Below are 71390 nucleotides of genomic sequence, written 5' to 3'. Positions count from 1 at the left end.
ATTTTCAAAACACTAATTGGTTGCTGCTCCTTCCCCTTATGCTGTTATTAAAAGTTTAGAAAACCAGTCTGCTCACTCAGTTTTAGTTTGAAAAGATCAAATAAGAGTTTTCTTAAGGGAGCCAAGAATACAGTCAGGGCTAAATTCTCCACTGCTGTGATGATAACTGGTTTTGCACCAGAGATACACTGATGTTATCTGAAAATAGTTGTACACTGCTACAAAGGATTTGGTTAGGAACTTTTCAGGTTAACTGTCTAAATCCCCTCACATCTCCAACATAACCATTGTCTTATAAAAAAGACCTCTAGAAAAACAAGGTGGCACCTTTCAGAAACACGTGGCACTGCAGAGGAGAAACAGCCAGCAGCATGACGTTGTATGCAAAAGAGATGTTGATCAAAATTTTTAATCTATATGATCTCAATTGGAAAGGAGTAAAAACGAAATTTTGTTTGAACACAGGAAAAGTCAAATCAGGAAACAGGCCACAGAAACAAAAGATCCAAAGAACAAGTTACATATATTGGCTTTTATATATAAATTTTGTCTGTAGATACATATTGCTTAATAATTCAAAAAGGCCAGAATGACAGAAAAGGCTTTTATTTTTTTATACTGCCAAGCTCCCCTTTTTACCCTTAATCTATTTTAAGGCTCATTTCCCTGATCAAATTAATCAGCACTACCAGAGACAATTAGGACATCCTGCTCCCTTGACCACTAATCAATCCCTGCTCTCTCCTGATCCTGTATCAATATTTGCGATGTTCACAGCCCCTCTGGGACATGGATTGTAAGCACCAAGCTCATTTGGATTAGGTCTCATTATCACTGCTGTTCTCTGGCTCTGTGGATGAAGGTCCACCACACAAGGCTGCCCCATCCCACAGGTTACTAATGCACGGCTGTGTCTCACTCACATCCTCTCTCTGATTAGATGGAGCAGCTAAATAACATGAGAGTTCCTTCAGCCTTTGTGCCCTGCATCTAGATGAAGAGCAAATCAATAGGAGATGATTAATTACACACTCAGCTATTATAACAACAATAAGATTTTTAGTTCTTGCCGCTATCAAAGTGCGGTGCCTGTCGCTTACCTTCCACTTAACCATCCTCCTCCCTCCCCCAGGACAGAATAATCTATTTTGGGTGGCAAGAAAAGCAGAAGATAAACATGCACATCCAGATCATTTAACCATGATTGGCCAATCCATCTTTTTTGTTTGTTTGTTTGTTTTCATTTTAAAATCAGGGAGTGATTTTTATTTTATTTTTTCTTTTAGTGTCATGTAGATGCACTCCCCAGCAACACCCAGTTTTATAGTTCTGTCTGTTACATCCAGGAGGGCACCCATGACCAGGCCTGCAAACCAAGCAGCACAAACACTCAGCTTTACAATCTTAAGGACCAGTGTCCCAAGGATCTCTCTCTTAATTAGGAAACCATATGGGATATCACATAAAGGAGGCTAAGAAATAGGTGGCGTGTTAGGACAAAGCAGATAAGGGTCCAAAATCCACGCTAAATTGAGGGTGAAAAAGTGTGAAATCAGGGAGGAAAGCTCTAGGTGTAATTTCACATTAACTACAGCCATGCCATTTTCAGTCCCCTGCAGAGGGGTGTGTAACACCCCAGTGAACTCCAGCCCCCAGCAATCCTGCCAGGTGCACACACCTGGGCTTCCTCCAGCAGGAAGGCGCAAAGGAACCTGATGTTAAAATGTTAACATAAAAATCATTCCAAGTGTCACACCGCTTTGTCACAAGGAGAGAAAGCTCGCTCTGGTTTACAGCAGGTGCCACACTGTTTGACAATTAAATGAGTTAGAAGGCACTGAAATCCTCATTTGTATTTCAGCAACCTTATCTAGGGATTGCTCATGGCTTTTTTGGTGCCTGCCAGATTTTAGCAGTTTCAAAGCAAAACTTTTTTTGAAAGCTTACTTTTAAAATAACATGAAATATACAACTTCCAGTCAAACTGAAACAAACATGATTACATCTAAAGTATGCAATGTATGTAAGAAAATCCCTAAATGCCAACATTTTAGGTGTTGAAATATTCCAAGTCTTTTACTCCCCTATAAATCATTACCTTGACACCAATGTCCATTTTTGAGGGGTTTTGTTTGGTTTGGGGTTTTCATTTGTTTGCTTTAACATTAAGAAAACTTGATTAAGCTAAATATTTAATTAATTTTAACCACAGAAAAACTAACAGCATTAGTGGATTAGTGTTCAACAGTGGCAAAGTAGAAGGGGAAAAAAAAATAAAAATCTCAGTTTATATCTTTTGGATTAGAAATTTATGCTGAGGTTCTAAATAACCCACAGTTCCTGGTGTTACTCTACAGAGAGAGATGGACAGGCTTTGACTCACAGGTATAAGGTACAAGCAATATAATGATGACAGAAGTTTACACAGCTATATTCTTCACCATTGATGGTGCACTGGTCAGGCAGGGAGAGCACCAGCAATTACAAAAAAAAGGGCAACCACTGAAGAGCCTCCCGAGGGCTGAGGTGTATAAAACCTCATTTTCTATAGAGGAACATTCCAACCTGAGAAGACCAGGCCCAAAATACCCAATTGTTCCATAAATAATGGGGACTTCTTTGTTAAAAAACAGTACAGGCACATATTCCTGAGATATTATGGTAAATTTTCAATATTGAATTAGGTCATGTACATAAAAACATGGTCTGGGCATGGCATTCTCTTCTGAACAAGATTTTGTGCCAAGTTCTGCTCTGACTTACAAAGGGAAGGCAGCAAGGTGTTTCTACTAGAGAACACAAAGACAAGTGTCAGCACTCTGACTTGAACAACATTCCCCTTTCCACGCACAAATATTCATCCACAGGTCAAAGGCACTGAAATGGAGCTCAGAGCACAAATTACAGCCCACATCATCTCACAGCAAAGGCAGAAATATCAAGTTCCCCTCTGGAACAATTAATGATTAGTTTTAAAGCAAGGCTAGAAACTGGAATCCAAAGCACAAACTGCATATGTTCAGTACATCATGTTAAAATGCTTTGATTTCGCAGTAATGAAAGGAAATTTCTTTCTGCTCAGAAATAAATTAAAAGCAATAGATTTGAGAGGGAATGTAAGCAATAACAGGCTTGAATTTCAGAGGAAGGAAATCTATTAACTGTGTTCAAAGAGAGAAGGTATTTAATTGGTGAATAACACAAGTCTGCAATATGGGCTGTTAACCCCCTAGGAGCCAAAGTGTCACTTCCACCAAAGTTCTGCTAAAAAGTCACCTCAGGACCAGGTCTGCCACCACAGATAATCTCATCCCTCCTCACCAGGAGGCATCTTCAAATTTATTAAAAATATTCCACAGTCTGTCATACCTAGATCATGGCATGCCTACAACTAGGAAAAAAAGGCAATGCTGGATGTAAACAATGCAGAAGAAAAGTCAAAGCAAAAACCAGGCAATTTTCCCAAGAAATACTGCAAAAACACATTTCAAGCACATTAAACTATTGCATAAATAACTAAACTATAGCAACATTCCATAACAATTACACCTAAAGAAACCTGACAAGATTTTTCCTCTTAGAGTGTAATTTTGGAGAGTAGTGTGAGAAGCCAAATCCCATTAAAAGTGAAGGGGCATTCCCCTTCCCATTCTTACCTTAAATGTGCAGATTTAAGAATCATACAGTATGTGTAAGCTACAGTGATTATGAGCAGGAAATTTCTACACCTCTTGTGAGATCTAAAACCATTTTATGATGTCTCAAACCCAGCAGTAGCAGCTTCTAAAATTGGAAAATATTTACAGTTCAAGTTCATCTTTGATAAATATAATAACTTCAGGCTATCAGATTTTACTATGCTGTCTTACAGCTATTTCAGAGTTTAGGAGAAAGTCTTGATCTCATTTTTCTCCTGAAGAGCAGGAAAACGTCATAAATCAGGAAAAGCACAGTACCACCATGACACTCATTCATTATCTTTAAGTCCCCTGACAGTGAATATACTGGGGCAGAAAAGGAGGAAAAGAGTGCTTTGCCATCTGTTAAAAGACTGAATTCAAAATTAATATTCCTCTAGGAACTGTGAAACAGAAGCTGGAAGTGCAAAGTCTTGAGGAATGGGGTTCTGTGCTGTGGTGCTGACCAGCATGAGCTCTATCTGCTGGCAGCATCCTGTAGTGCACAGGCTACAAAAGACTATTTCTGTTCAGTGTGATCCTCACATGCACAAAGATCAGAAACACCTCAGTCTTCAACTGCAAACTCAAGGATTGGGGAAATGAGGGGACGAAACCACCACGGACTTTATGCCAACTCATTCAAACCATGCTTCCTGAAATCATGTTATCCAAACCCCAAAGGCTGGAGTAGCTGCTGCTCAGGAGGAGTCAGGGTTTGCTGCAACCCTATGGAGTCTGAGCAGACAGGAATGGGAAGAAGGGCTTGAGGTTTCAGCTGAAAACTAGTTAGGCAAAATTCAGTAGCCTAAAGCAAAATTTGCCAAAGACTCTCATTGACAAATCCCTTCAACCAAGCTTTAAAGAGAAACACTTAATCTCACTTGATGCACAAATTTAATACAAAATTAAACTATGGTACAAATCTGAATACACCACTAGCAAATCAGGTCCTTATTTTCACCAGAAAAACTTGCAAATTTTTTTAACTACAAAATCTCCAAGTCTAAGACAATCCATCCAAAGAAGTGGAAGGAGATTCTGCTACATTATTCAGCTCAACTCAAAAAAGGAAACATACTTTATGTCCTCATTTAATGTTAGGAAGACAAGCTTACAAGCTTTCCTCACACCTGCAAATTGACATCACTGGAGGTGAAAATAAAGTATATTTGCTAAACAGCCAATATATTGAGACAATTTCTCACCAAGAAATGATTACACAATCTACTTTTCACATCATTTGGACAGTATTATAACAAAATTCCAGGCTCCAAGTTTAAGTTGTATCTCCATACACTTTATGGAAGCATCTCTCATTTTGTTTTCTGCACTGCGTTCCAAATATTCAAATTGACGTGCAATTTGTTCCGCTGTAACAATCACAACTTGGAGGCATCTCCTCATATGGAAACGCTTTGCACAACAGCAGTTAATTCTTGAAACGCATTCCATCAAGAAAAAGAAAAAAAAAGTGGACTTTGCCTTTTTTAATTATGCCTTAAAAGGAATTTTTATTTATGTCACTGAAAGATAGTGTCTGCAGCCACATCTGTTTGCAGTGGTGCAAAACCAGCCCTGTGCCATTGCACCCAACAGCTGGAACAGCTGAAGGGCCAGGGTCACTCGAGGTTTGCAGATGCAGATAACATGTGGATGCTAGAATTTGCTTTTGGGAACGTGATTTATCGGGAGGAGCACAAGAAAGCCGATAGTGCCCCAAAGAATTGAAGAAGCTGGAAAACAGTAACTCAGCCAGGAATCCAGCTCTGCATCCAGGTGTTCCTTGGAATGCGACCAGATTGCTTGTGGAGAAAGTGAAAATATGCAGATACGACATGTGAGCAGTAAAGAAAAACCCTAAGCAAAAGTTTTATTGCAAGATTGAGACTGGATCTTCTAAAAGCAAAGCAGCCCCTTCAGATGGACACAGAGCAAGTGAAGGGGCTTAATGCTGACAGGAACAAAACTGACCTCCTGCCTTTTCCAGGGAAGTCCTCACCCACCTCACCTGGGACAAGAAGAATCCGTTCTTGAGCCCTGTCCCAGTCCTGACTCTGAAAGGTGATATTTATTGCATAAAGGGGGGTCCCAGCACATAGCTCATAACTCCACTGCCTCTGCTCTGTCCTACACCCCCAGCTATGAGCAGACATCTGTACTGCTCCAACCCTCAGTGGAATGTTTGTCTAGGACAGCATTTACCACTTCTGACAGCAACTCAAGTCCTCTTTTAGGTCCCATTTCTGCACTGTCCAACAGCTACTCCCTAATTTCTGTGAAGCCCAAAGCTAGATAACCACACATCACACTTGCATTGTCTTGCACACCCCAGTTTTGGGCTAGAGAGCTCACTACAAAGTGTTAAAAATGTGCTTTTTATCATGAGACATGGTTAATTCCTCATTTAAAGGCTCACATATGCTCTACAATGAAAATGGCATATCTGCTCTCTGGTCATTCCAGAGTTCTCTGAAGTTCTGTTGGAGGATCATCAAGGGCTAATTGTAAGGAAAAGCAGTTGATAAAAATATCTCATCATTCTCTAATCTGTTCTACATTAAATCTCCTCAGGGGGCTTGGAAGCAGAACACCAGCATCCCCACAGATCCCTCCCATTTCCAGCTAGGAGCAAATGCTCAAGTTAGCAACAGAACAAAAACAATTATGAAGAATATCCTGTATAGCCTCAGCCACATAAGATCTCAATCAAAACAACAGCAAAGAACACACTCAGCATGGCATGTTCCAAGGGATACATTTGCTGTTCTGATTTCACTGCCTGCAGATGACCAAAGTCAAACCAGAATTGTTAGAAAAAGGTGATTCAGTGAAAAAATCCTCCTGGGCATGTCGCTGTTTCTTGCTGAAAGCTGGCAGACTCACTCCTAAAGGGTGGTGACATCTTGCATTTGTGCTTACACCAAAGGTAAAATCCCTAAATAGCAAAAAAGTTTGGAGCGATACTTATACTTGCCCCAGCTGGGGAAAAGCAGGAAGAAAGGCAGTAATTTCAGGAATATGAGCCTTGGGAAAAGCACTCAAGGCTCTGACACAGGGCTGGGGGTTTGGGTGGCTGCTCCTGACTGCTGCTGGCTGACAGTGCACTGCTGCTCCCAGTGACTCCAGCCCAGCAGCAGCATCCTCACACAGCATCACTTCCAGAAGGGAATGCTTCCTCTGCTCTTTCAGTGACACTGTCTTTAAAAAGGTAAAAGCAAACAAAAGTTGTTTGGAGGCAATTCACAGTTAACAGCACCTCCAGCTTCAAAAGTGCAGAATCATAGTTATTACTGATGTCAAATGCAAACAGATTAATGTAGGCCAATGCTATTCCTCCTCCCGATAGAGTAATTGCTCAGAAAGAGAGCACAAAGCATGCCTGAAAGGAACACAGAGCACTTTTAACAAAGGAAAACGTTTTACCACAGAATGAGCTTAACTTCTCTAAGCACTGTGATGGATACTTCGTGCTCCAGCAAAATGGAGTAATACAAACCACCTTAAAAGCACTTCTGGTAAACGCTGTGTAAATATGCATTGCATAGAAACCAGCGAGCAATAGGCTTGGAAATCTCAATTTTCAGACAGAATAAAGAACTAAACTAAAAGCAAATACAAGACATTAATTATGAAAGAGTGGGATGAAGTTGATGAAGATAAAACCCAGGAAGATAAGAGAGGTTAGAAATTAGGCTACACACAGATATTTGAAAAGGCTGTTCTCAGGTTGCTTTGAGAGGGGGACACAACACTCCTTAAAACACAAGACGAGAAAGATACACAAGGAAAAGTAAAGGTACACAGGAAACAGTTTCCATCAACACTCAATTTCAACACGCAAAAACTTTAACCGCAGGTTTCGTGCATGCGGCCAGCTACTCTCTTCCAGGAGCCGACCAGAGAACTACCTCCGGACTCAACAAAGGGCATTTGTTGCTCGTGCCGTGCAGAACCCCTCGGAGAAAGTTGCCCGGCGCCGCGGCAGCCGCACACGTGCGGCCCGAGCTCTTTGTGCGCTCCCGGCCGCGGGAGGATGGATGGATGGATGGATGGATGGATGGATGGATGGATGGATGGATGGATGGATGGATGCTCCCCGCTCCCTGCCCTTCCCGCACGGATCCCCAGCTGGCACCCCGATCTTCGTCCTGCTGCTCTCCCCAGGTTGATAGCGAAGACAGAAGCAGCCCCGGAGCTGCTCACCTCCCGCGGCAAAGCCCAGTCCAGCCCAGCTCTCCCTCCCCGGAGCCCCGCAAGCCCATCCAGGAGAACTCCGCGGGCCGGGACGGGCGCTGGGGATGCGCGGAGTTACGGCGCACCCACCCAAAGTTTCCCCGCCGCCCCGGGGAGCCGAGGGGAGCCGGAGCCTCCCCGCAGGGCCACAGGCAGCGTGTCCCGGCCGAGCCCCACACTCACATGCCCCGCTGCAGCCGCGGCTCCGCGGCCAGAGCGCAGCCCAGCAGCACGGACAGCAGCGCCGGCCCGGCTCGCATGGCGCTGCCGGGGAGGGAGGATGGAGCGCCGGCCGGAGCAGCACCCTCACCCGCAGCAGCAGGAGCAGCAGCCCCGGCCCCCAAATCATTTAAAGCGGCGGCACAGCCGCGCCACGGGCGGAGCGGCTCCGGCCCGGCCCCATCCCCGCCCCGCCGGGCCAGCCCCGCCCCGCGGCTCGGAGCTCCGAGCTCCGTGCGGTGCCCACCTCTCGGCGCGGAGCTCCGAGCTTCGTGGGATACCCGCCCCTCGGCGCGAAGCTCCGTGCGGTGCCCACCCCTCGGCGCGAAGCTCCGTACGGTGCCCGCTTCTCGGCTCGGAGCGCGGAGCTCCGTGCGGTGCCCGCCCGGCTGTGCCGCGTCCCGGGAGCTCCCCGCGGGAATACTGCTCTGCTCCTCCTCCTGCAAAGGGAGCTTTCCCTGCTCCGCATTCCCAGCTCCGGGAGCAGACAGGCAGCGGGTGTTCTGCGTGTCCGTACGCAGGGATGGGCAGGCTCCAGCCGCCCCGCGCTCCCTGCGCTGCCGGGATGCCGAGAGCGCTGACAGACACGGATATTGGCTGCCCTTTATTTCCTCTGGTCCTTCTTTGTTCTGTACAGGATGCCCAGTGCAATCGTATCTGAGCGCTTCCGAGAGGTAATCGTGAAAATAAACGCGTTTAACATCTTGAGGGAGGGATAACACCGCTACTGCTGAGAGTTAGTGACAGCAGGAACATAAAACTGGCAACTCAGGAGTGGTTTTTAAATCCCAGGGCTGCCTACCATCCTCTCATCTTTATGATCTCTCCAGACCTTTACTGCTGTCAAAACACAACTCTTTCCCCTTTACTGCTGAGAGAAGGGAGACCAACTGACCTGGAAAGGGAACTGTGCATAGTAGCAAATAAAAAATTGAGAAAAACACACCTTAAGCGTTTTATGATCTAATGCAGGTCTCCGGGTGCATTACAGCACGGTTTCCCTCTCTCCAGAGAGCTGTGACTAACCAGGCACTGGGCTGTGAACAGCAGATGGGCCCTGGGCCAGCCAGAGCTAAAATCTGTGATTCCTTTCCACTCCGATGGAATGGCTTGGTGTCCACTTGCTCTAAAGGAGCTCCTGCACAAATTTGTGACAGACACAGCTGGCTGGGTGCACCAGCACCCTCACCAGCCAGCAGCCAGCCTCTGTTTCACAGAGCATTCATTTGTCTCCCTTGCAGCCCTGTAACACGATACACCCACTTCTCATTTTCCACACACTTTACACGTGGTTTCCTGTATGGTTTTTATTTTCCAGGGCCTTTGTGAAGTAGGTAAACATTTACCATTCATAAGAAGAAAACTGGTTTTATATTGTTCATTGCTTTGAAGCTTGCATGGACATGATCCCTTGGAGATTTTATCAACTGATTTCTTTTTCATGGGGAAGAAAGCACACAGCTGTTATCTGGCCTTAGAGCAGAATAATTGTACCCAGAAATTTCCAATGAATGGCTGTGTCATTCTTCTGTCTGGAGTAGTTTTAACTCCACAGGACCTTGTGTTGAGCTAATCTCATTACCTCCTGCAGAGCACATAGTTTTTAATAATTATATTCCTTAAACCCCAGAAAATCTTTCTTCATAAAATAGTAGACGTTCATTATGTCAAGGCTGAGTGTTCATTATGTCCTGTGATGTCATCCCAACCTGGATTATTTTCAGGATCACATCATGGCAAAATAGCAAAATATCTCATTCCTCAGTTCTTGGGCATTTTTCCAGGAGAGGTAAATTAGTCTTTAAAAAAAAATTAATTTTTTCCATCTTAAGGAACTTAAACTATTCAACGTTGTTCCTCAAAACTGTATGTGATCATTACAAATTATACACAACATTTATTATACCCAGTTGTTAAGAATGATGGACCAGCAACATGCAAACTGGGAGGTACTGAAATGCAGAGTGAAGGCCACTTTTTATAGATGAGACCTTTGCCTGGGGGGCCACACAGCAAAATGCAGCTGCAGCCAAACTCTGGAGTAAAAAATCCCTGCTTTCTGGGCAGGAGGCTTTAGCTGCTGTGACCTTGACATTGTCCTGAACTCCAAAGCCAACCCAGTCAGTGCAATGTGTTCTTCTCACAAATCTAGTGCTTTCTCCTCTGCTGTGTTTTATTTGAGAATATCCTGCAGAGCTGTTGACTGTAATGGGATGATTCCCATGGGTAGAGTTGCAGCATTGGTGGAAGGAGTTTCAAAACCTCCTGAGATAATTGATCTGCTGGGATCCCAGTCAGTTAAACCTTCAGACCTGACACAGAGGCAGAAACTGACTCATTTATTCCAGTTCTTACACTGGGCTAAAGGGCCCTGGGAACAGCTTTAGTGACTTCTTTACATTCCACATCCTTGCTATGACCAACCAGGCAACTTCCTGCTGTCCTGAAATTTATTTGCTCTAAGTTCTGCATCTTTGACCTCGGCATCTACAAACAGCACCCTGACCACTACCAAAGCAGTCACTGGACATGCTGACCAGGGCTGCCTTCCTGACTGGGAAAAAGAGTAAATTAAATTGCATCTTGCTCAGCTAAACCAGCTTTTGAACCGAGCAGGTAAAGTGCCAATTCCCCTTGGTGACTTTGTGCACTTATAATGGGATGCAATTGCCTAGAGTACAAGTGGTTGGGGGGGAAAAAAACAGCTTGTGCCCTCCATATAGTACTGAAGGACTTTCTAAGAGATGGAAATTGCATTATTCTCCTCTCCTGTTGATCAGAAAATTGTTCTGTCAGATTCCAGTGCAATCCAAATTCAGCACATTATTTACAACACTGTCCAGATCAGGAATTCTGTAAAAGATTTGCTATCTCTCACAATGTTCCATCCCAATTAAAGCATATTTTCCCCCTCATTAGCATTTTAATTTTGATGTGTAATTTCCTGCAAACAGGCTGTGACAGTTGTTGTGTATCCCCAAGCATGAACGAGTGTTGCCCAAAACTTTGAGTCAGTGTCACGCCATCCTGTTCTATTTTCATTTTTCTGCCTAATTCTCAGCATCTCCATTGCCAGTCTTTTTAAATTGTAGCTAGTTACAGGATTTAACAGTCCAATCTGATATAAAGAAATTTTCGTGCAGAGATTGTAATTAGGAAGGCTGAGCTCTGCTCTGTTATTAGCAGAATTGTGATTTTTGGAGTGGTGGGTTAATTGCTAATAACCATATGCAATGCTTCTGTCAAGATGTTTCCCATTACAGTAATTAACTTAGCAGCTGGGGTAACAGACATTTACCATTTGTCTTCACAGTATCCCTGATTTAGGATTGTTCCAAAACCCATTTTGGACTCTGTTTGTTCAATTCCCAGGTGTAAGATGAAAAAGAGGGGAAGCTGAGGAGGGGAGATCTGGGAAGAACAACTCGCAGGGATAGTACCTGTTTCAGATTTAATGTGTCTGTCAGTGTATCCTCAGGAATTCTGGATTTTTTTCTTCACTAATCTCAGCCTTGGACCATCACTGTCATCAGCACCAACTGAATGGAGAGCATGGCAGAGCAGCCTAAAACAGAGAATGTTTTCAGAAATGATTACTCAGCTGCTCATATTAATCTGATCATTATTGAGGATTTATTAAATGAAAAGTGCAGAATTTTTCATTGCCTATTCATATCCTTAAACCTCAAAATCCCTATGGTAGGGGATTTTTTTTTCTTCATGTTTTGTAGTCAACTATACAGATATAAACATTTTTTGTTAATTACTTCCTTTCTGTGCTGTCTCACTGGAGCTCCTTCTGCCACAGAGCTGTGCCAGAATTACAGTAATATTATTAAGAATATGGCCAACCTGAAAATTAAGAAGAAAATAAAGTTGTTCTCTGAAGCCAGATCACATGAAGAGCAGTAGCAGTTTCATTGACTTAATTCATCAACAGAGTATATTGAAGTAATTAATTTTGTTTACGAGATAATTTTAAAGACTTTTAAAACCATGATGCCAGATTTATCTTTCTTTTTTTTTTTTTTTTTTTTTTTTTTAAAAGATTGTTCTGGCCAGAGCAAACTCTGTACAATACTACATTAAAGAAGGTTTGTTAATACCATTAAAGATGTAAAGCAGCATGCCAAGGGCACGGGAAGCTTTCTCTGTTGCAAGGAACTGGCTTTGCTCCACTGTAAGGAATTGGGAAATGCTAATTTACAGCAACTGAGGACCTAGCCCGTGTTGTTAATCATAATTATGGACTTATTTTGGGAGGTGCATTTTTTAAACTAGTTGGGGGAGGCAAGAAAATTAAGTTAAAATTATTTTCTTCCACAGGAGGTAAAAGCAGTACATAAATAAATACTTGGTGTTGCAGTAGATCTTTAAAACCTACAATAGTTTCTGGCACTGCAGAGTCCTGTGATATTTTTTCCTCCAGCACATAATAGTAAGTTTCTGATAATAGTGCTCACAGACAGCTTTGATTATAACCACTTGTCAGGGAATGGATAACTAAGAAAATAACACCATATTCAACTGTAAAAAATGCTGCCTGGAGTACATTAACAGAGCGATAATTTCTGCTAATAGCAGCCTCCGAAGCCCATCCATTAGCTTTGGATTGAAATCCCTGCTCCATTTCTGTCCTTCCGAGCATTTCTGCCCTCTGACCCTCTCTCCCTTTCCTTGGGAGCAGCAGAGCCATCCCAGGCTCCAGGAGTGAGGACAAATTCCGTGTCGGAGCAGTCTGCTGGGCACCGGGACAGGGACACTGCTCGTGGGCAGTGCCAGCCCCGGGCACGGTGAGGGGCAGGGATGTTTGTTCACTAGGTTGGCATTCTGGGGGAATTTTCTGCCAGCATCCTCCTCCTTCCCTGGCCACCTCCTCCCTGCCACCTCGAGTCACCAGCTGCGCTCTGCCAGTGTCACAGGAGTTTGGGTTTTGTGTTCCTTAAGAGGAGAGGGCAAGAGGGGTTGGAAGGGAGGGAAAATAGAAAAGGTCTGAACCATTCAACCCCAGAGCAGTAGAATCAGAGAATCACAGAGTTGTTAAAATTGGAAAAGACTTTCAGGACCTTCAAAATCCACTGTCAGCCACCACTGCATTCACCACTGAAGCATGTGCTCAAGTGCCACATCCCCAGGCTTTCTGAACCCTTCAGGGACAATGACCCCACCACTGCCCTGGGAGGTTTGTTCCAATGCTTACAACCAACCTTTTCCATGAAGAAATTTTCCCTAATATCAGGGACACCCCTGACTCCCCCTCACTACAGCCTCCCTTCAATAAGGTGTCCCCTCACCCCACTCAGCCTCTCCAAACAGCAAAAAATGTTCAAACAAAGTATTTCCTCTTGACATAATTAGGAGAAGCCCATTGATATTCGAGTCAGGAGGATATTTCTGCAGGGACCTATTACATCTGATTGGGAAAATAAAATGTTACCCACATCCACAATTACTTCTATAAAGACCACTGATCTCATTCCTGAGCTTTTCTCTTTAGCATTAGTTAACCAAAACTCTGGTAAGAACAGGCTCTTGACAATATAATCCTAAAATAAGTTTTATGTTGGCAGGCAATAGCAACTGGGAGTACTTTCATCTGTTTCTGGATTTGGGATAACGACACTCCAATGAGTGGCTAATCTGGTGTGCTTGTGTACATTCAAATTAAAATCACACATTAGAGGGCAAGTCACATCTTCTCTGACCTACACAGGTGAGAGTCAAATGTAACTCTAAATTTAATGCAGCTATTCCAGCCTCATCTCAACACAAAGGAAAGAATTAGGGTTTAAAAAGTGTAGAGCAGTCCATTTTTTTGGCAGAGCAGTGAATTACTAAATATTTTCTAGGAGGAACTATTTTATTTGGTTTTTAACCTTTTTTTTTTTTTCACAGTGATCTTCTTTTGGCCACACTGATACCCACCTGAAAAACCTGCAAGCAGCTGAGCAAGCAACTAATTCAAAAATTTAGCAGAGGACCTTCATGCTTGTGCATTCAGAGAAACCAAATCTGGGATATTCATGCTAGGAGTGTCTAAAGGCTCATCAAGTCAGGAGATAATCAGAGCCCTTGGAGACTTGGCCAATCTGATTATCAAATATTCCTGAGCCATCCAGAGGATAGGAAATTTCAGAGAGCTATCCTCTAAGAAAACTGAAACAAATAAAAAAAATTAAATAAATAAATAAAATAAAAAAAAAAAACCAACAACAATAAAATATGTGATAAAAGAGGTTTGCTGCCCCTGATGAATCCTTCAGTTGGTTCACAGCACAGCTCAGTGAGTGCCAGGGCAGCACTAAAGGGATGGAGTCAATCACACAAAGCAGGCACTAACAACACTCCAGCAACCTCAGCCTGTTAAACTCCAGCCTCAACCAGCACTGATACTTCAATCATTCTAATTTATCCTCCGGGGTAGGCAGCCCCCTCAAAATTTGGGTTTTAGATGCTCAAGCTGGTAACTCTCATCTGCATCACTGAAAATGCAGTCACAAAATAAATCAAAGTGAAAGAGGGCTCAGAAGTGGGATTCTCCTCAGGGTTTGCCCATCCCTTTGGGGTTGCTGGTGGATCTCAGATGTGAGCTGCCTGAGCTTCCCCCTCTGTCTAACACAGTGCTGAGCACATCACTGGGACTTAAAACACTGGAATTCAAAGGAATAAATGCTTTGTTTGTTTGCTTCCAATTAGGGGCCAATGAAATCCCAGGAATACACTTCCAGGTGGTTTGTCACAGAACTGAAACTCAGTGGTGTGTTCCTGGGTGTGCTTCCCTCTCTGTCTGCTCTGCTGACACAACTAGACCACACTTCATTCTCCCAAAGACATTAGAGCATTACTTTACTGGGTTTTCCTCCAAATTACCTGCCTGGCTACTGTCACCATTGATCTCTTAAGTCCTTGACTGAGTAGTCAGTCAGAGAGCTAATTAATGTGCCTTGGAGGGAAGGATGAAATGAAAAAGGAAATTTTTTTTCCTTATTCTTGATGTTTTTATTGCCTTTGAAAGGTGCTTTATCTGTAGCATAAAGGAGCATTTGTCTGCGCCTTTTCCTCCTGTCAGTTCACCTACTATAAATCTATTCTCAACTATTAACAGAAACCAGGAGAATTCCATGGGAATGGTGATACTGAAATCGAAGGAAAAAAGACATCTAAGATTTTTCTATTTGTTTTCCCCCCATTGACACTCACTCAGACTGCAGTGTGAGCATTTGGAGTGAGTAGCAACTGCAAGACCTGACTCACATTTTCAGATGGTTTTAGAACTAAACAGATGTTTTAATACTAAGATGACTTTGTTATATTTTATAGAAAAATATATTATTTTCCTTCCTGGTGGGTCTGCTCCCCATGTGTGATCTGCAAACCCCCAAATTTATCCAGATTCATCTCTAACCGAAATGGGTCAAGCTCAGGTCCCTGAACATACAGTTTAAACACCACCACTCAGTTTGACTTTAGTCTGAGGCCAAGGACCTGAGAAAAGAGGATCTCAGAATAGTCTGAGTTGGAAGGGACTTTAAAGATCATCCAGTTCCACACCTTCCACTATCCCAGGCTGCTCAAAGCCCCATCCAACCTGGCCTTGAGCACTTCCAGGGATGGGGCAGCCACAGACTCTCTGGAATGTCCCATGCTAAAACATATATTCCAAAAGTACTCATCAGGGTGCATGGTTTAAAAGAAAAATAAATATTCAAAAGCTAAGGACCAAGTTCTCCTAAAAGAATAAATGAAATTTTAAAAAGTTATCTGTACACGGACCCTGCTTTCCTCATCCTGGATATCTAAGAAGCATAAAGTATTCTTGTTGCTGCAATAACTCTGATAGGTGAAGAGGTATTTAATTTCCTTTATTCTCAAGGAATTCTACATGCTCTGGAACAGCTCTTTTAATCCACAGAGTTAACCCCATACTGCCATGCACACAGAGGTGCATATTTACATATTCTACAGCAGGATTTAAACACTGCTGTCCACAGGGAGCTGATGAACCGAAAATGGTTTAATAAGCTTTCTCTTAAAATTCTTCGGGGAGGCAGATATTAGCATCAGCAGTATTTGTTGCTAAATGCAAATAAAATCATGGTGCATGTGGGAATTGTGCTGCCCATGCTCCAGGAAGCAAGTGGCAATTAAATATTTCACACATGCCTGCGTGGCTCTTTATCCACAGCACCGCGGCCACATCCAGTAACAATTAATGGTGTTGGGATGGAATCCCCAACTCATAATTCTGGGATTAACTCGTGGAGAAACCCAGTTCCTACAAAGGTTGACACAGGAAGTGTCTGAGAAACCCACATTGCTATAAAAACTGCACAAAAAGAAATACAGCAGTCCAAAAAGCAGCCTGTCCTCCAAGAAAATCAGCATTGCCTGGGCTGAGTACTGCAAACTGAGCATGTTTTATTAATTCCAGTATCAAGACAACAATAAATTAAGTACCTAGATACACAGGGGGAAAAGGCAATGTCAGCAGTTACAGGCTTTTTAGACTTGACCTCCTAATTTGTGCAAAAATCAAAAAATATTTCTGAAGTTTACTATAATTAAAGATTAATATAAATGCTGTAAAGTTCTGAAAAGTTTATGAAGCTAAACCTTGCCAAACTAACTCAACGTTTTTCTTCTATTATTGACATTTTAGATGCAAACTGATCTATACAGACTTCAGCAAAGTATTTCTTAGATGTGAAAAATTCCTTGTTTAACCTTGAGCAGTTCTCTGTGCAGGAAAAGCTAAGGAGGATATAATGGTGAGTTGTGTCAAAAGAGGAATTGTTCAGTTATGGGAAGCTCATTAACTGTCAATGACTACCTGAATTAACAATTAAACCTTTTGCTCCTTGAAATGGGAATAATCATTTTGGTTTGTGTCTGGGGTGCAAGAGAATCCTGCACCTTGCTTGGGGATGCTCAGCCTTGTGCAAATCCAAATCATAACCAAAAAATAGACAACCAACCCTAACATAACAGCATGCCATGATGTCTTCTCTAAGCAGGGAAATGTGTTTCTCTTTTAGATCACAGAAGAACACCCAGAGGTGAGTTGCTATTTGCAAAGTCAAATTTGCATGGACCCATATCATGATAGCAAGGGTGGCCACAGCAGAGGTGCCAAGGCAGTCCAAACCTGCTGGCTGAGCTTGTTTGCAGTGTTCCTGACCTTGGGAAATTATCAGTTTTTATAATTTAGTTAGAATTAGAAAATAATAAATGCCAACTTTCTTTTCAGTGTAGCAGCACCTCCTTTTTGAGCCGTATATTTGCTGCTCAAGGTTATCACTGCAGGGCTGTCAGAAGCTTCTATCACATCTGTATCACAGCAGCAAGTTGCCTCCTACATTTTCTTTATCCCCAGCAATGATGCATGCAGGAAAAACGGCTGTGGATTGATCAGCAATTAGAAAGGTGATTCTGTGCATCTGAACAACTGCAGAACATTTTGTGCAACAGCACTTTGGTACTGAACTCATGAGAGGAAAATTCGACAGGAACATTTAATTTCATAAAGCTGGTATGGTAGATAACACTCATTTAACATCAATTAGTGTTATAGCTGATAATTTGGGTTAGGGCAAGATAAAATTGACAGGCAGAGCTTGGTGTGGGCATGCTATGCATAAAGGGGATGCCCTGTGGGTAAAGGGGGATGCCTCTGCAGCTGAGGTGCTCCTTCCCTGTCACTTCACTCTGTGTGTGTTGAACAGCAGCAGGACACTGCTCCTGCCATCAGGAATTGCATCCATGTACTCAGACCCAGTTTGACAGCAGTTTCTCTTTGTGTACATTATATTCAGAGAAAATGGGATTTGCTTCCCGACAGTTTGGGATGTGTTTTGGTTGTTGCAGCCAAAATCTTTAAACTTAAGGTGTTTTTTGTGTTTTGTCTAAGTGTTGAGCACAGCAGTGATATTGTTCAGGTATGCATTATTTACTGATAAACCATTCTGTCCTTCTTAAGGCTTGGTTTTACTTACTGAAAGGTCAGTAAATGCAGCATGGGAACCAGAATCTGATAGCTTAGGAATTAAAAGTTTATGGGAATTGGGTTTGTTTCCTTGCTCCCAAAGCTCACAGGTGACCTGAAATGAGTCATGAGAAGAGTTGTAAAGTTGTAAAAAAAAAAGATAACTTCAGGCTGTTTAGCCCCTAAAGTAGAGCTGCAGTATCTAAACTTGGAGGAGAAATGGATCCACAGCATCACCACAAGGAAGCCATGTAAATTATCCCATAGGAAAACATAAGGGACAAAGATCTGTCCTAAATTTCACTTTGCTCTGTTTCTCACTTTCCTCTCACAAATTCCTGTCTGTCTGGGCTCTGCAGTCTGGGATTACCCTGATCTTTATGCTGAGTGATCACTGATAATTCAGCAATCTTTAGATAAGTGATCAAGGCCAAGTTACCTCTTTTTCTGCTCAGTGCCTTCTTCTGCTCCTGCTCTGAGCACCTCCACCCACCTCCACCCCTGTCCTGGCTTCCTCTTACTCTCAGCATTTTTCCAGAAATTCACAATTTCTCATCCCAATTTCCCCTTTGTCAGGTGCCTCCAAAGGTGAAGACTGGCAGAAGCACAGGAAACACTGAGGGAAGATTTTTTTTCTTTTGAACTGTTGGGCAAGAACAGAGACCCGTGTCCTCCAGCATAATTCCTGTTGAGGATAAATCCTGGCTCCTGGATGACTTCTGGAGAGGTTATCTCAGGCAGCACAGAGGGGTGTCAGCAAGGGGCAGGCAAAGCCCTGCTCTGACAGAGGCAGCTCTGAACACAGGCTGGAACAGATTGTTAAAAGCATCAGGGAAACATCGCCATCAAAATCACGGCCATTGTGAGCTTTGGGCTGGCGGTTCTCACTGCTCTGCCAGGATTAAAGCACTTGTATTTCACCTCCATGTCTTAGGGCATTGGTTCTCCCTGCCTTGCCAAGGTGGCTTAAGGACAAATCCATTAATCTGTGTGACGTGCAGGTCTGTTTACATTATGGGAGTTATGTAAGCAGGTAGAGCTCATCAATAATTAAAGGCTCAGTGGGTAAAGTAGAGATGTGGCCATTTTCTTCTACCTTCTCAGGTTTTCTGTGCAAGCCCCACAGCTCTTGTGCCTTTCTTCTGAATGATGCTAAGGGACAGTGTTTTAAGGGTTGGCAGCTCCAAGCCTTCCATCTGCAGAGGTTGTGTGAGTCTCTCTCATTTCTCAGACAAACAAGCTGGAGGAATTACCAATGTAAAACAGGGAAGAGGATCAAGCTCCCTGGTTCTGTTTTGATGGCAGCCTGTACAAGGTGTAATAAAATCAATAGTTCTTTCAGTGAAAGGGTTCTTTCTATCTCCAGAAATGACAAGAGGATAGTGGGCAAAGAGCTCTATTAGCTGTTCTTTAAGAATCAATCACACTTAAAAGCAATAGTCAAAATGACAGTAACTGCACAATAGATGAATAATTTTTCACACAAATAGCCTGAATTTCAGAGAAGTGACACACTTTTAAAGAGATAGTAGATAAAATATCTGCCTCTCTGAAAACCAAGAAAATGCTAAGCATTTATTACTAAAGACACTGAAACAAAAGTGCTCAGATCCTTAAGTGGTAAAAGCCAAAATATCAATTCACCGGAGCAAGAACACGAGATAATGATCAAGGTTCACTGGATTCAATTTTAAATGTCACATCAGGAAGTACAAAATTCCTGAAGCTGCACTCAGGGAGAAAATCCTCATGGCCATGTCACTTCTGCTGTCAGACAAGGGCTTTCCCTCCCCCACAGTGCAACAACCCCTGAGCCTCAGGGGCTGCCATGAGGCTGTGCCAGGATGGGTTTAGGTTGGGTATTAGGAAAAGTTTCTTCCCCCAGAGGGTGCTGGGACTGCCCAGGGAATGGGCACAGCCCCTGGGAGCTCCAGGAAAGTTTGGAAACGCTCCCAGGGACGCCCAGGGTGGGATTGTTGGGATCTCTGTGCAGGGCCAGGAGCTGGACTGGATGATCCTTGTGAGTCCCTTCCAACTCAGGATATTCTGTGATTTTATGATCTGCTGAGGAGGTGAGCTGATCCAGCACAGAGCCTTTGTCTCACAGCAGATGAGAACCAGCTGTGTTAAATCTCTGTATTATATCTACATCCAGCATCAAGACATAATTGGCAATTACAAAGTCACATTAAACATTATGTAATGAGCTATTTAAATACATCAGTACGGTATAAAACACCAGGAAAAAAATTATATCAGGTAAAAGCAATATTCATGCATAAATAATGAGGGGGAAATACAGCAGTCAGCTTGTTCTGGTGTATCACACTGAAATTTCCATATGGCCCCAGCAGTGTGGAAGAGCAAATGGAAGCCAGGACAGAGAAAGGAGCTGTGCCTGGAGAATAATTCCTTGTTGACTCTGGGTGAGCTTCTTGTGGCTCGACAGCAAGCATGAAAGCACCCTCAAGGCCAAAAAAAACCCTGGTTAACATCTCCCCCCTCCTGCCTGAGGCGCAGGGTTTGAGATGCTGGAGAGGAGGAACACTGTCACTCAGTTTGAGGCAAAAACAGGCAAAAGCTGAGTGCTGGAGCTGCAGGCAGGATGACTTTGTAAATGTGGACAGCAGACTGTACTCTGTCTTTTCATGCTGTCGTGTTTCTTTGTTGATGTCTCTGTTTTAAGATCTTTTTTGCTCCATGCATCACCAATTGCCTTTTGTTTTCTCACAGCAGGAAAGGCTCAGTTAATCCATATGTCATGACAAAAAATCCAGCCTTCTCTTTGATAGGAACCAAGCATGACAGCAATCTATTGAAAAGGTGTTTTGGACTATCATTTCTTCCAAGCTAATTTATTGACTGGATGGCTTTCAAAAATAATAGGTCTGTTTCCCAAGATAATGAGCTGAGATGTGACTCACAAAGTCCGTGTGAGCACACAGACAGCCTAATTATGAGAAATAAACTAATAATAAACCATCAGTCTCTAGAAATCACTAGCTGTTGTGATATACAAGTCCAAACATCAGAGAACATGAATGTTTCCACCTGTTCCCTTCTGCAGTAATTTTGTTTTATTATGCCTAGATATGTAAAATAAATTTCTTACCATTAAGCCCCAGACAGATCAGGATGCTGAGAAGGATCTGATCTTTGGAGCTGGGGGGATGACAGCTTTGCTGAGCAAACTCCAGCTCTATAATGTAGTTATGAGGGGAAAATGCTGTTCAAATGAATATTTAGTCAGAATCCACAGATTTATAAATCAGAGCTGGCAAAGTGAATCATCCATGCTAATAAAAGCCCTTTAACACACCCCATTGACCATGTTTTTTTCCCCCAGTATATTTCACTTTAAGTACAGATCACAGTGTAACTACATAAAGAATGTTTCTTTCCTGTAGCATTTGTGGAACAATTTAAACCATTTTTAACAAATAGTTTCTGTCACTCATTTTCCCATTTCTTGGACAGATGATGGACAGGACACAGCCACACTTTGCCTGTAGAAAAGGCATATTAAAGAAATGTGGCATGCTTAGGAAACATGAATTATTCTCACTCAGTGAATCTCCTGCTTCTAACAAGCAGAATGCTCACAACCTTATCTTCCAGAATAAGGGGCTGTGCCCAACCAGTGCTGAAGCTCTAGGAAGGATGTCACTACCTGGTCCAGCCAGTTTTCAACTCGTGGAGCCCAGAGGGAAAATCTCACCCTGCAAAGAGCTTTTCTGACATGTTTACAACATGCCAGAAAAAATGGGTATTCAAAGAAACTTTCAGCATGTTCTCCTCCCCTCAGGTGTAAAAGCAGCAGGGCTTTTTATGATTACTGACTACCTGTGCTCACCGTGGAGTAATCAGCTGTAAAACCAGTTGAACAGTGGAAAATTCTGTGTTTATCACTCTTTCAAGGCTGGCACTTTTAAGTCTGACCCTGAATCATCCTGACCTCCACTTTGCTGGTGAAACATCTCTGCTTCATGCTACCAAGGAAAGAAATTGCTGCCTTAAAATGCTTTGACCTTGTCCAGCACAGTCCTTGTGCCACAACTAACTCAATTTTCATTGCTGTCTCGGTTTGAAAAGCCAGGTGTCTGCTAAGGAAGGCAGGAGCATCCCCTGAAATAGAAAATGGAAACCCCCTCCTTCCAAATTATTATAGTTTTTGAAATTAAAAGGCTCGCAGGCAAAGATGTGGGAATAGTAATAACAGTTCTTTACTAGGAAAACTAAAAATACAAATGCAGTAGTACAAACAAACAAACAAAAACCAACAAAACCAAACCTCTGTCAGAGTGAGAAGAGGAGCTGAGCCCTGTGGTCAGGGCGGTGGCACAGTCCCATCCCATGGGGGCTCAGCCCTCCTGCAGTGCTAGCTGTGGTTCTGCTGGAGCAGGGATCCTGCACAAGGTTGGAGTTTTCCTCTGGAGCTCCAGGGCTGCTGGAGATGGGCCTGCTCTCCCTCTGGGAATGCAGGGCAGGAGAAAGCTGCTCCTCTGGGAATGCAGTGGGCAAAGGCTGCTGTGCTGCTGCAGGCTCAGATTGTATCCAGGTAGGAATGCTTGGCTCCTGCCCTGGGCGGAGCATCTCCCCATGGGATGCTGGAATTTGATTAGCCATGCAGGGACACTCAGTGGCCATGGACAACAGAGATCTGCTGGAGGGAGGATTAGCTGTGGGAGAGATAAAGAAAAAACTGCCCCATGGACAGAGAGAACTGCCCCAGCTCTGACAGATGGGAAATAGAACACACACATATTTTACAACCCAGGGCAATTGCCAATCAAGCAGAGCCCACGTGCTCAGAGATGACAAACCAAAGCTGCAGGAACTGCATTCCAGGAGCATTTACAATTCCCCCTAAGGATTTGGAGCCCCCCTCTAGCAGGGTGAACTCCAGGCTGCTGGGGATGCTCTGCCTCTAGCTCACGTTTCCCTGAGTTGTGATGGGATTTCTCCAAGCACTCTTCAGACTGTTGTACTTACATCAACACTTAACTGATGCTCAGCAAGGCTTTTGACAAATCTGGTTTGTTCTGGGGATGGACAAACAGGGGAGATAATCTGCAGCCACAGAGTCATCATTATTTTCTAAGCCTGTTTTGTCTTCAGCACAACAGATGTCCATTGAAAAGAAAAACATGTTCCCAATGCTTTTAAGCTTGCCAGGATTTTCCCTCCACAAACATCTCCTATAAAAGCTGTTCCTGAGAAAAGCGAGTGACCCAAAGCCCCATTTGGAGCTGCCCTGAAGAATCCCATTTACACAGATTTCCACTTTCCTCTCCTTTAAGGGCCCTGACTGAGGCCTCCAGTTTGAGCAGTTCCCAGTGACTGTGGGGCTGCACAGTGGTAAAAAGCCACTTAGCAGAGATGAACAGATGCTTTTTGAGTTGTGAAATAAAACCTGGACCTTAAGTGGCAAAATTGTGAGGCACAAACAATCCTATGATGCCACAGCAACCCTGTTACAATAAGTTTGAAACCAATTTGCCATCAATATTTCTGTACAAGCCCAAGTACACAAACTCAGTGCCAGGTAGGGATCTCTAACAAGTGCAGGCGAGACAGGTACCTGTTGGTTTCAATTAAGCTTTGCAAAAACCCCCTTGTGCCAGGAGAAAAATAATGAGGCTACATGAGCCAAAGAGCTTCACTTCCAGTGCAGACTTTGGGCTGTGTGAATGAAATTTGCACTGAAAATAAGCAGCTCACCAGCACTCCGAGAACATCAGGTCAAGGAAAAGCAGGATGAGAGCTGCAGAGGGGGGAAGAAGGGAATTAAAATGTTTTGTAAGCCCCAAGTTTCCATCAGCTGGGTACAAACACTTTATTCTTGTTTCCAGTGAAACTCTATGGATTGTTTCAAGGTAATAAACATCCACTGTTAGTCATCTCACTTGGCACTTTTGAGTGTTCATCCTGCAGATCTCAAAACACTTTACAAACCTCTGGCAAAGGCTGCCTGAAAGTTCTGGAAAAGTTCTCCTGAATGTTATCAGCCATTCATAGGCAGAAGGAAAAAAAAAATTAAAAAAAAATCACAGCTAATATTTTTCCATTATATTAACATCAAGGGATGTCCATTGAAAAAAAATCAGTTGTAAAAATCACACAGTGGGAGATAGGATTTTTATAGTTTAAATAAACCACACATTGGAAGAAGAAAATTACCATCCCTCATTGCCAGGGGAGGAAAAGGCATCTTGGGTCATGTCCAAAGTGGAGCAGGGATGGGATGTCAGAGCAGTTATCTTGAGGGCCACACCAGTGCATCAGATCAGGGGGAGCTTAGGTGAACGTTATCAAACAGTTTTATGTTTTGTGACAAAATGAGACCTCTGAACTCAGTGAAGAAACCACCACAAACTGGGCAAGGATATTTTGTTTGTTTGTTTGTTTTCCTATTTTCTATTTCTTTTTGGGGTCTGAGATAAAACTGGTGAATAAGAAGACTCCTTTGAATTAAAACATGATAGGTGTTCCCAACTAACTTTTCCTTGAACAGATTGTACTCTCAGTGAAGAGAGCAGAAGAGTGGAAGAAGAGTGTCAATGTAGTATTTACTGCTTTGTGGAGGAGGAAACTGTTTCCCTCAGTTCTTTAGGCCCTGTAAAATCCCAGATGTTCCTCAAACACCTGGAAGGGCACAGGAGCAGGAGGTGTGTGGAGAGAGGAACAGGAAGCCAGCAGTAGCTCAGGGCAGATGCAAATACCTGAGGAGCAGAATCCATCCAGCTGCAGATCTGAAGGAATTCTGTGGCACCAAAATCCCAAGGAAACCAGTGACAGGAGGATGAGAGCAAAAGGCTTTCCACAAAGGTGAAAGAACCTCTCACAAAGATCTCTCACAAAGATCCTTCAGACCAGGAGACTTTTTCAGGAGCCAGCACTTCCACAGACCCCCACAAAACAAATGTCCTGGCTTAGGGAATGCTGTGACCACGATTTGAGGGATTTTTCCCAGCAAGTTTAATACTTGGAGTTTAGTTCAATCTCTGTAGTCGCCTTCTGGGGAATTTTCATTTTATTAAGCCTGAAATCTAAACCAAAGTGGCTTTACCTTCCCAGGGCTTCGTTTGGCCGGACAAAAAGGAGACAAAGGTGGAGCCAAAGCTCTCCGTGCTCAGCCCAGCGCTCCGGGCCAGAGCAGCTCTGCCAGCCGGCCTTGCCCGGGAGCTGCGGGAATTCCCGGGATGTGCGGGAATTGTCGGGATATGCAGGAATTCCCGGGGGATGTGGGAATGGCCGGGATATGCGAAAATGGCCGGGAGGTGCGGGAATTCCCGGGGGATGTGGGAATGGCCGGGATATGTGGGAATGCCCAGGAAAAGCGGGAATGGCCGCGATGTGCGGGAATACTCGGAAAAGTAGGAATGCTCGGGAGATGAGGGAATAGCCGGGAAAAGCGGGAATGGTCGGGATGTGCTGGAATTCCCAGGAGATGCGGGAATGGCCGGAAAAGCGGGAGTGCTCGGGATATGCGGGAATGGCCGGGAAAAGCGGGACTGGCCGGGATGTCCCCCAGCATCAGGGATCTGGTGTCACCTGGCGGTCGCATCCCGAAAAGGCACCGGGCGCGGGGATCGCAGGAAAGCGCCCGGTCCCACCTTCCCACCTCCTCTGGAGCTGGAATTTGTGGCTGTGAGATTCCTGTTCCCCGCAGGAGCAGCATCCACGGTCCTGGTCTTGCATCAGGTCTGAAATGTCACTGACTGAGCAGCCACATAAATTAAAGTTCTCAGGGTTACCCAGCACGGGCTGGTGCTGCTGAGGAATATCAGACTGTAAACAGAAGAGAAATATAAATAATTCAGGGTTAAAGCTCATTGAACAAGGAGAGAAGAGGAAGGAAAAAAATCTCAAAGTGACTCTGCCTGAATGGTAGAGAAGAGAATAACTATGTTAAAAAACCCCTTGTGTCAGAGAGAAGCACCAGATGGACTGGAGAAGTTTCTTCCAGGCAGGGATCATAAAGCCATGGAATCTTTAAGGCTGGAAAAGATCTCTGAGGTCATTAAGTCCAGTGCCAACCCAGCATCACCACCGTGCTCACCATGAAACCCTGTCCTTGAGTGCACATCCACAGTCTTCAAACATTTCCAGGGATTGTGATTCCACCACTACTCTGGGCAGCCTGCTCCATTGCCTAACAACCCTTTAAATGAAGAAATTTTCCCAAATATCGAGTTTAAACCTCCCCTCGAGCAACTTTAGGTTGTTTCCTCTCATCCTGTCACTTGTTGGAATGGAGACCAAGTCCCACTTGGCTCCAGCCTCTGTGTTTGCTGACAAGTTCAGGTGCCAGTGCCATCCCTAGACTGGGATAAAAATAATGTAAAATGAACATTGGGACCACACTTGAATTGTTTTAGGAGCAACCACCCCGTCCTGACAGTGCCCATACCCACACAAAGTAGAATTCTGTGGAAATTGAGAGCCAGAACACCTCAGCATTTTCCCACCAGGCTGCACTTGCAAGAAATATTTCTGTCACTGGATGTTCTTGTTACAAGGTGTTAAATTTGGCTAACAAATATACTGCTCCTTTTTAATGTAGAACACGGCTGCACTTCAGTCAGCATTTCTCCCCTCATTAAAAAGTAAAACAAAACCTCATCAGCACAAGGTGATTTGCATGCAGAGGCTTCCCTGCCATGTCTAAAACATGAAGTCATATTTCATTGAAAAACCCCCAAAAATGATTATCTACTCACTTCAAAGGGCTTAATTATTATTCAGCATGTGAGAGGTTACTAAGAACCCCAGAAGGATTTGCTGGATTTGTTTCTGCAAATGCTGTCACAAATGTGCTCCAGTCGTTTACTTTTGCAGTGCTTATTGTCATGGAAAGATGAAGTTAAAGGTCACACATGGAGATTCCTAAAAAAGCTTGGAGAAGCTTCTTGCTGGTGAATAAGAATCAGAAACCTAAAATGTGGCAAAACATAGGTGGCCTTTGTCCAGAAGGCATCTGCATTCTAGGAGGAACTTAAAAAATATGTCAAACCAGGGTGCTTGGAGTGAGGAATTTTTGGTGTGTTGCCCTACTTTTAAAAGGTTACTAATGATCTGGGGATCATCAATCAGCCTCTTTGCCTCTTCCTTTTGTTTCTCTCCTTGTTTCCCTCATCATCCTCTTCAGTGGTATCAGCATTGTTGGCCACTTCTGGAGGGGCTCTAGGGATGGAGAGACAACAGTTAAAAAGTCTTTACTGCACATTTTACCCTGTATTTTCTAATCCCTTTTCCAAATTCCATTCAACTAGACTCCTGATCTCAGGGGTAAATATGGTCTTGAAGTAAAGTCCACATAAACTTCAAGGCAAAAAGAATTTATAAGATATTGGACAGAGAAGTAGTATGATCAAAGTAAAACATCAAAAAAACCCCATTTTTTCCAGACTCAATCTTTAGGTGCAAAAGAAAATAACTTAAATTGGCAGGAGCACATTCCTGGTTGGTTGTTTCAGTAAAAGCAGCTCATTATTTGAAGGAAGAAACTCTTCCCCCAACCTAAAATTAATGGAGATTTACAGTGCAACCCCCACCTGGCTTGGGATGACAACAAGAGTTCTCAACAAGGTATCCAAAACAGTCAGAACCCCAGAGTCTGGAATATTTTAGTCTCAGATCCATAGAAAAGGATCACAGAATGGTTTGAGTTGGAAGGGCTTAAAGACCTTGTTCCAGCCCCTGCCATGGGCAGGGACACCTTCCACCACCCCAGGGTGCTCCAAGCCCCAATGTCCAACCTGGCCTTGGGCACTTGCAGGGATCCAGGGGCAGCCACAGCTTCTTTCTGTGCCCAGAAAGTGTGGAGAATCCCCGGCTGAACCCTCCCTTCCCCTGATTCAAAGAGGTCTGTAACTTCCGTGTGCCACCTCTGAGGAAGGTGTTATCCATCCCCACAGGAGATGTTGGTGTGGAAAGCAGCTCAGGTCACAAAGGCCTGACTGCTGGGACTGAGCACAGAGCCTCCTCTGCTTGGCTGTTTTTAAAGGCAGGGTCCCAGGCAATGTTTCTTGTAGTCAAGGAGAATTTGAATTGAAAGGAATTTCAGTTGTGTCCCAACAAAGCACTATGGCATGGAAACAGGATAGAAAGCTTGGATGCACGTTCTGGATCTGGTTTATAATGAGAATTTTGGGGCCCAGGCAGTACTAAAGAGATTTCCAAGGATTTCAAGACCTATGGCCAGATCTCTTGGGTGAAGTTTCCTGTTATAAGGGACTGTTCTACCCAGGCTGAACTGCACAGTTTTTTGAGTGAAAAACACCTCCAAGGATGATCATTAGTCCGTGGCTTTGCACCCTGCAGTTTTTTATGTTTACATGCAGGAGCTGTGACCAGTGGTAACAGCTTTGGCACCTTAAAGAATGTTTGTTATTGCCAGAGGAATTCCTGCACTAACTTAGAGTGTTGGACATCTGCCACTTACAGGTTTGTCACAGAAACCCAGAATGGCTTGGCTTGGAAGAAACCTTAAAGCCATCCAGCTCCACCCCTGTCATGGGCAGGGACAACTTCCACTGCCCCAGGTTGCTCCCAGCCCCCTCCAACCTGGATTTGGACACTTCCAGAGATCCAGGGGAGCCCTCAACCCAAATGAGACTGATGTAGAGCATCCTCTGAGGTTAATATGCCAAAACATCAAGTGTAGGCCAACTCTTGCTCTTCTAGAACAGCTGTCTTCCCAAGAAGGGACACCCAGGAATGTCACCCAGCCTCTGAGAACCCTGAAGTTTCCAGGTGAGTGTTGCATTCATGTGAGTATATCAAATATCATGTTATATCTGCCTGGGCTTTGGAGTGAGCTCTAAAAAGCACATTGCTAATAGTCTGAGGATGTTAAAGTCAGGGGTTTAGCTCTTCCCTTCAAATAAGGCAAGGAACCCATTTCAATAAAAATGTCCTAAATACCTGTAATTCCTACAGGGAAAAAATGGAAATTAATCTTCCTTTTAAAATAACTTTGCTTCAGATGAGGCCATGTGCCTTTGGTATTTATAGAGAAATACTGGCAAATTTGGTTATAAGTGACAAAAAGGATGGGTAATCCTGACTGATCCTGAGGCTTCATGCCTTGAGAAAATCATATAAAACCTACTTCTTGAACAAGTTTCAAAATTTGCACTGAAACACATGAAGAGAGATCTAAAAAGACAGTACACACTGAGTTGAGGGGGAAAAAAAAACAGCAAGCCCACTCTTAAACGTGATATATCACCAAATACCATAGTGATAAATGCTGTAAAAAATTCAGGGGTTTAGTATGGACACATCAAAGTGAAGAAGTTTCCAACCTCATCTGCCCTGTGCTTACTCTCATCTATTAACCAAGCTCCATTTATGTGTCCCAAAGCAGAGACAACCTTCTTTTCTCAAAACAGCCAGCAAAAGTGGAAAAGGGAGAGTCTGACTTCAAAAGCTCTCCAACACTCTAACAGTAGATCAAGTGTATTTTAATTAGAAAAAGGTTCAGGCTGCAGAACACAGCTCTGGCTCTGGACCCAAACTGCTCTAAAATGCAGCCTGGCTGTCATCTTTCAGCTGGGGCCTCTTACTTTTACTGTGGAAATAAAACTGAAAAAAATCCTCCACTGTAGCATTGGTAGGAGTCCAAATTGACAATAAAGTTGCTGGAGTTTCTTGGGATTTACCCTAACAGGAAGTTTTATCGCTGCACATCAGCGTTACTCATGCCTCAGGTTATGAGTCAAGTCAAAACAAAGCAATCACCTCTTAAATTGTGAAGGGAAAAGAAAGTAAAAGTGAAATTTGGAGTATGCTGTAGTCAATAACCTGATGTTGGCTTTAACAGAAGGAGGGTGTCACCCAGAAAAGTGTCTGTAGGAATTCCAGCCTTTGCTTTATTTTGCACATAATGCACATTAAATAGCAATTCTGAGAAGTGCAACCCTTAGGCAAGCATAGTTCTTACTTGATTTGATTAGGAATTGCACTTTTAATCAATCATTCTTAAAGGTAAGAGGTCAGCAATTATTTTCCTTTAGATGTGGAGATTTCTGCCATCTGAAACTGGAGAAAAATCATCAGCTCTTCCTAATAGTGGGTTTCTTCCACGTGTGCTACATGAACTCAAAAGCTCTATTGCCTTGCTGCAGCAGCTTTCTCAACTTTTTCAGTTTCTTTATAGATAAAAGAAGTTAATTTTAAGCAACCAGGAAGTTTACCTGAGCCATGCAGAAAGCTCACCATAATAAAATCCTATTTTATCAAAATCTGGCAAATTCCCTCTCCTCTTTGCTGATGTTTGAATGTAAAATATCCAATAATGCATTTTGATTTCCAATTGTTTTGGTTATTTCACCCCTTGGAATACCACAGCTCTAGTCCAGATGTATTTTAATCTTCCTTACTGCCCCTGCCAAATTTCTGGTTCCCATTTGCTGAGTGCTCTCATCATGAGCAATATGTCTATGTCACTTCCTCCCTGTATGCTCAGGCTTTTCCTTGACTCATGCAATCTGGAAGAAGCTAAGCCCAAAGGAAAATTGAAGCCCTTTGGGGTTGCTATTTTTAAATACAGGAATTTCCATGGGGCTGTTTGAAAAGGAGATTCCTTTTGAAGATAAACAACATGAGAGAGATAACATTTGCAGTTCCTCTCCAAAGTGTCCCAGCCCCAGAGCAGGTCAGCAAAAATGACACTCCAAAAAGCATAAAATATCCAAAGAAAAGCCACAGAGAACCAGGTTTCCACAGCCTGATGCTGTGGGGTTTTGAATAATTTCCTGAAACATGTGGACTGTCCCCACTGATTGTGGATGCCCCACCCCTGGCAGTGTTCCAGACCAGGTTGGAGGGGGCTTGGAGCAACCTGGGATAGTGGAAGATTCAGGGGATGGGACTGGATGGGCTTTAAGGTCCTTTCCAACACAAACCATTCTGGGATTCTGTGATCTCTATCACCAGGCTTCTGGGGTCTCTTCCTCTCCCCCTCTCCTCCTCAAGGATTGGCCTGACCTCCTGCAAACTCATCTGTGATGCCAATGAGTGCAAGGCCAGCTGCCCGTGACACAAATCCTCCTCCTTCCACATGAAATGGGAAGGAAGGGAGTGCCCCTTTGAGCCCAGAGACAAGAAAGGCAAAGGTGTCCCAGGCAGGGGCAGCACAGGGATCAGGAGTTCATTCCATTCCTTTTTTTTTTTTTTTGCTGGGGCTCTGTGAATTGCCATCCCCTTTTAAATAAGTCCGTTCTGGCAGTCCCACATTGCAGTTCTGAGCCCCCTGGACACGAGGTGATCTCACATTCAGAGCAGAGTGAGTGGCACACAGCAAGAATGTGCTCAGGGTGCACCAGGCTTCTCTGCTCCCAAACAGCAAGAGCCAGCAGGGTTAGGCAAACACTTCGGGTTTCTGCCAGACTCTAAATGCATTCCAGCTGAGAATCCTAGTGGCATTCAGTGGTGCCAGGGTGCCAGGCAGTGTGCTGGGGTCCCACTGCAGAGTGGAATCAGGAGTAAAACCCCTGCTGCTGCTCAATGCCCCAGTCCCACTCACATTCCTGTTTTACTACCACTTTTCTGTTACTTTTGCCTAAACAAATACTTCCAGCAGAAGATTATCTTTGAAAATCTTGTGGTTTATAGTTTACTATGAAAAGTAATGGTAGGTTTTTTTCTGTGCTAGCAGTATGTATTAAATATTTTTCCATGTTATCAGGGGCCAGCTGATGGCACTTTTCCCCCTGGCTGACTCTCCTCTACCTGGACACTTATTTCCATGAAACTTTCAGGAATGTCCTATCTGAGATTACTGCCCTCTGGTAAATTTGCTTAAGTTAAACAAAGTTTGAAAGTGAACAAAAGTGAACGACACACAAACACAATGTCCTTGTCTGATTGCAACATCATTTCCTAAGGAAATGAAAGGTTTTTTTCAATCAAACAAGAAAAGGCACGTACTGAGCTGGGCTTTGTGGCTCTCAGGAACTGTTCATCATCATGGCCAGAGCACAAGAATGTCTGATACTGAAGGTGAGCACAGTTTGCTCTCAAGGCTCATTATTTACAAGGCAGTAACTCCGTGCAGAGGTTCTTACCAGCAGCTGTAGCACTTCTTTATTCACAATGTAAATGTGCTGTGTAAATGCTTGTAAAACTTTACGAGCTCCATTGCCTCCAAGCACTTCAGCCCAGGTATGGTTAACAAATCCTGCATGTGCACCGTCTCGACCCCCTCCCCAACCTTTCCAGGGCAAAATTCCACAGAGAGCTCCCCTGCACCCACTGAGCAGTGTTAGGGGTTTTTTGTTACCTGACTCTAAAAGACACAGTGCCCTTGTAAGGAGCTGTACCAGAGATTTAATTAACTTTACTTTTTCCATCCACCACCTGTAGCCTCCATCTCACACACTCCCAGCCTTACTTATAGACGCTGCTGAGTGCCCACACCATCATCAATGATTTCTTTATTTCTCTAAGAGACTTTTTTTAGGGTGAAAAGCAGCAGTCTGGCTCTCCTCGATCTTCTGGAGAATTCCCACTAGGTGGCACCGATATCCAACATTCCCTCTCCACCCTGCGTGCGGATTCCCTTCGCTTGGCTCCAGGTCTTCTCTCCTTTTTTTTTTTTTTTTTTTTTTTTTTTTTTTCAGCATTTCCAAACTCTGAGCTCATCGGTTTTAATAACTACAAAAACAAACAGCTCACTGCATATTTTTTCCTCTCCTTACAGTGCTGGATGGATCCAAGCCAAAAGCCAAGTTATGTTTTCTCACAGACAAAAAAGATCAATTTCCAGTGTGGTTTCTACAGCTGGTTCAGGAGTCTGACTGGTACAGCCATTAATTATTTCTTTTAGGGCCTTCATCATTCGAGTCCTTAGAGGTTATTTACTTTGCCATCCTCACTCATGTGCATAATAAACCTGACCTCTGCAGGAACACCCTGATTCCAGACAGAGCAGGGAGCTGGGAAACAGGGAAAGCTGTGAGGAAAACTGATGCAGCGGTGACTGAGAGCTGCCAGCAGCCATTCAGCTTCCAGGAAATAAGAGAATGCCTCAAATTAGGCTTTGGTAGCAAATAAAACACATGAATTCTTTCAACAAGAAGTAGTCAAGAGTAATTCTCACTAATAGGACTGAAGTAATTTTGGATATCTTGCAGAAGAGATTTTTCAGCAGGTCTTTCTCAAATTCAGCCCTTTTCTCCACTCCTCCATACTCTTATACATTCCCAAACAAATATGTAGAATTCCTTTGGACTGGAACTAATTTTAGATGGTAATGTAACAGCAAAGCCCTTCCAAAACTAACAATTACGAAAGACAGTCATGTTTTGGGAAAAAAGCCTGCACACATTTTCCTGGTGAACAGCAAGAAGCTAGAAGTCAATAACTCAAATTAAATTAAAACTAGTATTTGGGGATAACCCTGTAATTGACTGGATAAACAGCTTCTGTTTCTGAGTCTGCCAGGCCATGATAATATCATTAACAGAGATAACAGTCCCATGAAAATGAATGTGGATATGGCTGTTGAAGTCCTGAGTTCATTTTAAGCTCACTTAGAATTCTTTATCTACATTTCTTCAGATTTTAAACATAAATTCCTGAGTGGTTGTTTTTCTCTCCTCAAATTAATTTGACAAAGTAAGAGCTTCCAAACTCCATTTGAAAGTCTCCATTTCAGATCCTTTAAAAGTCACAAGGACATCCCAGACATAAACACTAAGGAATGTACATTAGTTCATCACTCACTATCTTACAGTGCAATGATAATGTAAACAATTATGAAGATGGGATTTCTGGAAGGCCAGGCAGCTTTACAGCTGTGGGATATCAGACTCTGGCTTTTATTCAGGTGCTGGAAAAACAAAGACTGAAAAAAAAAAATAAAACAGTGGATAAGTGTGACAAGACTGGAAAAAGCAGGGGATGGAATAATTCAAAATTCACTGACCTATTTACTCCTGCATCTGCCACGGCCTCTGGACAGCCCAACGGGAAATGCACCAGGAAAAAGTAATCACTGGAGATTATCCTGTGTATGAGAGAGAAATAAAGTCTGCAGTCAGCCTTCCCAAGCTCAACAATTTCCTCTAAGTCATAAAAAGCAGAATGCAACTGCTGTCCTTTGGAACAGCAACGTTGGGCAGCCCCTTCCCCTGCAGACAGGACAGAGAATTCCCTAAAACTCCAGGCACGGAGGGCCCACCAGGCTCCTGTGTCCTCACACCTGCCTGGTGCTCCCCCAGGAGTCAGGGATTTTTCCTCCCACTTGGGATTTTCCCCCCATTTGGGATTTTTCCCCCCATTTGGGATTTTTCCCTCCCATTCCCAGGCTGCAGGCAGAGCCCTAGGGCTTTGATGTGCAGTTGTTCATCCTCGGGGCAGCCCAAACTGTTGTTTCTATTTCACCCACTGGTTCAGAGGGATCTGCAGCATCAGAAAACCACACAGAAGCAAAATACCAACAGATCCCTGTGAAAATGCACAAAATGTGCCATTAGATCAGTGCCCAAAGGCTCAAATATCCTGCCCCTTAATTGTAGGAGTATCCAAATTATCAATAGCACTCAAAGATTATTATTTTTCTTTTTTGTTCCTCAGGAACAGGGGTTTCCAATTGCAAATTTCTCACAAGGTGGATCATCTGACCACTGCTTAAAGTCAATTCACTGTTTAAAAGATATGGGTTCTACTCTTTATTTTAAGTGTTTACTACTGTTTTTATGGAAGTTGTCATGTTGAGAACAATGGAGCATGTAATGGCATGAGGAGGGGTTTTTTTTCCCCCTGGGGATTGCAGCAAAAGGCTGATCAAATTTCAGTGTTTCTTAGAAGTTGTTCTGCCTTGACAGGCAACTAATGGCTCCAGCAGGGGATGCACTGAATTTCAGCTGTGGTGACTGCATGACAGTGACACAGAGTCACATATGGCCATTCCAAGTGCATCCTGCATGTTAATGCAGTAAAGTAAATTTGTAGCTCCGTGGCAAATACAGCTCCACTGCTTCCAAGTCCTGCAACGACAGCTGTACATTTGAATGCATCCACTTACCTGCATGAATTATTCACAAAGGATAATGGTTTTGAGCCAGTAAAATGACAAGACTGTTTTAAGTCAGGAAACAAGATAAAGTCCCAGTGTAGCCTCCTCAGGCATTGCCACCAGGAACCACATTTCTCACATTTCTCAGTGGGGAATTGTTTAAATTACTCATTGTATCCCCACAAATTTTCTCAGCAGTGTTTCACCCCCATATGAATGCTGAAGGATTTACAAAAAGGTGTCTTTATGTGCATCCATGAAGTAAAAGTCAATCATCATCTCCTATTCCACATCCAGAACTGGGGGCACCAGAACATAAATGTCAGAGCTCTGATATCTTGGAGTGTCCATTTTGGGATGCCTTGTGTTTGATTATTTTTTCCCCCAGAATATTAAATAGCACAGAACTTTCTATATTAAAACACAACCCTCTTGTTCTCACCTCTAATCTGAACATCAGCAAACAGAATTCAACTGATTACTCAAGCTGGACACTCAGACATAGCTCAGCTCTAAAAATCCTGACTTTCCCCAATGTCACAAACTGTGACCTCAAGCAGGGGTAAATTCAATTTTCCCAGAAGCATTCACCTCTTCAAGTCCAATCTTTTTATTCCTGCAGCTTCTGATCACTAAGAGATGACACTGCATGTTAAAACAATCTTGGTGTGTCTCAGTAAGCTTTAGCCACTGGACAAAAAGGTTAAACATCTGCAGCTGGAATGTACCTTGTAGCTGGAGAGATAACAACAGAAGCCTTGCCATGACATTCCTTAACTTCTGGCAGGCAAAGAAATGTTCTGTGACTTGTGTGGGACAACCTGCCCCGTGCATTTCCATTGCTTGGGATCTCTGATCCATTGACTGGGAAGATTAAAATAAAATACAAATAACTAAAAGACCTGCTGCCTGATCTGTTTAGCTGCTGTGCTCTGGAAAAACTCAAAGCTGTTCAATGATCATTTTTATTAGAGATGTAATAATTGTGGCATAGAGTTTAGTGATAAAAAGTGACAGAAAATACAAGAAAATTATCTTATGAGGAGGAAAATAAGCAAAGGAAAAGAGCAGACCAAAAAATGCAGTTCTGTGGTGTCCGAATTACAGAGGGGTGCACTTCCCACATCTTGTGGTTGATGAGAACCTGTGTCCGAAGGAAATGGGATTTTTCTGACATCTCTCCCCTGCTCAGGTTCTCAGTTACCCAGATCTGAGTACATGGAGAGGAACTTCCCGGGTTATGATTTACACTTTTCTCACAGCTTAGAGGAACTTCATTTTGCTCAACGTTCCTTGGTTAGATGTGATGGAATTGGCCAATCTGTGGCCAACGGCTGGGGCTGAGCAGCACAAACCCCCCGAGCTCCCCGAGGTTGCACAAGCCTCTGTGGCCAGGAGATGAAAGCAGAGCTGACAAATGGCTCTGTGTGAATTCCTGCCACCAATTCCCTCTGCAGCCTCCCCATGCTGGAAGCCGCCCATCCCTCATCTCTCCTGATTAGATCAGGAACGTATCCAGAGATTAGACCAAGTTGCATTTCTCTCCTAGCAACTAATTTAATGCTTTTTAATCTATTACAGCCTCTTTTAGGTCCAAACCTTTCTATTTTGGGACTTCCAATTCAAATTTGCTTAATAGCTTTGCATAATAGTCCCTTGCTCCCAATAAATTCCTCATTTCATCTTTAATTGGTTTGTTCATGGAGAATCACAATTTACATGAACTGAAGAGATCTATCACTAGCAGCTACTGAATATAAGTAATATTTGATTAAACAAAATGAGATAGTAATTTGCTTTTTTTCTCCCTAGTATTTGTTAATAATATTGCCAATTTCTACTAGCAGTTAAAGTATATTTACACCATAATCAATTAAATGTATTTGGAATAGATATTAAATAGCATTGTGGGTTCAGTGTCCTTTTAAATTTACATTTTATCATTTTGAACATTTTGAAATGTTAGCCAATTATTCTCCAGTGCAAAGCAATCAAAACTGAAGACACATACTGGTTTTATGAGTGGTAATGTAAGCAACAAGTGGAAACACAAAAAAATTAAATCATTTGAAGAGCTGTAATGCTGCAGTATAAATCACCTCCGGTGATTTGAAAGACTCAGTCCAAAAATAAAGAATTATCTCATTTTGCTCAGCAGAGCTCAGCCTGAAGAGCCTGGAAATGGCAAAAGCACAGGACAGCTCTGAAGGAGTTTGGTAGAGGGAGGGGAGCTGGAGCTTGGGTGATACTAAGAAACTTCCTGAAATTTTTTTGTGAAAGAAATGGATACTCTAAACCAGCATGAAAATACCTCACCTTGAACCAATTAGGGTTGGAAGAAAAGATTTTAAATGCAACTTTGATTACCCCAGGAAGCTTCCTAAAGACAAGAGAAAATATTTTTTTCTTTTTTTTTTCAAATCATCGCTGTTTCAAAGCAATTACAGTTCCTTCTTGGGTGTCTAACTCCTAATTTCAAATACTTTGGTCCTCAGATGAGAGCAAGGGATTCCATTAAATGAGAATATATCAAACAGATATTTGAAATACACATAGAAATCATATTAGCTTGTGGTACTGACTGCTATTAATTACTGGAATATGCAGAATATTTGAATAAGAATTTCTTGAGCTTCTTTGATGTTGTTTTTCCACTAAGGCCAGAGTAATGCCTATGCAAAACACAGATTTATGAGTTAAATATATTTAGGACAAAAATAACTTTGGCATATTAATTTGATTTTTTGCTTATTCTTCTAGTTTAGCTTGAGAGTTGATTGGGTTTTGTTTGTTCTGTAATAAAATACACTAAGGAGAGGGAGCTGTATTTAGGCTAAGTCTGAACTTGTGCTGATGAAGTATACGTGACATGTTTTCCAGCACCACAGAGGGATTTGGGAGCACTGAATTAGGATGGCACATTTTTGGGAGCTGAGATGCACCAGTGGCCTGGGCTGGGCTCTGGGGGAAGAAAAACCAAGGACAGTGAAGGTTGTGACAATCAACACCCAGAACAAAGCTATGAAAAACCAGATCAATGTGATGAGTAGGTTCAGATGGGATACTGGGGAAGAATTCTTCTTTGTGAGGGTGAGGAGGGGCTGGGCTGGAATTCCCAGAGAAGCTGGGAATCCCTGGCAGTGCCCAAGGCCAGGCTTGGAGCAGCCTGGGACAGTGGGAGGTGTCCCTGCCATGGCAGGGGTGGCACTGGGTGATCTTTAAGGTCCCTCCCAACCCAAACCATCCTGCGATTCCATGAACACCTCAGGGGCTGGACTGCAAGAGGCTCTTTGGCGCTTTGTCTTCCCGGTGCCCCTGAGCCCCAGACGGTCCCGGCGGTGCCACTGGGGCACTCGCTGTGTGTCACCCCCTCTGTCACAGCCCCTCTGTCACAGCCCCTCTGTCACCCCTGCTGCCACAGCCCCGGTGTCACCCTCTCTGTCACCCCCTCTGTCACCCCCTCTGCCACAGCCCCGGTGTCACCCCCGCTGCCACAGCCCCGGTGTCACCCTCTCTGTCACAGCCCCTCTGTCACCTCCGCTGCCACAGCCCCTCTGTCACAGCCCCGGTGCCACCCCCTCTGTCACCCCCGCTGCCACAGCCTCTCTGTCACAGCCCCTCTGTCACAGCCCCCTGTCACCCCCGCTGTCACAGCCCCGACAGCCCCGGTGCCACCCCCTCTGTCACCCCCGCTGCCACAGCCCCTCTGTCACCTCCGCTGCCACAGCCCCGGTGCCACAGCTCCACTCATCACCGCATGAGCCCCGTTCCCGAGGCGGTCCCGCACCGGGGAATGCGGGAATGAGGGGATGAGAGCATGAGGGGCTGAGGGGATGCGGGGCTGAGGGGCTGAGGGGATGTGGGGCTGAGGGGATATGGGGCTGAGGGGGATGCGGTGCTGAGGCGATGCGGAGCTCAGGGGGACGCGGGGATGCAGGGATGAGGGACTGAGGAGATGCGGGGATGAGGGTCTGAGGGCTGAAGCCGGAGGCTGGAGGGGCGGGCGGGAAGCGCGGCCCGCTGCGGACGGACGCGGCGGGCACCCAATGCGCTCCGGAGGGAGGGCAGAGCCCCGCGGCCCGACCCAATGAGGCCGCGCCCGGAGCGGGACTTCCTTCGGGGATCCCGCAGCGGGGGAGCCGCGGCCGAGCGGGGACACGTCAGTGCGGGGCCGGGACCTGCCTTTGTTCCCCGCAGATCCCCCCGGCCGCAGGGACCGGCTACACGGCCACAGGGACGCGGAGCATCCCCGGCATGAGCCCCGCTGCTGCCCGCACCGCAGAGACCGCCCCGGGCGCCACGGCCGTGCCCAGGGGCTGAAACGCTGGGCCGGCCCCGCCTCCGCCGTCCCTCTGTCCCTTCCTCCTTCTCCTCCTCCTCCTCCTGCTCCTCCCGGGGCCTCCGATGCCGCCGCCTCCCGCCCGCTGCTGAGCCGTGACGGGCGGGGGCCCTCGGGACCCCGCCGGGGACATGGGCAACGGGATGTGCTCCCGGAAACAGAAGCGGATTTTCCAGACGCTGCTGCTGCTGACCGTGGTGTTCGGGTTCCTGTACGGGGCGATGCTCTACTACGAGCTGCAGGGCCAGCTGAGGAAGGCTGAGGCCACGGCGCTCAAGTACCAGCAGCATCAGGAGTCGCTCTCGGCTCAGTTACAAGGTACTCCCTCGGCAGAGCCTCTGCTGCCCTTTCCCAAGGCTTGCAGAGCACCCTCCTCCTCCTCCTCCGGCTGTCCAACCTCTCTCAAAGTTTTGCTCCTTCTTCCTCTTCTTCTCCTCCAGCCTGTGGGGTTGTAGGGTCTCCCTGCCCCGCCGAGGTCGGGGGAGGTGTTGTGGATCCCTCCAGAGCTCTCATGCCCTCTCTCTCCCGCACATCCCGTGGTGACTCTTATTCCCAAAGGACTGCACATCGCTTGGCGATTCCCGGCTCAAAAGGGAAAGGCAGGCGTGCGGTGCAGACTGTGTCCAGTCTGGGATTTTTGTGGGCTTTCCCCACAAAAACCCCATTTGTCTTGCAGGGTTTTGTGTTGAGCATCCATCGGCAGCTCCTGGGCAACATAAAACTTAAATAGCTCCAGGGTGGAGGAGAGGAGTATTCTAATAAAGTGGTTTTAAAGGGTGTTTTAAAAGTAAAGTTCAAGTAAGTTATTTGGATAAGGGTGCTCTATTTTGGAATAACTTCGAATTTCTTATTGGTTTAAAAGGGTGTTTTAAAAGTAAAGTTCAAGTAAGTTATTTGGGTAAGGGTGCTCTATTACTTTTGGAATAACTTCGAATTTCTTGGCTTAAAGGTGCCACATAAGTACAGATCCTTGTGTATCTTGGTTTAGGGATGCAGCAGATGTGGGTCCTGTAGTTGAAGATGAAAAGTTGTCCGTGTCTAACATCTGCATGCTAAGAAATCAGAAGCAAAGCAGCAGGGATGTACCTGAAACATCAATGGTCTGGGAAGTGAAAGACCTCAGCACCTCTCTAATTGTAAAGTGCAAGGTTATCAGGTCAGCACAAAGCCCAGAGCCATCTTTCAAGTTTTCTCTCTCAAAACAGCATGAAAGAAGAATCAGAGGGATCTGCTGTAGCAGCACTAAACTTCAGGGTGATCCTCAGCCATCCTTTTCCCTGTGGAAGCATCCATCAAAGCATGCCTGGCAGCACACAGTTTGTGTGGCAGAGAGCACAGAGTTGGGTTTGTGCTGTTAGATTCTTACAGTGATTGCTTCCTTCAATGTGTTTGATCACCAGCTGACACCACTCTTACTTAGTATTTCAATTTCAGGCCATTTCCAGGTAATACCAGGGAGCTCTTTGCCAGAAACCTTCATTTTAGTCACAGAAAAGGTGTAAAGGTTTGCCTGGGAAGGGGGTGTGTGGCAGATGGCTAAAGGGCTACTCTTGCTAGGCTGTGCATTTGCCAACAGAGGACACAGGAACATCTTGTTCTCAGCTAAAATTTGACAAGTTGGCTTTTTCTGTTGCTCCAGCTTTGCCAAAGAGGAGCGTGAACAGACTTTGTCCTGCTACAGGGGAGAGATTCTCTGGGTCAGATATGTGAGGTCTGGACTGTTGATTTGAACTTTGCAAGCTTGAAACATGATTTTGAGTAGCCACCATGTATCCAAGTGTGTTGGTGGAAGCAGCAGGCAATTGTGGGAGCTGCATTTTCTGTAATTCTCTTGCTTGTTTCAGTGTATCAATGTGAAATGTGAGATGTGGACCAGGATCTGGTAACATTAATAGATTTGATGATCCGTGCAATAAACTCACATGGTTCTGGGATCCATGCCAGTGTATCAAGCCCATTAAGCAGGAGAATTTATCTATGCCAAATACGGTAGCAATAAACCCTGTTTTAAAAAAATAATCACTGGCAATTAAGTCACAGAATACAAGAAAAAATAAAATGTAACAATAAAAAATGGTTCAATTTTCCTGTGTTCTGGAAGTAGCTCTTAGATCTAAGGGTGAGAGCCCAGAGAAATACCAACTGCAGCAGCAGCTCCTGGCTGCCTAATCTCCCACTATAGTAAAGGGAAGTTCTGTTCCTGAGGACTCTAGAGGACCTGGGAAATCAACTTTTCTTCCCTGTCTTTCCACAATGGCCTCTCCTGCACAATCACCTGGATTTCTGCAGCAGGAGTTTGTTAGTGAGGAGAACACAGAGAATTCAGAGCCTGTACCCAGGTCACCTGCAGAGACACAGGCTGACTGGTGATATCCACCACCAAACCCATTCCTGTTTAACTCTTTGTTATGGAACAACAGGAGGGAATTTTCTTTAAGCAGAGACGTGGAAACAGCATAAAATGCTGACAGCAATTCCAGTTTGCAGGTGCAGTATCTGAACTGCACTTTGAACTTTTGATTTTAAATAACCTGGATTTTAAATCAACCATGTTTCTGTTGCCAAATTAAAAAAAAAAAAATACCCCTCTATGAATATCTGAGCTACGTGTCTTGGCTGTCCAAAGATTATTCTTTGAGTTTATTGCTTTATGAGAACAATAAAATTAAAGTATTGCATTGGTAAAATAATGCAGCTTATCTTTTCCATGCAGCATAACCAGTTTCTCTATAGATCCTGGACTAGAGATAACTTTGGGGCCTGAAATGTGATGGAAGCACTCTGAAATCTTTTAAAAATAAACCACTTAAAAGGCAAAGTTAAAGGAAAGGAGGGTGCTGCAGCAACAGGGATTGATTTCTTGGTGTTCACAGCTCTCCTGGGTGCTTGGGTAAGACTTTAAAGCTGAGCAGAAAATGGTACCTTGGACTTCTGTTTCCTGAACAACCATTTCATCAGGAGGCTTTTATAGGTTTAAATGTAAACTACAAAAATAAAAAGGCAACTTCTAAAAGTGGTGTTTTTGAGAATGCTGGGGCTGTATTGTGGCAGGCTGGCTGTGCCCTGGGACTGACTGGAGTGATCTCTTGGAGGGCAGTGAAGTATCACCTGTTGTCTGACTTTTTGTGGGGTTTTGTTGTGGCTGCTGGAGCCCACAAAGGCAGTTGCTTCCCTGATTGCACACAGAGGAGCTTGGGAGTTCCCCTGTCAGGGCTTGTGAGTGAAACTTGAGTCCATTTGTGAAATGCCTGAGGTTCATGGACACTCCTGAGTTTATGGACACAGTGGCAGACCAGGACCTGAATGCCTTTGGTCTGTCCAAAATCTGAATCAAGATCCTCAGCTCAGAGTGCAGCTCCCTTCACTTCTTGCTGTCCCCTGTACTATTTTTCATGTTTTTATGGGTTTTTTTCATCTGTGTAGGTAACAACAACCTTCTTTTTGGTATTTGCCAGTTCTTCATGCCCGAATGAGCTGTTCTTTCTGTTTTTCCATGAAAAGCCATCTGTCTTAGATTTTTATCTTTTTCATTGCCTGGTTTTGCTCAAACAGCAACACCTGAAGGAGGCTCCATCTCCTGGGAACATGTGGGAAAATACCAGGGCAGAATGCACAGATCACTGGGAAATGGGGCAGGAGGAGTCTCAGAATCATTTAACACACACACCTGATCTGCACAGCCCATGGCCGTGGATTTGGGGGGTTCTGCTCTCCCTGGTGTTCACAGCTTCAGCCACTCTGCTGAGAAGTGTTTGTGCCCCTTGGAATGAGCCCAGGGTACCAAGGGAAGGGTGGCAGACCTGGGAAACAAAATAACTGAGTTAGAGAGGCTGGGATCTTAAACTCACCCCCTTTAAAGGATCAGATTGCAGAAGATTTTGTAGAAGAATATCAGACTTTGATATTTTTCTCTAACAAAGTTCTGCTGGGCATGGAGAAAGTAGGGCCACTTTTGTAATCCACAAAGGGAATACCAAGGGCAAAATGCAGAGATGACACAAAATTTTTTGACTGCTGAGAAAACCTGAAGTAATTGTTATCTAGAAGGTCTTTCACAGAGAAGCTGATCTTCCCAGTAAGCTGATTATTTTAAAGTCTCATTCTCTGAGCACTGTATACATTTGAAACATGGAGATAATCTTACTTAGTACTCCTTAAAGTGATAAAAGCAAAACTTGATGCTTTTTGCTTCCTTTAAAACTGTGTCAGTCTAAGTCTTGAACTATTGGCCATACAGTAACAGGCTTCAGTTTCTAGAACAGAACCACACTGAGAGCTGCAGGTGAGCCTGATTGTACCTGTGACTGCTGCAGGACTGAAAGTATCTGCAGACATCAGCCCTTGCAGCTTCTGTTGTCTTATCCTCTGGGTGTTAAGTAACCCCTTGTGTACTATTTTAATCTGTTTAATCTGTTTTAATCCCTAATCCTAATAACAGCCTACAGTTAGTGCCTCTTACTACCTTATTTTTTCTGCTCTTCCTGTCAGAGTCTGATGGCTTTGTGCAATCTCTGTGCAGCCTGAGGCTGTCCTGTGATCCTGGCAGCCAGCCCAACAGGGACTCTGGGCTTGGGACTTTTCCCTGCTGTGGCCAAGGTGTGGATTTCCTCAGAGGTTTCTGATCCAGTGCTAGAAAGCAATGGCTGTAAAGCAAATGTAGATTACTCTGTGCCTGTTGTGCCAGATGTCCTAAATGAAGGCTCCCCAAGGGGGTGACCTGCTGGGGGCTGGTCAGACCTATGGTAGCTTTAGGAGTGTGGAATTGCACAATGCACTGCAGTTCTGTGTCACCTCAGTTGTTAATATTTATCATACCTGCGAGCAAACTGCACAGATGCCAAAGCTGCTCTGACATCACACAGTTCTGGGTGTACTTCACTATTAGATCCCTTTCTTACAGTGCCCTAAACTTGTACCTTGATTGGCAGGGCTGGGAAGAACCAGCACTACTTTTAATGGCTTATTTTTCACATGCATCAGACAAGTAGAGCTGCATCTGCTGCAGCTCCTGTGTGTTTGGTTGCTCTTCCTAATAACAGAATCCTGAATTCCTGTCATTCCTGTGACTTCAGGTTGCACATAACACTGCAGCACTTTGACAGTGTTTTCTTGCTGCCTGAGAGATCCCTGGTAGCACTATAAGAGGAGAGGTTGGTTTTGTGTGTACTTCCCCTGAAATGGCAAGTGCAGCTTCCCAAATTCTGCTACCTGGCTTCATGAAATGGAGAGCTTTGGGTTGTAACCTCCTCTGAGCACCTGGCTCCATTTTTTTTTACCTCCATTCACATTTTCAATTGATATTTAATGTTCTAACTATTAAAAAACATGAAATACTTGAAATTGTGCAGAATTTTGGTATGGAAGAGGTATATGGTGTAATGTATATTTATATATATATATATGCATTTGTATGTACATATAAGTACGTGTAAACTAAATGGCTATGTGTCTGTTTTGCAGCCCAACCTTAAGATTTTGGGTTATCTGGAATTATCCAGCTGTTATTCATAACCCAAGTGCAGAAAAGGTGCTGGAGCTCTGCTCAGATCAGTTAACTCAGGAAGTTTGTTTCCAGGTCCATAGCAGAATTTCCATGTCCAGGAGCTGACTTCCCCTGAAATGGCAAGTGCAGCTTCCCAAATTCTGCTACCTGGCTTCATGAAATGGAGAGCTTTGGGTTGTAACCTCCTCTGAGCACCTGGCTCCATTTTTTTTTACCTCTATTCACATTTTCAATTGATATTTAATGTTCTAACTATTAAAAAACATGAAATACTTGAAATTGTGCAGAATTTTGGTATGGAAGAGGTATATGGTGTAATGTATATTTATATATATATATGCATTTGTATAAGTACGTATAAACTAAATAGCTATGTGTGTGTTTTGCAGCCCAACTTCAAGATTTTGGGTTATCTGGAATTATCCAGCTGTTATTCATAACCCAAGTGCAGAAAAGGTGCTGGAGCTCTGCTCAGATCAGTTAACTCAGGAAGTTTGTTTCCAGGTCCATAGCAGAATTTCCATGTCCAGGAGCTGAGTTCTGACTTGAAAGAGAAATTGAGCACGTGCCCATATTTTTGTGTAATCCATGCTCAAGTTCTCTTTCCTTGTGGACATACCAGTTCCAGGATAACTTTCTACCAGAGCTGCAGCATTCCCTCTGCACCCCAGCTGGAGCCTGGCTGAGGATCACAGGGCAGCCCGCAGGAATTTTGAGCAGAATGAGCTAATGGGGTGGGTTTTTTCCCTGGGCTTTGGTGATCTCCCTCCCCAGTTTGATACAAGACCTGGTAGCCAACATGATGCAAAATAGATCCAAATATTTGTTACTGATGGTGATTTAAGCCTCCTAAAGCTTGTCAGTGGTGGAGCTGAGTGGTCACTTCAGAGCTGGGGCAGCAGGAGGGAGGCAGGATGGGTTGGTGGTGGTGAGTTTGCATTCTGGCTTCTTGGACACTCATATTCCTGCCTGACTGAATTCCTGAGCCTTAAAAATGATGTTCCAAGCACATTGTCTCACTGGGCTGGCTGTTTGCTTGTCAGCCTGTGAATTTGGGTGGGGCAACTTATGAGTAAGGTTTCCACCCTCTCGGAGATGCGAGTGCCCATTATAGCATCTCTGATGTGCTGCTGAGGATATTGCCAGCAATTTGTGGCTAACAGAGTTCACTTTGCTCCTTTTGGAATGGGATCCTTGCAGGGAAAAAGTAATTCAATCTGCCCTGCTGAAAGTCAGGTGCTTCTCTGAGGTTTGATGGTAATGAAAGCTAAATAAATCAGATTACTGGAAAAAATGAGCTCTACAGAACAAGTAATTAAAGCTGAATCCTTCATTGGGTGATTTTTCTTGGGATTTTCAGGATTCAGGGGTGTGAATTTCTAGTCATGTCAGAGCCTGAGGTGAGCTATTCAGGAATTCAACGTGCTTGGATGCTGTCCTTGTTTAAGGAAGGGAGCTGGATGCACTTCTGATCTTTTTGTGGTCATGTAGCCCAACCCAAACCTCCTGAGATTTTCTACTGTCTATATTTTAATTAATCAATAAAAGAAACTGCAATTTTTCCACCTTGTCCTCTGTATTTTCCCCCCTCCCCTAAAGTACCTGAAATGAGCTGCTATCTGAGGTGACTCAGATCCCAGAGTTTGGCAGTCATTTCCAGGGCTTAATTACAGACCTGATGAGAGAAGGATGGCCTGCCTGAGCTCCTAGAGGGCAGAGTAAGGAGCCTGCTCCTATCCACACCCCCACACTCAACTAAGCCATTTTCAGTCAAAAAATGAATCACTAATTCAAACTCTTGATTTCTGGATGCAGTTTGTGCATGTACAGATTGGGCTTTTTTTCTTCAAGCTGTATTTTTTACTAATTCCTGAATATAGATATTTATGTACATCCTGACACCATGTAGATACAATCACTAAACCTTCATAAAATTGAAAAAAAGTGTAAAGGACTTTTGAGAACAGGCCCTTGTTTCCTGGAGCTGAGGGTTTTGCAGACCCAGGGACTCAGAGGTGATGTAAGAAGAAAACTATTGTCTCTGCAGCTTTTATCAATTTTTATATGTTTCTCTGCTAATTTTAGTCTAAAATCACTACACAGGTTTTGTATGAACTATTTGCATTTATTATCACTCAAAAAACCCCCAAATCCTTTATGATCTACTTGTGTACAGAAAAGCAGCAATGCTGATCCCACCCGTGGTACCAAGGGTTGGAAGAAACCTTTTGTGGAGTGCACTGGAAATCATTTCTGGAAACATGATCTCCTTCCTGATAAAAGTCAGGTCTGAAGCCTATCTGTGAGGGATTAAATATTTAATCACATTTAATACCCCTTCTCCAACTTATTTTTAGCAGCAGCTATTACAGTTTACTCTTTGAACATGAGAAATCCTTCCTTCTGTCCCAACTTACCTTACATCTGTTGTTTCCTAGAGGTGTTATTGACTTCTAAGAAAGGCAGTGTGTGAGGCAGGCTGCAGTAAAAGGATTCTATTAAATGTAGATGTTTGCTCTGGTTTAAAAATTAATTTTCTTGTCATCCTTGCAATTGAATGGGGGCCACAATTATCTCTTAGAATTACAAGTGTGTGTTTCTGGGGTGCATTAATGTGCCAAATTCTCCAGCATTTCCCATTTTTCAGAACTGCAGTGAAGGCAAAACTAGAATTGCTTACTGGAACTTTTTAGTTGGAACTTCTTCCTGGAATACTGAGTAAGTCAGAGGAACAGGATTATTTTAACTGATAGCTCATTTTTGGTGCAGGATCTCTGAAAGCACATGTTATGCATTCTCTTAAAAATCCCCTGAATGTAAAGATCCAGATATTAAATACAAACTTCTCAAATTATTACTACTGTGAGCAAAAAAATGATTAGGGAATTCAGTCAAAGCAGGGGTCATTTTTAAAAGCACAACTGTCAGTGCTTGGTGTGGTTTTCCAGGAGGAATTTGACATGACCAGATGTAATTAGACAAAACCATTACTTGATCATGTGAGTAAATTGCAAAGTGTGGGAGTTTGTTTGGAATTCAAGGTAATTCTCATAGTCCACACAGTGCCAGCTGTGGTTTGCAGAGAGCAAAATGAGAGCAGTCCATCCCTGCCTGGATGTTCCACAGTGAAGCCTCACACACAATCAGTTTCACCTTACCTTGGTCTCTATTTCTGTCCTTTTTTGCAGCAATTCAAACCAGAAAACTTCAAGGACATAAATTATTAGATTTATATATTATGTTGTTTATATATTATATATTATGTTTATATAATATGTTGTTCAATATGTTGTAAATATTGCGGCTTGGAGCAGCCTGGTCTAGTGGAAGTGAAGGCCTTCCATGGCAGGGGGGTGGAACAAGCTGAGCTTTAAGATCCCTTCCAAGCCAATCCATTCTATGATAAATAAATGGGTTTTTGTAATGTTGTTTTCTTGCTCTGTAGTTAAAACAGAGATTTCCTTGTCTTTATTGTGGGAATACTTCCATTTTTCCCAAGATATTTGCAGTGTCACTGGAACATCCAATTATTGCTAAACCCCCAGCTGAGTCTGTGACATAGATGGAGCTCAGACTGTGATACTGAGACCAGCATGGCTTGTACTGTGGTGGGGAATCCTGCTCCTGCAGTTTGATAAGCTGTTCCTGATAAGATTATCAGTAGTGAAATCAGTGGATCTTGTTTGAAAGCGGATTCACTGATTGAAATACAGGGCTGGAAGCTTGGGGAGCAGGTCTTGTTATATTAGTAGTATCTCCTCCCAGCATGAAATGTGTCAGAGTTGTCATGAAATGTCATCTGAGGTCAAAACTTTAATTATTATCATTGGATTAGCGTATGTATCCTGCACCCCATATTGAGGGTATTCCTCTTTGACTTGTGGAAATACTTTACTCTCAGCAGAAAAGCTTTTTCCATGGTTTACATTTTAAATGGTTCTATTTGCAGGGACTAGAATGGGGAATTAACTATTTTTATAGCAAGTTTGTGTTCTGCAGACCTTCACGGTGTCACCAGAGCGGTGCCAGGGTGGTTCACCCTGTGCTGCTGGTTCTGTTCAACTCTGCCACAGTGTGAGGGAAAACAACACTCAGTGTTGCCAAGACTACTGAAATCTGCTGGTTTTAAGTAAAAGATACTACTGTAAGCTCAGAGAAAGATTTCAGAATTGTGTAACAAGCAGTCATGTTGAAAATAGTAACATTTCTTATATCGTCTCTATTTAAATCCCAATGTAATTTTAATTTTCCAGGGAGCTGTGGTATTTTAGACTCTGGATCATCCTTCTGACAGACCAAATGATTAAAGTAATAACACAGTCACAAAATTGCTGATCATGTAAACAAGGAAATTCTTTCTTTTAAATGTACAATAATGACTTATTTTGCTTAATAACAGCTTTATTGCTTAGAGGGGCAGAGCAAAGATAAGAGAAGGAACCTTGACTGTTAAATAATCTCAATTTCGTCACCTCCCTGACTCCTGTGTTGTAATTAACGCTCAGCACTGGTGGAGGTGGTGCAATCTGGGAATGTGCAGGGCATTCCACACCTCCCTTCTCCCTCACTTCCTTTTCTTTATGGGGAAAACCTTGAGGACTTGATTTTATTGGGGTGAGTTCCAGGAGTTTCAGTGTTTCCTTGTTGAAGGTGAAAGGTCTTTTATTGATCTGTGAGGTTAACAGTTGAGTTTCTGGGCTCTGTGAGTTTGTGGGTCTTTGTTCATTTGTGTAGGTTACATTCTATAGGTAATTTCAAGAATTAAGCTGACACCTGCAGTAATTCCAGCTTTGGAATAGTGCCTATTAGCCATTAAATGACAACATTTCCCCCCTCTTTTTTACCATTCTATTAAATGCAATGTAGAAATAAAGTTCAATTATTTGTGCAAAGTCAGAAATAATTGCAAAGATCAGTGCAAAATTAAAATTACCCTAGGAAAAATCATTTGTGCATCCCAGCAGTGGGATTTTGTCAGATTCCTTATATAGATTCCACCCCCTTCTGGGGTGGACTTTTCTATAAAACCTGGTTTTCAGTGTATTTATTTCTTTCAGATTCTTGCTCAGACATCTTCTATCCAGGCTGGCAGTGAAGAAGGAGAAATTCCTGCTGTAGTAACAAGCCCTTTGTTTGGGCTCTTCCTAAAGTTCCTCACTGGTAGAGATAATTCAAATTTATGGGAAATTAACTCCAATATGTGCTTATAAAATCTGACCTGCAACCTACTCCCCAAAGGAGCAAGTGGGAAAACTTGGGAGCTGTGCTTTGTTAATAATAATTTTTAATCTACACTTTCAGTGCATTGCACTTTATGGGCTTATATCAGAGGGGAACGTGCTAGGCCAGTCAGTAACTGAACTCAGAGGCCAGAGGTGAGGAAGGAGGTTTCTCTTTGCCCTTTTTAGTCACCTGAGGGGCTGGTTTAGGACTTCTCCCGCTTTCACCCAGTATTTCAAGGATTGCTGCTCAGCAGGTAGAGGAGAATCTGCACTGCCTGTGTTCAGACCCTGCAGGATGGAGCCCCGAGCTGGGCAGGGATTCTCTGAGCTCTGAGAGGTCCCTAAACCCCAAACCTGCCTTCTCTGCCCCTGTGATGGGTTTGCTGGGCAGGGTTCCCCCCCACAGACACACTCGTTAAAGCAGCAGCAGGAGCTGTGGAAGGTGTGCTTGCAGATGGAGAAGTGGAGTGGAAAATGTTCCCTCCAAATCTCTTTGTGGTTTCACGTGTCTGCCAAAAACCCTGTTCCACCCTGATTGCATGGGAGGGGAAGCCCATTATGGATTTTCATTGCTCTCCTGAGCTGTTCTGCTGCCACTGTTCCTTTTGCACAATAATTCAGCATTCACCACCTTGAGGGCTGAAATAAAACCATCACTGTGGTGCTGTGTAGTGCTGCCTTTTTTTATTTTTTTTTTTATTTTTTCCTTCTCCAAGCCTGCTGGTGACTTTTTGAATATTCATTCCTGCTGGTTCCCTTCCAGAGGGTGTTGATATCTTGGCTCATCTTGACTGATGCCCTTGACTTTAGAAGATAAATAGCAAAGTGGAGATAGGTGCTAGGGATTGATTAGCAATCCAGCTTCAGAGCTAAAACATAAACACTTATAGATAAGGTTGCAGAATGCACCTTGGTGGAATTAAGAACATGTTTTAAGGTGTAAGAGGAGTTTTCTGTAGCTGCCAAGATACAAATGTTTATTTGATGCTTCTTGTTGAAGGCTTGCATTCATCAATGGTTTATTCTCAGAAAATGAGTTTCCTGGTTTTGATGGAAAAATCACTCATTGTTTTATTACAAATTAATAATTCATTAAAATAATGAAAACTGTAATTTGGGCAGTGAAAGATACTTGTGTTAAACTGCACTTAAACACATATAATTGTACATTTCTGTGAGTTTTAATTGATACCTTTGCTGCAATCTTGGCTTTTTCAAGATAATGAGAGGTGAGGAAAGGGTAGATAGGGACTGATGTGCCACATCCCAAACTCCAAAGCACAAGCACCGGCTGAATGAAATCCTGCTTTACTGGCAGCCAGATGGGGAACTTTGTGCCAGAGCACATTGGATGTCCTAAACACACCTGGATACAACAAACAAAGTCATGAGTGTAAACCCCATTTTGGGATGGTGTCTGCAAAGGAAGCACAGGCAGCTTGGACAGTCCTTGGGAGTCAATTTTGCTGGGAGGCAGTGCATTCTGTATTCCCAGTTTTTGGAAGGAATACTGTATTCCCAGTTTTTGAAAGAATTTAGGGTGGTTCCCATGTTTCCCCATGCCTCAGCTTAGGCAGCAGTGCCCTGCTGCACCTCCTGGAGCTGTCCTGCCCCTGGGCATCTCCGTTCCCTCCTTGTGACACTTTGTGTGCTGCCAGGAATTCCTCTGGCAGCAGGGCTGCCCTGTCTTATTTCCTTGTCTCTGTGCAAACAAGGCAGGGGAGGATGGAAACGTGGAAAATGTCCCTGCATTGCTGAGAAGCAAAGAGGCTTTGGTAGCTCCACCAGAACTGGCTGCCTCCACAAACAAATCCCTCACCCGGTTATCACATTCTGTGTTAGTAATGCAAATAACCCAGGATTTGGGATCGATAAAGGGTGCAAAAAGGGAAAAAGTTACTGTCACAAGGGTTACAAAGAGTCCTTTATCCCATGACCTCATTCCACTTGTATTTTCCTGGTGCATTCTGTGCCAACTCTCCCTGGGTGTGTTGGGGTGGATGGTGAGGTTTGTGTATGTTACTTTTGAAATGAATTGTGAACAAAATTTCTCTTTTCAGTTGTGTATGAGCACCGGTCAAGATTAGAAAAGTCACTGCAAAAGGAAAGGCTGGAACATAAGAAAGCAAAGGAAGGTAAAAATGTACTTTTCACTTTGACGTTTACCTTGATTATAATAGAAAGTAATTTCAAATGTTTTTTCTTCAATTTTAAATCAGTTGGGTAATATATAAGCAATGTATTAGGATCCACTTGGCAGAGCTTTGCTGCTCTTTCTAGTAGTTCTTTTTTAATTAATCTTTTTAATCAGATCTTTATAAAAGCAATATGATTTACAGCTGACTACAACATGAAGTAATAAACACAGTGAATATGTTTGTATCCATGTACTTAAAAAACCCATCATGTATGTGGGGTATGAGCACATGTAAATCCTGGCCTGGCATGCCAAAAATTCAAAGCTTGTACCAAAACCATGGGATCTTTTCTGGCATTCTCAACTGGGAATTAAACTTGGAATCAGTACTTTTACGTATGCTTCAGGGTGAGCACATGCTTACACACCTTTTCCTGATTAAGATTGAATTCTAGGTGTGGGTGAGGCTAACACAAATTGTATTTCTTATGTCTCTGTGCCCTCTGTGGAAGGTCAGCAGGATTCAATCCTCTGAGTTTCCTCAGCCTCTAAATTCACTTCTATTTTCAGGGTAGAGCCTCTGTTCTTCCTAAAACTGAGGTTTCAGCTGCTGAATTAAAAATGTGGCTTTAGCAAAGCTGACAAGGAGTGAGGAATGATTCTCACCGTGCAGGTCTCGGTGGGTTTCTGGTGCCATCTAGTGTAGAATGGTCCTGCTGCTGCTCCAGGGGGAGGCACCTTTTCAGACCCTGGAAACAGAGAGAGGTCAAGAAAGAAATGAGGAAATGTTTTATTATTTCCAAGAATACACAGTCTATAAATGCCCTTTTCCTTTTGGATGATGCTCTTGGGCCTCTGCTGGAAGAGTTCACGTGTCAGATTTAATTACCCGTCTGTAGATTTGAGCCTGAGCTCTGTCTCTCTCACTATGGTATGAAACCTTGAAGTGAAAATATTTTATGAAACTTTTTAAAGTTTGTGCATTTTAAGAATTTGCTCATTTTGTCAAATTCTCCATAGGTTGTTTTTCTTTTCTCGTTTTTTAAAGATCCTTTGAAAATTGTTTCTGCATGAATATTCAGCTCTTGAAGAGAATTTATGTACTCAACAGTCGAGTTATTCAAGCACAGATTCTCATCTTCCTGGTGCTTTTTTTCATCATTACTTTCCCTTTTATGTTGCAGATTTTCTTGTTTATAAACTAGAAGCACAGGAAACACTAAATAAAGGAAGGGTAAGTCATCATGCCTAGTACAAGTTTTTAATAGCTGATGCTATTTGAGTTGCAAGGAAAAGGAAATACTTTGCAATTATGACTGTTCAAAGGAAGAGATCTTGCAAAATACTAATTGAAGGAGCTCTCACTTATCCCAGTTCTACTCTGCATTCATAAGTGCTCTCCAATTCCTAATTATTTGAGCTATAGTGGGAGATACTAATACCTCTCCAGAAAATTAATTTAGAAAATAATCCCCTGTTTATATTATGGTAGTTCAAACGTAATGTTGTTTTATTTAAGGGGAAAGGGGAATAGGAAGGTGTTAGAAATCTTTTTGTAGCTTAGCCCCCTGGGAAAATAACAGTGACAGCTTTCTAACACATGGGCTTTGAACTGGAAAGCATAAAGACATCAAGAAATTTTGTTTTATATACCAAGTGCCAGAAGGAAAGCTCTATCTGGCAGAGGACCCAGGAACCTGTAGAGAACTCTTTATAAAGCAAGTAAATTAGGATTTTATGGCTATTTCATGTTGAAACTGGGGAGCAGTTTGGGAGCTGAGGAGCAGGAGTTTAAATAAGTTGTTGCTGCAGGAGGTGCAGAGTGTGGGAGCTTGCTCTGCTCCAAAGCCAGGGGAGAGATGGATTTGTGTCCTGGGGAACTCCAAAGCCAGGGGAGAGATGGATTTGTATCCTGGAGAGCTCCAAAGCCAGGCTAAAGATGGATTTGTGTCCCAGGGAGCTGGATCCCTTGGCTGGTGACTCCCAAAAGCTGCGTGTGCAGAGCTCAGGGGGTGTCAGGGGGTTTCACACGAGTGCTTTTGTTTTCCAGCAAGACTCCAACAGCAGATACAGCGCCCTGAGCATGCAGCACCAGATGCTGAAGGTGGGTGACTGGGACAGCAGAGCACCTGTGCAGCTGGTTATGCTGGGGGGACACAGCCTGCTGCTTCTGGCATCACTGCAGAGTGCCAGGGTGTGGACAGTGCCTTCCTCTGACTGTTAAAAGATGGTTTCCTGCAGGTTTTCCTAGTCAGGCTTTCCAGTGGGTAATTTAATCTTATCAGCTGCAGTTACTTGTAGGGAAGGCTGACTTAGCAGCCCTCATGTAGTTTGGCAATAGGGATTTTCTGAGACACATTCAGCAGCTCCCAGGGGGACAGTGCAGCTCTGGGGTGAGGTGACACAGCCCTGGAATAGGAGCCTGCTCATCACAGAGATCATTTTGTGTTTGGAAGGAGCTGCAATGTGCATGCTTTGAATAATAACCTTCCTGTTATGAATGCTTCCTATTCATCTGCACTTACTAAACAAATTGCCAAAGACAATATTAGCCAGATTTGCAGATACAGAGCTGTTCCAGTGTCCCAACTTGGTATTTGCAGAGTCAACATGAAGAGCTGAAGAAACAGCACGCTGACCTTGAGGAAGATCACCGAAAACAGGGAGAGGAGTTTAGCAGGACGTTCAGTGATCACAAGGAGAGATACCTACAGCTGCAGCAGGAAAAGGAGCAGGAGATCTCTAAGCTGAAGGGTAAATTTAACCTGTGTCTGGCTGCCCACATTTAATTGGGTGTTTGGCTTTGTGTGGTGTGAGAGAGACATTTTCTCTGTTCTCACTCACAGGTTTGTACATCTTCTGCCTCCTGACAAGTTCCATTTTATTGATGATTTTCTGAGGCCTTTCTCTGAAACCTATCTATGTGCTCTGTGTTTCTGTCTGGGTTACAGAAATAGCAAAAAACCCAGCACTTAAAAGCCTGTCCAGTGTCAGAGGTTGTTGAGCCAGTCTTTAATTTTTAATTCTAAGACTGGTATAAACCTGGGAAGAAAGGTTTGCCTCTTTTGTTTGTAACTGAAAGGCAATCTAAGAATATTTGCCACTGCTGGCAGAGATGTAGTTGTGCCTCCTGTGACTTTATTTACATTTTGTACCTCCTTTTTCTCTGTATGTGCCAGCTCCTCTGGAGCACATTGCACCTGTACACTTGGGTGATGAATTCAGTTTTTATTCTTGGCATCCAGTTTCCTGTTGGAGATTCTGGTCAGTTTTCAGGACTCTTCCATCCTCATTGCACAGTTCCATGGAGCAAAAGGATGGGGCTGTGTCCATCAGAGCCTTCTCTGCCACCTGTCCCTAACACAGGGGCTGGTTCTGGAGCTGTTTGCAGCTTTGTCTGCCCTGCAGGCAGAGGTTGTTTGTTGGCTTCACGTCAACATCGTGTAAAAAGTGGGAAGAGAATCCTCTGTCCCTGATCCCAGAAGCTTTTGGAGCCATCTGGGCATCCCTTCCAAAGGGAATAGCTGGGTGCTGTGTCAGAAAACTCTCACTCGCCAGGTGTGATGTGGGGAAAGAGGGGAGGATGCCTTCCTCTCTGCCTTTCCAGGATTCAGATTCCCAGAGGGAATTTGGCCATCTGCAGCACCCAGCAGGAGCAGTGATGCAGAATTCCAGGTGCAGGCTGGGTGCACTGATGGAAAATTTCACCAAATGTTATGATTTTCTGTTTGAAAATGGAAAGCTTTTAATAGGGCTGGGGAGAGAGGTAAGAAAAACAAACCATACAATAATTCTACCTAATTTTTACTACAGCACTCATGTGGGATTTTATGTAGATTGTGTTATAGCCTTGATTTTAGTGCTTAGCCTGGTGTTACAAATCCAACCAGGTTAAAACTCTGTATTTCTTGTCATTTCTTTTCAACAGAATCCCTGTATAACTTACGGGAGGAGAACAGGCAGCTGAGAAAAGCTCACCAAGACATTCACACCCAGCTGCAGGATGTCAAGGTAGGCCTTGCTCTGAGGAGAACTTTCAAGATCATTAGGAAAAAAATTTCCCAAGTTTTCCCAAGCCTAAAGCAGGCTGTTCTGTAGACTTGTAGTTTCTGTAATGTGGGAAAAAGGAGAGGAATAGGCTGGACTGGATTTGTCCTTGGCCACCTGCACTTTAGATATATGCCCATAAAAAAATAAAAAGTGTATGGAAAGAAAATAAAAATAAAAATTATAGAAATCAGGATTTGGTTTTACAAGTTAAAAATCGGGTTTTGGCAAAACTCAATGCCTAGTGTTTTCCATCTCTATTTTTTTTTTTTAATGTTCATCAACATCTACCCCACTTTTAATTTTATTTTAGTTACGCAAATCCTGGCCTCCAAATTGCCTTCCCTGGTGTGCTTGCTTCCTCTGCCTGTTTAATATGCATTCCATGTGAAATAAATAAATTCCAGCTAAGGATTTTCTTTTCAAAATAAGTTGAATTATCTTCCTAGTTCAAACCCCTCCCCAACTGATCTTTAGAATGAACTTTATGTGAAACGTGTGATGTTCTTCTTTTTGTGTAGCAACAGCATAAGAACTTACTGTCCCAGCACAACGAGCTTGTGGTGACATTGGAAGACCACAAGAGTGCACTAGCTGCTGCTCAGGTCAGAAGGAAAGCAGCTCCTGCTGGCTCTCAGCTTCCCAAATCTGTCTCCAAACCTCTCGTGGCTGCAGGGCGCTGCATGTGCCTCTGGCATGGGGACCCAGGAGTGCATGGCACGGAGGGGCTGCTCCCTGAGGGCTCAGGGGACGGAGCAGGCCAGCCCAGCAGTGCATGTGGTCCTGGGAAAAGTCTCTGCTTCCCTGGGAGCTGTCAGTGCCTTTCTGTCTCTGTCTTCTCTGATGGAACTGCTGTGAGCATCCTGCACTCTGACCTTCACATTTATCTCTTACACCTGGGTGCTGGTGTGAGATCTCTTCCTGTGTGTGGCTGGGGAGGTTGTGAGGTTTTAATGGAATTCCAGAGTGGTCTGGAAAGAGCTCATCCAGTGACACCTTCCACCATCCCAGGGTGCTCCAAGCCCCATCCAACCTGGCCTTGGACACTTGAGGGATCCAGGCTGGGCAAAGCACATCACATCAGTGCAGCAGCAGAACATAGATGGAGATGTGTATGGAGGTATGGAAACTCCAGGTGCAACTCAGTTTTTAGAACAGCCAGCAGCATTAAGTTCCTTAAATGTCGTTTTCAAGTGAACTACCCATGAAGCACAAACTGTTGCAGGCTCAGTCAGCTGTGCCATTACAAGCTGTGGAGGCCACAGGGAATCTGGAAGTGGGAGTGATGTTGGAGCAGAGGAAGACTTTTGGTGAAAGATCACAGGGAAAGGCAATGAGGCAGTGTGAAGTTATTTTTATTCCTGACTGGTTTTCTTCATTTAGGCATTTTCACAGTCCACAAAATCGTTAGCAGCATTAGAAGCATTGAATTTTTTTTTTTTCCCAGCTCTGCTTGTTGTGCCTGTCAATATGTGTGAGATACTCAAAAAACAGGGAAAGATCAGGAAGGTCCCTCATAGACTGAATATCTGAAGAATCATAATCTGCAGTACTAACCCACACTGACAGCTAATTTTGAGCTCTTCTCCCACTGACCACATTTGCTGTGTGGTGTGTGCTGATAACATCTGAAATTGCACAAGGCCACGTGGAGGGGCTGCTTTGAGGTTCATGAAGCCCAAAGGGAAGCTCCCCACTCTCCTGGCTTTGATTCAGTTCTTTAATTAGGAAGCCTGTGTCACACAAAGCCTCTCTGTCTGCAGCCAGGCTGTGACATCTGTCCCGTGGGGACCCTCCAGGGAAAGGTCTTGTACATGCCTTGAGAACAGAGGCTGTTTCACACTTTTGTGTGGTTTCTCCTGCAAACCAGCTGCAGAAAGTCCCCAAGGGATTCTTTCCCAGCTCCATAAATGATTCTTCTATTTCTGGGTGTATTCTGGATATTGAACACCAGTACTCAATACTGCACTAACCTGAACCTTTAAAGCATTTTGGCCTTAGTGCTTTTTCCCAGCCAGGCAGATTAAGGTATATTTTAATAAACCCTGTTTTCTGCCAGTATCAGCACCTTTTAAGCTGTGCCCTTGACTCAGAATGTTTAGTTTAGTGACTCTGCAGTGGAACAGAGGACTTGAATTCTGATCTGGGTGAGCACTCTTTAAACCCCATGGTTTGGGTTGGAAGGGACCTTAAAGCTCATCTGATTCCACCCCCTTGCACTATCCCAGGCTGCTCCAAGCCCTGTCTAACCTGGCCTTGGACACTTCCAGGGATGGGGAGTCCACAACCTCTCTGGGCAGCCTGTGCCAGGACCTCACCACCGTAATAGTAAAGAATTTATTCTTAATATCAAATCTAAACCTTCCCTCCTTCAGCTTAAGGCCACTCCCCCTTGTCCTGTCCCTCCATCCCTTGTCCCCAGTCCCTCTCCAGCTCTCCTGGAGCCCCTTTAGACGCTGGAAGAGGCTCTGAGGTCTCTCTGGAGCCTTCTCCTGTCCAGGTGAGCACCCCCAGCTCTGCCAGGCTCCAGAGCAGAGGGGCTCCAGCCCTTGGAGCTTCTCCACAGCCTCCTCTGGACTCATTCCAGCATATCCCAGTGTGTTCATCTCTCTGCATGGTTACCAAGAGGAGACAAAAAAAAAAATCAGAGACCTGAGTATTAGTTTTATGTCCAATAAGTACTCCTTTTTCCTCTGAAGTTTGTCCTCTCCAGCAGTTAATCAGAGAGCAGAAGCATCCCCCTGGTCTGACACTGTGCATTCCCTTTGGGCAATTCTGTTTTAGGAATCCATAGGCTTGGGGAGGTTCTTAAACACACCCACACCTGCCCTGGAGCAGCAGGGAAATTCTCTGGTGTGGCACTTGTTGTGTGTGCAGCTGGTCAGCTTTTATACACCCTGCCCACCCCAAAAAATCCTCTTTAATTGGAAATCTTCTTACTGCAGAGCCAGGGATTGGGGTGCCAACCTTGCTGGATTTTCATTAAAGCTTCCTGATCCTGTCCAAAGTTAAACAGCAAATCAAATTCCAACATTTTACTGCTGTATTTCAGGAAGCCTTTAGAAATTCACATTTTCCTTCTTTTCTTTTTTTCCCTTCTGCTTTTGCCATTGCTCTTCACCACTGTGACTTTCTTTGCCTCGGTTCCGTATGTTGGCTCTTGTCTTGTCTAACACCTGTCTAAATGTTGAGCACTTGGCATTTTCATGACATGTAGATGTACTTTAAAACTTCTGTTTCTGAAAGAGCTGCACTTCTTTCTACCAGCAAAGGAGAAGTTGTGGTGCTCTCAACTTCCCTCACGTCAGTCTGCCAGGAAAGCTTCATCATCCCCTTCTGACACTTCTCCTGCTTGGCATGAATAAAACAACTCCTCTTCTTTGTCCCACAGAGATGTTTTTAATACACTTTTTATGCATGTGCACTTTGAAAAGATCCTGATGGATCAGTGTCATCTAATGTTTGGAGGAAAAAAATGTATATTTTTAAAGCTCCCATCCTTTCTCCTCCCTGAAAAATCAAGTTTTCTACCACGTGACGTGCCAGCAACTTCACTCCAAGGTGACTACATTTGATTAAGAAATTAATTTGGACACACTATAATTAACATGTTGGCTTTAGACTCAGGTGGAGGAATACAAACAGCTGAAGGACACGCTCAAAAAAATCCCAAGTTTCCAAGATGTGGAGAAGGAGGAAGGAGGGAAGGAGCAGCAGCCCGAGGTGCGGGGCCCGTCCCCCCACAGCCCCCCGGAGCCCCCCGGAGCTGGGGCTGAGCAGCAGCAGCAGGTAAAGGGCTCCAGACAGCCCAGCAGTGGTTCTGATCCAGAACAATGTTCTGAATGTCTCTTAGGAGAGTGTGTTTGACTGTGCACCTTTGTCACTGCGGGAGGAAAGCAGTGAGGAATGGTTTAATTGCTGTGTGGTAAGAGAATCTATTCATGATGGTCTTTTCTCACTAGTCCAGTTTTAAGTGTATTTATGCCAGCTCTTTTAAGAACTCGCTCAAAATTTAAATGTTTTAAATAAGAAATCTAAAATTTTAGCTATCTCAGGTGTTACAGAAAGCTTTTAGAAGTTCTGAAGAAATTTTTACTTTATAAGGTTCCAGTGGCACATTGAAGTTAGTGTATTTGAAATTGGCATACCAATGTTCAAGCAGAAAACGTGTAATCTAGAAGTAAATGTAGAAGTAAATGAAGAAGTTAAGAAAAACCAGTTGTGATTTTGTTTTACAAGAAATTTTTGGCCAGCAGAACCTACAAGAAATAAAAATCATGGAATCATTTAGTTTGGAAAAGAACTTTAAGATCTTTGAGTCCAGCTGTGAGCCCAGTTCTGCCAAAGCCAGCACTAAACTGTGTCTCCAAAACACAAAGCTGGCTTTGTAGAATTGTAAGAGTTTTTCATTTTTCAACTAAAATGAGGCTTAACTTACTCTGTGGTGGAACTGTGCAACACCTTGTGTAGCTGTACAGCCACAAACCAGGTAATGACCCCATTTGGCAGGAGGAGCTCATTCCAAAACAGGCATTTGGCCCTCCTGACAACAGCTCTGGGCTGGCATAAAGGATCCAAGTCTGTCCTTGGCTCTCTTGAAATTGAAATCCATAAATGCGTTGTACACACATAATCCTGTGTCTGTTTTGCAGAATGAGAAGCCAAGGGAGAGAGAAGAAATAAAGAGCCAGGAGCAGGGCAGGGCTGAGCCTTTCCACGTGCAGGAAAGGGCTCATGAGGGCCAGAACGCCAAGGAGCTGAACATCCAGGAGCAGCAGGAAGCTGGAGAGGATGAGGAGCAAAGAGCAGAGCAGATGGAAGAAGAACGCAAAAAGGAGCTTGAGGAGGAAGAAATGGAGCAGGCAGGGCAGCCTGAGCACCTGGAGGAGGAGCAGGACCAAGCCCCAGAAGAGCATGAATGGAAAAAGCAGGAACAAAAGGAAGAAGAAACCAACATGTTGGGTGATCACCTGCAGTCAGAGGTAGGGAGCTAGTTTCTAATTGATTAAATCTGCTGTTTCAATGGAGGCTTCTCTTTTCACTGCTGGCCTTGTATTGCAGTCACCTATTTCTAGGCAAAATATAGTTTTTATAGAGAGTTTGAGATTCAGAGCACTCTCTGATTTTTAGATAAAATTACTGTCATGTTTATAGAAAACTTGGGATTCAAAGCACTTGGATGCAATAGGATTCAGGCTCAACTTGAGCACACTTGTACTGCAGTGCTGGCCAGATCTTAATGAACATTAATTCTGCTGATAAAAAGCAACAGATGGAAAAAAAAAAAAAAAAAAAAAAAGAGCAGCAGACTGAATTCCACTTTAAACCTGAGGCCTGTGGTAGCTGATGGAGAACTCAGCAGGTGAGAGGGAGGCTGGGATGGAGAACTGCTCTGCTTTGCTAACTTGATGCACCTCAACAAATTGCAGAGTGTTTCCTTGTCAGAGGTACCTGCCTTCTGCAAACACACTGCCAGCTCAGTGCTCACTGTTGTTTGACATGGAATTTTAACTGCCAGACAAACATGATTAAAATAGCCAGGGGAAGTCAGTGTACAGCTCTAAATAAAATCATCAAATCCTGGATTTACATCCTAGATGCACTGGTCCCACTGTAGGCATTGAAAACACTTTCTCTCCTTGCAGATTAATTGTGTCACTCTGGTGTAATGAGGAGCTGGTGGTGCAGAGGGTCAGAACAGCAGCAACGGGTTAAGCTGTGAAGCTGGAGTTAGTCTAAGTTATTGCTGAGTATAAAAAATGAGCAGTGTCTCACTTAAAGCCTTAAGCAGCTCCCCTTGAGATTACCACATAAATCAATGGAACCTTTCTGCTGTCTTTCAGTCAGCAAAACCTCCTTTTACTGTGTCATATGTTGGGAGGTTTTATTATTATTTACAGGAAAAGCATTGCTTTCCTTAGCCCACAATCTCCTCTTTCTTCCCTGTGTACTCCACAAACACCCCAACACTTCCAGTCTGTGTTCCAAGAAATGTTTTAACTTCAAGCAGGGACACAAAAACTTGAAAATAACTTTGCTGTCATTGCACGGAGCTTGTTTTTCCCTCTGGACAGCTTTCTCCCTGCTTGTTTCTGATCACTGAAACGATGATTAATCTGTGACTAACACGTTTCTGTGACAGGTAACACCAACAAAGAGGCAGAAAGCAGCTTACGAGCAGCAGCTGGAGCAGCAGCACCTTGGAGCCCAGAGAGCAGAGGAGGCCAAGCAGCTGAGGCAGCAGCAGGAGTCCCTGCACCAGCAGAGGCTGCGAGGGCAGCTCCTGAGGCAGCAGCAGCTCCAGGAGAGAGAGCTCCAGCTGCAAAGACAGGCAGAGCAAGGGGAGAAACTCTTCAAAAACCGCCTCAGGTGCAGCTCTCCCTCTTGAGATTGTCGTGCTCTGGGTTTATGTTGTCAGCTTTGTTCTGCTCCTTTGTCCCTGAGGGCAGATTTCCAGGGGGTTCTGTTGGCTCATGCCTTGAAGAGCTGGAGGTTTGTTCCCTAAAATTCAAGTCCTGACTTTGCTCTTTGCCTGACCCATATTGTTCAGGACTGCAGACTCCACATAGACACAGCACAAAGTCAGTGTAGCAGCACAAGAAAGTCTGTTCTATCAAGCATTTTTCAGGAAAGGTGATGTGAGAAAATATCAGATAATAGAGCATGAAACTGGGAGCTGCTCTGGCAGCTGCTGAGAGAGGCAGAGCTGCAGGTGGGGGTCTTGTTTATTAAAGCAGAAAACATACCTTTGAAACTGAAATGATGCTTGGCTTTTAATGTTCTCAGCCAACAGGCTCATTATGATAACATGGACCAGGACATTGTACAAGGGGAGGAAGAGCAAGGTATTCAGGAAGAGGAAGGAGGTAAGAGAGAATTTCTGTCCCTGCCATGCTCACAGGCTCCCTGTATACTGCCTTGCATGGGAGACTTTAATATTAATTTCATATCCAGATTGGGTTCAAGTGAAACATAAACTTGCAATTTAAAACCAGAAGCTCAAATAACCATGGCTGAACTGACAGAATGAAATAGGGGAATTACTAAAGATCATACCCACATTCCTGAAAGGAAAAGTGCCCTTTTGACTGAGCTGTTATTACCAGGCTCTGTGGATCTTGGTTATGTTCCTGGCTCTGCCTATGGGTTTGTTTGATCTCTTTAAATTACAGAATCATGGAATTGTTTGGGTTGGAAGGCACTTATCTCATTCCACACCCCTGCCATGGACAGGGACACCTTCCACTAGCCCAGGCTGTTCAATGCCCCGTCCAACCTGGCCTGATCTTTTAATTTTTTATCTCATTCCACACCCCTGCCATGGACAGGGACACCTTCCTCTGTTCAATGCCCCATCCAACCTGGCCTGATCTTTTAATTTCTGTTTCCTATTAGGAGTAAATCAATTCTGTGAGCATTATCTGTTTATGTAGAGGCTTCCCACTGCTAAGAGCATGTGTGGAACCTTGTCTATAGGAGACTCTTGAAAGGATAACTAAAAACTGCTGTAAAACAATAATCACCTAAAAAATTCCTCAGCTTATGAACACAACAACCAGCACCAGGATGAAGGTGAAGATGATGATCAGAATAATGCAAATGAACAGCAAGAAGCAGAACATCAGGCAGAAAATCAGCAGGCTGATGAATCAGTAAGTATGAATTAAGATGCTGAGGGTTGCAGTGTTACTGAAGTGAGAACCCACAGGTCTCGTCTGACATAATTGCACCTTATAGAAATGAGATAAGCAGAGGTCTGCCAGGAAGACAGGCTTGACAGCTGAAAACAACATCTAAAATCTATTTAAAGGTGTCCTTAGTCATTTGGGAAGAAATAAAAGGAAAAGCTCCCTTATAGGAAGCAAGGTGTTTATTTCCACATTCCTTTGATCTGTGCTTTCAGTGGAATAACGGATTATCTTAGCTGGGACTTGAGCAGGTACATTTGGCTTCAAAAAATACCAGCAGTGCCCAGTCAAAACGAGAGGGGATGGGATTTTTCATGCTGTCATTAATTAAAGGCCAGCTCAAGAGCCTCTGTAGCCAGCTGGAGTCAGTACAGAGGTGAGAGGTCCTGAAAGAAGATGTAGGTCAGCACTGAACTGAGCCCTGATATCGACTGCACAGAGATCTGGGGCAGGAGAATCACCCTGGGCCTTCCCCCAAGCTCCATCTTACCTGGAGCTGTCAACATCGAGTGCATCTTCCTTACTCCCCTCCCATTCAGCAAATTAAGTGCAGTGAATATTTCTAAGTAATCTTTAACTTGTTGTCTGTAAATATATAAAACTGCTTTTAGTGAATGATAAGCAGAAAATGCTCCTTTTCTGCCTGGCAAAGGTGAAAAGTGTTTTGTTTTCTTGTAGACATAGCCAAGGTCAACAGAGCAGGACTGGCTGATAGTGAATGATGCCATCAGCTCTGTGGAGCTGTGAGCATTCAGCTCTTATCTTTGTTCACATGGCCTTATCAGGCACTGTCAGCTGGTCAGGAAACACAAGCTGTGCAGCAGCCTCTGGGACAGAAGTGCTCACATTCTGTGGGTTTCAGCAGACAGGTGCCTGCACCTCTGTCCCTGCTCATGCACCTCAGTGAGCCCTGAGCCTGCAGAGATTCCAGCTGCTGCCTGTGGGGATGGAGCTGGCTCTGACAGCCCATGCTGCTGTTCTTTCAAGGGAAGTGCAGCTGGACCATGGGCTAAAAGTATTTAACACTCACTCCTGTGAATTACAGAAGGCAGCCATGGAAGATGTGAATCCTGCTGATGACCCCAATAATCAGGGAGAAGATGAATTTGAAGAAGCTGAGCAAGAGAGAGAAGAAAACCTGCCTGAGGAAAATGAGAAGCGCAAGGAAACGGGTCAGAAACAAGGACATCCAGGAATGGAGGAGCACTTGGTGGTGGGTAAAGGCAAAAGAGGCACTCTAGGGCTCCTTCAGGAGGTTAAAGCTGCACATTTCAACTGTGTTGGAGCTGTAAACTCCTCCAGGCAGAGAGAGTCTGAATTTTTATGGCATTGGTCTTCAGTGGGGTGAATATTCCATTGTCTTCCTGCTTAGTATGGAAAGTCGTGCTTTATTCTGTGAAGTGATTTTTCTTATATTCATCCTGCTATTTTTTAATTGAGGGCAACTTTAAATCACAGAGCTGGGCTCTCACTACTGCTAATGAATGCACTAAAACTTCTCCTGCCATTATTGTTACTTCAGCTTTACTGAGAGCTTTAGTTCCAGAACAAGAAGCTTTAATCTTCAGCCCTCTGGTTATTAGGGAAGCTCATAGATCTGAATTTTTATGTGATCTTTGTGCAGATGGCAGGAAATCCTGACCAGCAGGAAGATAATGTGGATGAACAATACCAGGAAGAGGGAGAAGAGGAGGTAAGAACACAGACCCAAGGCAGGTGTAGGCTCAGGCAGCAGAGCACAACTCCATTAACACTCTTTTGTGTCTTTTGGAACTGCAGGATGAACCCAAATCACTTTGTCTGACTTTAGAAACCTGGGAAGTCTTTGCCATTACTCTGCTGTCACCTTCTGGATACACTCTGGGTTACTCATGCTCCTGTGCTGCAATCCATTAGTCTTCCATGCCACACAGCATTAATTGTGCAATAATTGAAAAGATTAAGCCTTTCACAACACAAGGAAAATTTCCTGGAAACCTCAAGGTCACAGAAAAGCTCATTAATCTCTAATCACACACTGCAGTTCTGAGCAAACTGCTTCTTTGGCCACTTACTCTTTAGCTGTGACTTTGATTTATCTGTGCTCCTCCTGAGCAATCCAAGCTGCAGCTCATGGAGCTGCTCAGGAAGCTGACAGCACGTGGAGCTGGAGCAGAGAGGGAGGGAAGGAACTTTCCCCTTCATGTCATGCTCATCGTTCAGGCACCACCCTGAGCCACCCCACAGCCCCTCAGCAGTACCTGATTAATTCCTATTTCTGCTTCCCACAAAACCCCTTTCAAAAAAAGCCCTGGAATTGGCTGCTGTCATTCCCTCATGGGGAGCACTTTGGATTAGCTGGGATGCACTTAGCAAAATGCTGCTACTCACATCCAAGCAGGCCACTGGGAACTGGGCAGAGCTGGCCTTTGGCAGCTGCTCTTTGGCTTCCAGGAGCCATTAGTACACATCTCAGAAAGGATGTGCCCACTGTGCTGCCTGGGAGCAGGGAAGAGGCAGCAGGGATGGAGTGAGCAATTAAGAGGCAAAAGAGATGCTGCAGTGGGGATCAGTTCCTTTAGTGGGTGGACTCAAATATTATCCATTGCTGTTCAGATCTTTCCCAAAGTGACCCTGGTGTGATGGATGCCTCTGACCCAGCTCCCAGGACACTGTTTGGAGCAGACAAGCACAGCAGCACTTCCCAAAAGGAAATCAAGTTTACTTCAAAACATTCCTCTTTCAAATTTACACCTAACATGGGAAGTGGGGCATGGAATGGAGGGAGACTGCTGGTAGAACAGAAGGGAATGAGAGATCCAAAAGCTGAATATCAGGGACACAGATTCAGCATGACCTGCTCTCTCCAAGGAGAGCACTGGAAGAGATTGTCAGAGAATTGTATTTAGAAGTTAGATGCTCTCAGAGGAAGTGAGTTTCCTGACTGTTAGGTGGTTATGGTTCTTTTTATCCTCCTTTAACCTCTCTCTACTCTCTTCTTTAGAATGTTCATTCTGTAAAAATATCACATAATATCATTCTGTAAAAATATGTGAACATGTGCCCAGTTGTGCCACAGGCCACTCTTTGAAAGGCAATTAAACCATACAGAACATCTCTTGTGCTTTGCAGGTGCAGGAGGACCTGACTGAAGAGAAGAAGCGAGAGCTGGAGCACAATGCTGAGGAGCCCTATGGGGAAAACGAGGAAAATGTGAGTTCTGTTCAACACAGGGCTCAGGGACAGGATCAAACCCTGACCACAGCTGGTCATGGCACATGGGTGGGACATGATAATTGTTCTAGCTTGCTTTGGGTCATAGAGCTGAACATTTCATGCTGCCCCAATGTCCTTTAGCTCACCCTTCCATCTCTGTGTCAATTCTTGCTCCCTGGAGGCTTTGGAAAATCTTTTTTTTTTGTGTTTCTGCCCATCAGCTCTCACAACTCCAGCTGAAAATCATTTCACTGCCCTAAATTAAGTCATAAGGAAACTGGCACTGAATTTGTAGTAAGTGTGTTTTGTTTTGTTTTCCCCGATCAGGCAGTTGAAAAGAATAACAGAGGGACAGACCAAGAGCAAGAAATGCAAGAAGACAACAACCAGAAAGCAATTCATGAAGAAAATTATGAGGAGGAAGAGGAGGAGGAGGAGGAGGAAGGCAGAGCTGTTGCAGCAAAAACACGCAGACGAGGGGAGATGTAGTTCCTCCCTTCATTTTTATTTTTCCAGTACACAAATTCCTGTTGTGTTTTTTTTTTTTTTAAACCAACTTTTTTTAGGGTATTTAATTTTGAAAAAAAGAAAAGCTTGTGTTTTCCACTTTTTACTTTTCTATTAGGTGCTGTCCTGTGTTTATATGGATACAGTATTTTGATACTCTAGATTAGGATTTCTTTTCTATCCAGGCTGTACATAACCAGACATCCTCTAGGTTGGATTTTTTGTAACTCTGGGCACGGTTTATAGAGGCCATTTTGGATACACTTTCACCTTGTCCAGGCCTGACAGAATGTTTGGTGTCATGTCAGGTGTACTCACCACTGAAGGAATATTCCTAGTGCCTAAATCCAGGTGACTTCAGTCACTCCAGCTCGTTGTCTTCCATGGATTTATTCTGACCAAGGGCTGCAGATTCCTTGTAACCTCACAAAGCCAAGCACAGGCCGTGCCCTCTGCAGGACCAGGCCTTTTCTAGGTGCAGAACAGTTATAAAATATGCAAATTTTACAAGCCTTCAGAATGCAGCCAAGTTGCCAGCTGTTAATTTTGGCAGCTGTTTAGATACGGTTCAATTATGCATTTATTTTAATGAGCATTCCCAGGTACTTCAATTACAGGCAGTACCTGGCTGCTCATGCAAATGGGGCTGTGCTGAGAGGAGCTGGGAGCTGAAAACCAATTTAGACTTGGAGCTCCATTATGCCAAATCAAAACACTACAGCTGTCAGAGGGATGAAGATTTACAGCAGCAGCAATCTCCTTGTCCTAGTTAATACATAAAATATTTGACCAGAACCAGAATGATGTTGCCTCAGTGCCATGTTTCCCGGAGGGTGTGGTAGCTGAGCTGACACAGTTGGTGCAAGATGTTGAACTTAAGGCCTTTACCTTCCTTTTCCTTATTTATTTACAAAAATCTGCTGGAAGGATTTCTGTGTGCCCCAGGGTGAGACTCAGACTCGAGCCAAAGCCCACAGAAGTTGTTTAGCAAACATCTCCAGCACTGCATGCTGAAACCTGGGGAGGGGAGGGGGGGAAAATGACACAAAAATTGTGCCTTGGTGTGGGCTACCCTGAACATAATCCCAGTGCATGAATTATACAATATTTGTATTGGTACAGACACTAGTTATTTAATATATGTTAAAGGAGAATGGGAATCTGGATTTCCCAGGCTGTGCCCCATTGCTGGAAATGAGGCACAGGGGAGCTCCCCATCAAAGGCTGTGTTAATATATAAAGGGAGAGGGAGTGGGGATTTTTCCCTTTTTTTTTTTTTTTAATAATAATGATGCATAGCAATGTTTTTAGTTCAATTTTTTATATGAATGTAATTTAATTCATTTTTCTACTAACTTGATTATACTATGTTTTATAGTTGGTTTCCATTCATTGCAATTTTCCTAATTGTCCCAGATCCAGTGCTTATGTTTCATAGGAAGATTTTTGTCAGTGAGTATTTTGGGTTTTCTAGTTACCATAAATCAGATTTACCTTATGTATAAAAAAAAAAGTTTACATGAGACTGTAAAATGTATAATATGTACATAATCTTCAGAATACAATTATTTTGGTAAATTGGCCTGTATTTTTAATGTCATGGTTGCAGTATTTAATTATTTGAGGCATAATAAAACTTGACTGCAGTCAATAAACTAGAATGTAGTTACTGATCTTTCACATGCGGGAGGGTTTGTGTCAGTTTTCCTCACGATGTGTTTGGATTTCATTTTAATACAGGAAGCATGGGCAGGCAGGGGAAGGGTTGGAGCCCTGGCAGCATTTTCAGGGAAGTGGAATATTTTTGTTAATGATATTCCCACCTCTGTGCCTGACAAAGGTCAGAGTGCCAGACCCAGGGGACCATGGGGTAGCTGAGCTGGTCCTCATTGCCACAGGATCCCTGGAATTCAGGGAATGCCAAATGCCTGGCTAAATCAAGAATTTAATGAGTTTCTGTGACCTAAAACCAAGTGGAGCTGGGCCACAGCCCCAGCCCTGGGGCAGAGGATGAACAGCACAGGGGGTGCTCAGTTTTCCAGCTCAGAGTGTGATCCCTGTGTGATGCTCTGGTTTAGGACCAGCCAGAGAGGAAGCTGGAATTCTAAGGGAAAACTCCCATCACTTTGGGATTTGGCAGCAGCAGAGCAGCCGTGAGCAGGGCTGGCAGGGACTCATCAAAATACTGGAGCCAGTTCAGGGAGCAGGGGCAGAGCACTAGGAAAGCTCTGATGGAGGAAGGAAAATCCATGCTACAGACAGAGGAGAGTCCTGGTGGTTTGGCTGAGAACACCCCCAGGAAAACACCAGCGAGGCAGCAGCCCTCAGCCTCCCCCTGAAACACAAAACAAAACCCCACCATAAAACTCTGACCAGAAATACTGTGTCTGGTCATTGAGTCAATTAGTCACTGCAGCAATTAATTTAAGGGCTGCCATGAATTTTTGATCGCATCTTTGCAGAGCCTCTCTGGTCCAGCCCCAGCTTGGGCATCACGGGAGAATCCTGCCCACCACAAGGTCAGTCAAGAGGATGATGAGAGCTGCTCCGGCCATGAACACATGAAAAAATAACACAGTGCAAAGAGTGAACCCAGTGGAATTCTTTCTGTGGGTCAGGGGGTGCTCCAGGGTGTGGCAGCAGCTCTCTGGCCGCAGAGAGAAACACACAACTTTCCCAGGTATTGCCTGAGAAAGCCTGAGAAAATCAGAGAAAAGAATGAGAAGGAGAAAAGAATGAGAAACAATTCTTAAGATCTTAAATTTCTGCACCTGGTATTGTCAACATGTAGAATGTGTTATACAGATTTGTTTACCAAAGGGTGCTTTTTTAATTAGCCAATGGTGATGGTGTTTTAAGTAAAGGACCAATTAGGTCAACCTGTAGCGAACTAACCTATAAAAGAACAATGGGTTTCTTAATAAATACATAATTACTGATCAGCCTTCTGAAATACATGGAGTCTATGCTAAATAATACCTGGCAACGACACCAGAGCTCACCTCGGGGAGGCTGCTCCGAGTGGCACTGCTGCTAAAAGCAAACAGGACAGGCTGTGGTTGGGAACACAGCCCTAAATCCATTTGTCACCCAAGCACAAATCCAGGGCTCACACCTTGTATCCACCTCTGCTCAGGTTTCCCCGGGAAGGAGCCTCAGGGCACTCCCTGCTGGCCTCAGCTTTGCGAGGCTGAGCACGTAAAATCAGAGTTCCCAGAGCTGCTGGCTCTGCTGCATCAGGGATAAATGCACTCACACAGCACCTGCAGGGCCAAGGCAGGCAGAAACCAAACCTGGGCAGGCAGAAAGCAAACCTGGGCAGCCAGAGCAAGATTTGGTACAACATCTGACATAGCAGCAGCCCTCAGAGCTCCCTTCTTGCTGGTTCAAATGCAGAACTATTCATCAGCATCATCATCACAACCAAAGAGAATAAAAAACCCAAATCATTTTGCTATCTGCAAGTTTGAGGTTTTTTTTCCTTAGAAGTTCAGAGTATTCTAGGAATCCATCAGCTCTGTTGTAGTCAGGGACTCAGCTGATGACAAGAACAGCAGCTTTACTTGTTCCTGTGTGCTGAAACACTCCACAAAAATCCACAGGCATTCT

The 71390-nt window shown here is 43.9% G+C and overlaps 2 protein-coding genes across 3 annotated transcripts in view; one reads left to right on the top strand and one right to left on the bottom strand.

Moving 5' to 3' along the window:
• The window catches only part of LOC121336602 (multiple epidermal growth factor-like domains protein 6), a 184462-nt gene extending 176289 nt beyond the window's left edge, over positions 1-8173 (bottom strand). The window contains exon 1 of the mRNA XM_041405927.1: positions 8097-8173. Coding sequence (XP_041261861.1) covers positions 8097-8173 — 77 coding nt within the window. The remainder of the gene's footprint in view (positions 1-8096) is intronic.
• A 31079-nt stretch (positions 8174-39252) lies between these two features.
• GOLIM4 (golgi integral membrane protein 4) lies at positions 39253-69435 on the top strand. Of its 2 annotated transcripts, XM_041405980.1 has the most exons (16): positions 39253-39800; positions 52268-52342; positions 53529-53578; positions 54395-54448; positions 54948-55098; positions 56273-56355; positions 56913-56996; positions 60013-60180; positions 61044-61373; positions 62534-62760; positions 63178-63257; positions 63931-64043; positions 65125-65292; positions 65704-65772; positions 67191-67271; positions 67602-69435. In XM_041405980.1, the coding sequence occupies exons 1-16, from the start codon at positions 39614-39616 to the stop codon at positions 67761-67763; spliced, it is 2082 nt and encodes a 693-aa protein (XP_041261914.1). In that variant the 5' UTR covers positions 39253-39613; the 3' UTR covers positions 67764-69435. The 2 variants fall into 2 exon arrangements, with proteins under 2 accessions (XP_041261914.1, XP_041261915.1); XM_041405981.1 differs by lacking the exon at positions 56913-56996.
• The last annotated feature ends 1955 nt before the right edge of the window (positions 69436-71390 follow it).

The sequence above is a fragment of the Onychostruthus taczanowskii genome, unplaced genomic scaffold (assembly GCF_017590055.1).
Source record: "Onychostruthus taczanowskii isolate IOZ18803 unplaced genomic scaffold, ASM1759005v1 scaffold24, whole genome shotgun sequence".
Classification (NCBI taxonomy): domain Eukaryota; kingdom Metazoa; phylum Chordata; class Aves; order Passeriformes; family Passeridae; genus Onychostruthus; species Onychostruthus taczanowskii.
The sequence above is the reverse complement of the archived record's forward strand: the minus strand, read 5'-3'. Positions and strand labels throughout refer to the sequence as shown.

Bases quoted from the DNA above. Each gene is read 5' to 3' on its own strand.
- GOLIM4 (XM_041405980.1), top strand. From the start codon at position 39,614: ATGGGCAACGGGATGTGCTCCCGGAAACAGAAGCGGATTTTCCAGACG. The intron at 56,356-56,912 runs GTAGGCCTTGCT...CTTTTTGTGTAG, and splicing joins CCCAGCTGCAGGATGTCAAG to CAACAGCATAAGAACTTACT. The intron at 56,997-60,012 runs GTCAGAAGGAAA...TGTTGGCTTTAG, and splicing joins GTGCACTAGCTGCTGCTCAG to ACTCAGGTGGAGGAATACAA.